This window comes from Schistocerca americana, chromosome 10 (genome assembly GCF_021461395.2).
Source record: "Schistocerca americana isolate TAMUIC-IGC-003095 chromosome 10, iqSchAmer2.1, whole genome shotgun sequence".
In the NCBI taxonomy this organism is placed as follows: domain Eukaryota; kingdom Metazoa; phylum Arthropoda; class Insecta; order Orthoptera; family Acrididae; genus Schistocerca; species Schistocerca americana.
Window position 1 is genome coordinate 75138791 of NC_060128.1, and position 72089 is coordinate 75210879.

Consider the following 72089-nt stretch of genomic DNA (forward strand, 5'->3'; position numbering starts at 1 on the left):
ACACCACCAGCAGCATGTTGTCCACGAGAGGGCTGGGTGGGATGGGGGGGGCGAGCGGAAGAGGACAAGTTGTTGTTCTTTTGGTAAGTACTCAGGCTTTATAGTGTTTTAAAGAATGTTCGTTTAAGTTCATATAAGAATGTAGCATTTTATTTCCAAAGTGTAGTAAGTCTTTGTTTTATCACAGCAGGGTGATCGCACTACAAGGCTGCAATTTTTATTTGCCCATCAAGAGGGCTTCAGGTGGAAATGACACACTACCAGCATCATGTTGTCGACGAGGGGTGGGGAGGGGGGGGGGTGGGGCAAGCGGAACATTACAAGTTGTTCTTCTATTGGTATTTACTAAGGCTTTATAGTGTTTTAAAGAATGTTCATTCAAGTTCATATCAGAACGACGCATTTTATTTCCAAAGTGTAGTAAATTTTTGTTTTCTCACAGCAGGGTGATCGCACTACAAGGCTGCAATTTTTATTTGCCCATCATGTGGGCTTTTGGTGGAAATGAGACACCACCAGCAGCATGTTGTCCACGAGAGGGGGGGTGGGACGGGGGACGAGCGGTAGAGGACAAGTTGTTCTTCTATTGGTATGTACTCAGGCTTTATAGTGTTTTAAGGAATGTTCGTTGAAATTCATATAAGAATGTAGCATTTTATATCCAAAGTGTAGTAAATCTTTGTTTTCTCACAGCAGGGTGATCGCACTACAAGGCTGCAATTTCTATTTGCCCATCAAGTGGGATATTGGTGGAAATGACACACCACCAGCAGCATGTTGTCCACGAGAGGGGGGGGTGGGATGGGAGGGCGAGCTGAAGAGGACAATTTGTTCTTCTATTGGTATGTACTCAGGCTTTATAGTGTTTTAAAGAATGTTTGTTCTAGTTCATATAACAATGTAGCATTTTATTTCCAAAGTGTAGTAAGTCTTTGTTTTCTCACAGCAGGGTGATCACACTACAAGGCTCTAATTTTTTTTGCCCATCAAGTGGGCTTTTGGTGGAAATGAATCACCACCAGCAGCATGTTGGCCACGAGAAAGAGGGTGGGGGGAAGCGGGGGGGAGGGCGGAAGTGGACAAGTTGTTGTTCTAATGGTATGTACTTAGGCTTTATGGTGTTTTAAAGAATGTTCGTTCAAATTCATATAATAAAGTAGCATTTTATTTCCTAAGTGCAGTAAATCTTTGTTTTCTCACAGCAGGGTGATCGCACTACAATGCCGCAATATTTATTTGCCCATCAAGTGAACTTTTGGTGGAAATGACACACCACCAGCAGCATGTTGTCCACGAGAGGGGAGAAGGGGTGGGGGGGCAAGCGGAAGAGGACAAGTTGTTCTTCTATTGGTATGTACTCAGGCTTTATAGTGCTTTAAAGAATGTTTGTTCAAGATCATATAAGAATGTAGCATTTTATTTCCAAAGTGTAATAAATCTTGGTTTTCTCACAGCAGGGTGATCGCACTACAAGGCTGCAATACTTATTTGCCCATCAAATGGGCGTTTGCTGGAAATGAGTCACCACCAGCAGCATGTTGTCCACGAGATGGGTGTGGGATGGGTGGGTGAGCAGGAGAGGACAAGTTGTTCTTCTATTGGTATTTACTCAGGCTTTTTAGTGTTTTAAAGAATGTTCGTTCAAGTTCATATAAGAATGTAGCATTTTATTTCCAAAGTGTAGTAAGTCTTTGTTTTCTCACAGCAGGGTGATCGCACTAGGAGGCTGCAATTTTTATTTGCCCATCAAGAGGGCATTTGGCGGAAATGACACACCACCAGCAGCAGGTTGTCCACGAGAGGGGTGGTGAGGGGGGGGGGGGTGCGGATCGAGCAGAAGAGGACAAGTTGTTCTTTTATTGGTATGTACTCAGGCTTTATAGTGCTTTAAAGAATGTTCGTTCAAGTTCATATATGAATGTTGCATTTTATTTCCAAAGTGTAATAAATCTTTGTTTCCTCACAGCAGGGTGATCGCACTACAAGGCTGCAATTTTTATTTGCCCATCAAGTGGGCTTTTGGTGGAAATGACAATCCACCAGCAGCATGTTGTCCACGAGAGGGGGGGTTGGATGAAGGGCGAGCAGAGGAGGACAAGTTGTTGATCTATTGGTATCTACTCAAACTTTATAGTGTTTTAAAGAATCTTCGTTCAGGTTCATATAAGAATATAGCATTTTCTTTGCAAAGTGTAATAAATCTTTGTTTTCTCACAGCAGGGTGATCGCACTACAAGGCTGCAATTTTTATTTGCCCATCAAGTGGGCTTTTGGTGGAAATGACACACCACCAGCAGCATGTTGTCCACGAGAGGATGGGTGCGACGGGGGTGCGAGCGGAAGAGGACATGTTGTTCTTCTATTTGTCTGTACTCTGGCTTTATAGTGTTTTAAAGAATGTTCATTCAAGTTCATATAAGAATGTAGCATTTTATTTCCAAAGTGTAGTAAGTCTTTGTTTTCTCACAGCAGGGTGATCGCACTACAAGGCTTCTATTTTTATTTGTCCATCAATTGGGCTTTTTGTGGAAATGACACACCACCAGCAGCATGTTGTCCACGAGAGGGGGGGTGGGTTGGGGGGGCGAGCGGAAGAGGACAAGTTGTTCCTCTATAGATATGTACTCTGGCTTTATAGTGTTTGAAAGAATGTTCATTCATGTTCATATAAGAACGACGCATTTTATTTCTAAAGTGTAGTAAATCTTTGTTTTCTCACAGCAGGGTGATCGCACTACAAGGCTGCAATTTTTATTTGCCCATCAAGTGGGCTTTTGGTGGAAACGAGACACCACCAGCAGCGTGTTGTCCACGAGAGGGGGGGTGGCATGGGGAGGCGAGCGGAAGAGGACAAGTTGTTCTTCTATTGGTATGTACTCAGGCTTTATAGTTTTTTAAGGAATGTCCCTTCAAGTTCATATAAGAATGTAGCATTTTATTTCCAAAGTGTAGTAAATCTTTGTTTTCTCACAGCAGGGTGATCGCACTACAAGGCTGCAATTTTTATTTGCCCACCAAGTGGGCTTCTGGTGGAAATGACACACCACCAGCAGCATGTTGTCCATGAGAGGGGGGTGGGATGGGGGGGCGAGCAGGATAGGACAAGTTGTTCTTCTATTGGTATGTACTCAGGCTTTATAGTATTTGAAAGAATGTTCTTTCAAGTTCATATAAGAATGTAGCATTTTATTTCCAAAGTGTAGTAAATCTTTGTCTTCTCACAGCAGGGTGATCGCACTACCCGGCTGCAATTTTTAATTGTGCATCAAGTGGGCTTTTGGTGGAAATGACACACCACCAGCAGCATGTTGTCCACGAGAGGGGGGGGGGGGGGGGAGGTAAGAGCGAAAGAGGACAAGTTGTTCTCCTATTGATATGTACTCAGGCTTTATAGTGTTTGAAAGAATGTTCTTTCAAGTTCATATAAGAATGTAGCATTTTATTTCCAAAGTGTAGTAAATCTTTGTTTTCTCACAGCAGGGTGATCGCACTACAAGGCTGCAATTTTTAATTGTCCATCAAGTGGGCTTTTGGTGGAAATGACACACCACCAGCAGCATGTTGTCCACGAGAGGGTTGTGGGATGGGGGGGGCGAGCAGGATAGGACAAGTTGTTCTTCTATTGGTATGTACTCAGGCTTAATAGTGTTTGAAAGAATGTTCTTTCAAGTTCATATAAGAATGTAGCATTTTATATCCAGACTGTAGTAAATCTTTGTTTTCTCACAGCAGGGTGATCGCACTACAAGGCTGCAATTTTTATTTGCCCATCAAGTGGGCTTTTGGTGGAAATGACACACCACCACCAGCATGTTGTCCACGAGAGGGGGAGTGGGATGGAGGGGCGAGCAGGAGAGGACAAGTTGTTCTTCTATTGGTATGTACTCAGGCTTAATAGTGTTTGAAAGAATGTTCTTTCAAGTTCATATAAGAATGCAGCTTTTTATTTCCAAAGTGTAGTAAATCTTTCTTTTCTCACAGCAGGGTGATCACACTACAAGGCTGCAATTTTTATTTGCCCATCAAGTGGGCTTTAGGTGGAAATGACACACCACCACCAGCATGTTGTCCACGAGAGGGGGGTGGGATGGGGGGGCGAGCAGGAGAGGACAACTTCTTCTTCTATTGGTATGTACTGAGGCTTTATAGTGTTTGAAAGAATGTTCTTTCAAGTTCAAATAAGAATGTAGCATTTTATTTCCATAGTGTAGTAAATCTTTGTTTTCTCACAGCAGGGTGGTCGCTCTACAAGGCTGCAATTTTTATTTGCCCATCAAGTGGACTTTTGGTGGAAATGACACACCACCAGCATCATGTTGTCCACGAGATGGGTGTGGGATGGGTGGGTGAGCAGGAGAGGACAAGTTGTTCTTCTGATGGTATGTATTCAGGCTTCATAGTGTTTGAAAGAATGTTCTTTCAAGTTCATATAAGAATGTAACATTTTATTTCCAAAATGTAGTAAATCTTTGTTTTCTCACAGCAGGGTGATCGCACTACAAGGCTGCAATTTTTATTTGCCCAGCAAGTGGGCATTTGGTGGAAATGACACACCACCAGCAGCATGTTGTCCACGAGAGGGAAGCTTGGGGGGGGGGTTGGGGGGGGGAAGTGAGAGCGGAAGAGGACAAGTTGTTCTTCTATTGGTATGTACTCAGGCTTTATAGTGTTTTAAAGAATGTTCAATCAAATTCATATAAGAACGTGGCATTGTATTTATAAAGTGCAGTAAATCTTTGTTTTCTCACAGCAGGATGATCGCACTACAAGGCTGCAATTTTTATTTGCCCATCATGTGGGCTTTTGGCGAAAATGACACACCACCAGCAGCATGTTGTCCACGAGAGAGGGGTGGGATGGGGGGGGCGAGCAGGATAGGACAAGTTGTTCTTCTATTGGTATGTACTCAGGCTTTATAGTGTTTGAAAGAATGTTCTTTCAAGTTCATATAAGAATGTAGCATTTTATTTCCAAAGTGTAGTAAATCTTTGTTTTCTCACAGCAGGATGATCGCACTACAAGGCTGCAATTTTTATTTGCCCATCAAGTGGGCTTTAGGTGGAAATGACACACCACCACCAGCATGTTGTCCACGAGAGGGGGGTGGGATGGGGGGGCGAGCAGGAGAGGACAAGTTCTTCTTCTATTGGTATTTACTGAGGCTTTATAGTGTTTGAAAGAATGTTCTTTCAAGTTCAAATAAGAATGTAGCATTTTATTTCCATAGTGTAGTAAATCTTTGTTTTCTCACAGCAGGGTGGTCGCTCTACAAGGCTGCAATTTTTATTTGCCCATCAAGTGGACTTTTGGTGGAAATGACACACCACCAGCATCATGTTGTCCACGAGATGGGTGTGGGAGCAGGAGAGGACAAGTTGTTCTTCTATTGGTATGTATTCAGGCTTCATAGTGTTTGAAAGAATGTTCTTTCAAGTTCATATAAGAATGTAACATTTTATTTCCAAAATGTAGTAAATCTTTGTTTTCTCACAGCAGGGTGATCGCACTACAAGGCTGCAATTTTTATTTGCCCATCAAGTGGGCTTGTGGTGGAAATGACAAACCACCAGCAGCATGTTGTCCACGAGAGGGGGGTGGGATGGGGGGGCGAGCAGGAGAGGACAAGTTATTCTTCTATTGGTATGTACTCCGGCTTTATAGTGTTTGAAAGAATGTTCTTTCAAGTTCATATAAGAATGTAGCATTTTATTTCCAAAGTGTAGTAAATCTTTGTTTTCTCACAGCAGGGTGATCGCACTACAAGGCTGCAATTTTTATTTGCCCAGCAAGTGGGCATTTGGTGGAAATGACACACCACCAGCAGCATGTTGTCCACGAGAGGGGGGGTGGGATGGGGGGGTGAGCAGGAGAGGACAAGTTGTTCTTCTATTGGTATGTACTCAGGCTTTATAGTGTTTGAAAGAAAGTTATTTCAAGTTCATATAAGAATGTAGCATTTTATTTCCAAAGTGTAGTAAATCTTTGTTTTCTCACAGCAGGGTGATCGCACTACAAGGCTGCAATTTTTATTTGCCCATCAAGTGGGCTTCTGGTGGAAATGACACACCACCAGCAGCATATTGTACACGAGAGGGGTGGTGGTGAGGGGGGGGGGGGGGGGGAGGGGCGAGCAGAAGAGGATAAGTTGTTCTTTTATTGGTATGTACTCAGGCTTTATAGTGTTTTAAAGAATGTTCAATCAAATTCATATAAGAACGTGGCATTGTATTTATAAAGTGCAGTAAATCTTTGTTTTCTCACAGCAGGATGATCGCACTACAAGGCTGCAATTTTTATTTGCCCATCATGTGGGCTTTTGGCGAAAATGACACACCACCAGCAGCATGTTGTCCACGAGAGAGGGTTGGGATGGGGGGGGCGAGCAGGATAGGACAAGTTGTTCTTCTATTGGTATGTACTCAGGCTTTATAGTGTTTGAAAGAATGTTCTTTCAAGTTCATATAAGAATGTAGCATTTTATTTCCAAAGTGTAGTAAATCTTTGTTTTCTCACAGCAGGATGATCGCACTACAAGGCTGCAATTTTTAATTGTCCATCAAGTGGGCTTTTGGTGGAAATAACACACCACCAGCAGCATGTTGTCCACGAGAGGGGGGGGGGGGGAGGTGAGAGCGGGAGAGGACAAGTTGTTCTCCTATTGATATGTACTCAGGCTTTATAGTGTTTGAAAGAATGTTCTTTCAAGTTCATATAAGAATGTAGCATTTTATTTCGAAAGTGTAGTAAATCTTTGTTTTCTCACAGCAGGGTGATCGCACTACAAGGCTGCAATTTTTAATTGTGCATCAAGTGGGCTTTTGGTGGAAATGACACACCACCAGCAGCATGTTGTCCACGAGAGGGGTGTGGGGTGGGGGGGCGAGCAGGATAGGACAAGTTGTTCTTCTATTGGTATGTACTCAGGCTTTATAGTGATTGAAAGATTGTTCTTTCAAGTTCATATCAGATTGTAGCATTTTATTTCCAAAGTGTAGTAAATCTTTGTTTTCTCACAGCAGGGTGATCGCACTACAAGGCTGCAATTTTTATTTGCCCATCAAGTGGGCTTTTGGTGGAAATGACACACTTCCACCAGAATGTTGTCCACGAGAGGGGGGTGGGATGGGGGGGCGAGCAGGAGAGGACAAGTTGTTCTTCTATTGGTATGTACTCAGGCTTAATAGTGTTTGAAAGAATGTTCTTTCAAGTTCATATAAGAATGTAGCATTTTATTTCCAAAGTGTAGTAAATCTTTGTTTTCTCACAGCAGCGTGATCGCACTACAAGGCTGCAATTTTTATTTGTCCATCAAGTGGGCTTTTGGTGGAAATGACACACCACCAGCAGCATGTTGTACACGAGAGGGGGGTGGGATGTGGGGGCGAGCAGGAGAGGACAAGTTGTTCTTCTATTGGTATGTACTCAGGCTTTATAGTGTTTGAAAGAATGTTCTTTCAAGTTCATATACGAATGTAGCATTTTATTTCCAAAGTGTAGTAAATCTTTGTTTTCTCACAGCAGGTTGATCGCACTACAAGGCAGCAATTTTTATTTGCCCATCAAGTGGGCATTTGGTGGAAATGACACACCACCAGCAGCATGTTGTCCACGAGAGGGGGGTGGCATGGGGGGCCGAGCAGAAGAGGACAAGTTGTTCTTCTATTGGTATGTACTCAAGCTTTATAGTGTTTGAAAGAATGTTCTTTCAAGTTCATATAAGAATGTAGCATTTTATTTCCAAAGTGTAGTAAATATTTGTTTCTCACAGCAGGGTGATCGCACTACAAGGCTGCAATTTTTATTTGCCCTTCAAGTGGGCTTTTGGTGGAATTGACACACCACCAGCAGCAGGTTGTCCACGAGAGGGGGGGGGGGGGGGGTGAGAGCGGAAGAGGACGAGTTGTTCTTCTATTGATATGTACTCAGGCTTTATAGTGTTTGAAAGAATGTTCTTTCAAGTTCATATAGGAATGTAGCATTTTATTTCCAAAATGTAGTAAAACTTTGTTTTCTCACAGCAGGGTGATCGCACTACAAGGCTGCAATTTTTATTTGTCCATCAAGTGGGCATTTGGTGGAAATGACACACCACCAGCAGCATGTTGTCCACGAGAGGAGTGTGGGTTGGGGGGGCGAGCAGGATAGGACAAGTTGTTCTTCTATTGGTATGTACTAAGGCTTTATAGTGTTTGAAAGAATGTTCTTTCAAGTTCATATCAGAATGTAGCATTTTATATCCAAACTGTTGAAAATCTTTCTTTTCTCACAGCAGGGTGATCACACTACAAGGCTGCAATTTTCATTTGCCCATCAAGTGGGCTTTTGGTGGAAATGACACACCACCACCAGCATGTTGTCCACCAGAGGGGGGTGGGATGGGGGAGCGAGCAGGAGAGGACAAGTTGTTCTTCTATTGGTATGTACTCGGGCTTTATAGTGTTTGAAAGAATGTTCTTTCAAGTTCATATAAGAATGTAGCATTTTATTTACAAAGTGTAGTAAATCTTTGTTTTCTCACAGCAGGGTGATCGCACTACAAGGCTGCTATTTTTATTTGCCCATCAAGTGGGCTTTTGGTGGAAATGACACACCACCATCAGCATGTTGTCCACGAGAGGGGGGTGGGATGGGGGGGCGAGCAGGAGAGGACAAGTTGTACTTCTACTGGTAAGTATTCAGGCTTTATAGTGTTTGAAAGAATGTTCTTTCAAGTTCATATAAGAATGCAGCATTTTATTTCCAAAGTGTAGTAAATGTTTCTTTTCTCACAGCAGGGTGATCACACTACAAGGCTGCAATTTTTATTTGCCCATCAAGTGGGCTTTTGGTGGAAATGACACACCACCACCAGCATGTTGTCCACGAGAGGGGGGTGGGATGGGGGGGCGAGCAGGACAGGACAAGTTGTTCTTCTATTGGTATGTACACAGGCTTTATAGTGTTTGAAAGAATGTTCTTTCAAGTTCATATAAGAATGTAGCATTTTATTTCCAAAGTGCAGTAAATCTTTGTTTTCTCCCAGCAGCATGATCGCACTACAAGGCTGCAATTTTTATTTGCCCATCATGTGGGCTTTTGGTGGAAATGACACACCACCAGCAGCATGTTGTCCACGAGAGGGGGGTGGGATGGGGGGGCGAGCAGGATAGGACAAGTTGTTCTTCTATTGGTATGTACTCAGGCTTTATAGTGTTTGAAAGAGTGTTCTTTCAAGTTCATATAAGAATGTAGCATTTTACTTCCAAAGTGTAGTAAATCTTTGTTTCTCACAGCAGGGTGATCGCACTACAAGGCTGCTATTTTTAATTGTCCATCAAGTGGGCTTTTGGTGGAAATGACACACCACCAGCAGCATATTGTCCACGAGAGGGGGGGGGGGGGGGAGGTGAGAGCGGAAGAGGACAAGTTGTTCTTCTATTGATATGTACTCAGGCTGCATAGTGTTTGAAAGAATGTTCTTTCAAGTTCATATAAGAATGTAGCATTTTATTTCCAAAGTGTAGTAAATCTTTGTTTTCTCACAGCAGGGTGATCGCACTACAAGGCTGCAATTTTTATTTGTCCATCAAGTGGGCTTTTGGTGGAAATGACACACCACCAGCAGCATGTTGTCCACGAGAGGGGGGTGGGATGGAGGGGCGAGCAGGATAGGACAAGTTGTTCTTCTATTGGTATGTACTCAGGCTTTATAGTGTTTGAAAGAATGTTCTTTCAAGTTCATATAAGAATGTAGCATTTTATTTCCAAAGTGGAGTAAACCTTTGTTTTCTCACAGCAGGGTGATCGCACTACAAGGCTGCAATTTTTATTTGCCCATCAAGTGGGCTTTTGGTGGAAATGACACACCACCACCAGCATGTGGTCCACGAGAGGGGGGTGGGATGGGGGGGTGAGCAGGAGAGGACAAGTTGTTCTTCTATTGGTATGTACTCAGGCTTTATAGTGTTTGAAAGAATGTTCTTTCAAGTTCATATACGAATGTAGCATTTTATTTCCAAAGTGTAGTAAATCTTTGTTTTGTCACAGCAGGGTGATCGCACTACAAGGCTGCAATTTTTATTTGCCCATCAAGTGGGCATTTTGTGGAAATGACACACCACCAGCAGCATGTTGTCCACGAGAGGGGGGTGGGAAGGGAGGCGAGCAGGAGTGGACAAGTTGTTCTTCTATTGGTATGTACTCAGGCTTTATAGTGTTTGAAAGAATGTTCTTTCAGGTTCATATAAGAATGTAGCATTTTATTTCCAAAGTGTAGTAAATCTTTGTTTTCTCACAGCAGGGTGATCGCACTGCAAGGCTGCAATTTTTATTTGCCCATCAAGTGGGCTTTTGGTGGAAATGACACGCCATTAGCAGCATGTTGTCCACGAGAGGGGGGTGGGATGGGGGGGCGAGCAGGAGAGGACAAGTTGTTCTTCTATTGGTATGTACTCAGGCTTTATTGTGTTTGAAAGAACATTCTTTCAAGTTCATATAAGAATGTAGCATTTTATTTCCAAAGTGTAGTAAATCTTTGTTTTCTCACAGCTGTGTGAACGCACTACAAGGCTGCAATTCTTATTTGCCCATCAAGTGGGCTTTTGGTGGAAATGACACACCAAAAGCAGCGTGTTGTCCACGAGGGGGGGGGGGGGGGTGGGAGGTGAGAGCGGAAGACGACAAGTTGTTCTTCTATTGATATGTACTCAGGCTTTATAGTGTTTGAAAGAATGTTCTTTCCAGTTCATATAAGAATGTAGCATTTTATTTCCAAAGTGTAGTAAATCTTTGTTTTCTCACAGCAGGGTGATCGCACTACAAGGCTGCTTTTTTTATTTGTCCATCAAGTGGGCTTTTGGTGGAAATGACTCACCACCAGCAGCATGTTGTCCACGAGAGGGGTGTGGGATGGGGGGGCGAGCGGGATGGGACAAGTTGTTCTTCTATTGGTATGTACTCAGGCTTAATAGTGTTTGAACGAATGTTCTTTCAAGTTCATATAAGAATGTACCATTTTATTTCCAAAGTGTAGTAAATCTTTGTTTTCTGACAGCAGGGTGATCGCACTACAAGGCTGCAATTTTTATTTGCCCATCAAGTGGGCTTTTGGTGGAAATGACACACCACCACCAGCATGTTGTCCACGAGAGGGGGGTGGGATGGGGGGGCGAGCAGGAGAGAACAAGTTGTTCTTCTATTGGTATGTACTCAGGCTTAATAGTTGTTGAAAGAATGTTCTTTCAAGTTCATATAAGAATGTAGCATTTTATTTCCAAAGTGTAATAAATCTTTGTTTTCTCACTACAGGGTGATTGCACTACAAGGCTCCAATTTTTATTTGCCCATCAAGTGGCCTTTTGGTGGAAATAACACACCACCTGCAGCATGTTGTCCACGAGAGGGGGGTGGGATGGGGGGGCGAGCAGGAGAGGACATTTTATTCTTCTATTGGTATGTACTCAGGCTTTATAGTGTTTGAAAGAATGTTCTTTCAAGTTCATATAAGAATGTAATATTTTAATTCCAAAGTGTAGTAAATCTTTGTTTTCTCACAGCAGGGTGATCGCACTACAAGGCTGCAAATTTTATTTGCCCATTAAGTGTGCTTTTGGTGGAAATGACACAACACCAGCAGCATGTTGTCCACGAGAGGGGGGTGGGATGGGGGGGCGAGCAGGAGAGAACAAGTTGTTCTTCTATTGGTATGTACTCGGGCTTTATAGTGTTTGAAAGAATGTTCTTTCAAGTTCATATAAGAATGTAGCATTTTATTTCCAAAGTGTAGTAAATCTTTGTTTTCTCACAGCAGGGTGATCACACTACAAGGCTGCAATTTTTATTTGCCCATCAAGTGGGCTTTTGGTGGAAATGACACACCACCAGCAGCATGTTGTCCACGAGAGGGGGGTGGGATGGGGGGGGCGAGCGTAAGAGGACAAGTTGTTCTTCTATTGGTAAGTAGTCAGGATTTATAGTGTTTGAAAGAAAGTTCTTTCAAGTTCAAATAAGAATGTAGCATTTTATTTCCAAAGTGTAGTAAATCTTTGTTTTCTCACAGCAGGGTGATCGCAATACAAGGCTGCAATTTTTATTCGCCCATCAAGTAGGCTTTTGGTGGAAATGACACACCACTAGCAGCATGTTGTCCACGAGAGGGGGGTGGGATGGGGGGGCGAGCAGTAGAGGACAAGTTGTTCTTCTATTGGTATGTACACAGGCTTTATAGTGTTTGAAAGAATGTTTTTTCAAGTTCATATAAGAATGTAGAATTTTATTTCCAAAGTGTAGTAAATCTTTGTTTTCTCACAGCAGGGTGATCGCACTACAAGGCTGCAATTTTTATTTGCCCATCAAGTGGGCTTTTGGTGGAAATGACACACCACCATCAGCATGTTGTCCACGAGAGGGGGGTGGGATGGGGGGGCGAGCAGGAGAGGACAAGTTGTACTTCTACTGGTAAGTATTCAGGCTTTATAGTGTTTGAAAGAATGTTCTTTCAAGTTCATATAAGAATGCAGCATTTTATTTCCAAAGTGTAGTAAATGTTTCTTTTCTCACAGCAGGGTGATCACACTACAAGGCTGCAATTTTTATTTGCCCATCAAGTGGGCTTTTGGTGGAAATGACACACCACCACCAGCATGTTGTCCACGAGAGGGGGGTGGGATGGGGGGGCGAGCAGGACAGGACAAGTTGTTCTTCTATTGGTATGTACACAGGCTTTATAGTGTTTGAAAGAATGTTCTTTCAAGTTCATATAAGAATGTAGCATTTTATTTCCAAAGTGCAGTAAATCTTTGTTTTCTCCCAGCAGCATGATCGCACTACAAGGCTGCAATTTTTATTTGCCCATCATGTGGGCTTTTGGTGGAAATGACACACCACCAGCAGCATGTTGTCCACGAGAGGGGGGTGGGATGGGGGGGCGAGCAGGATAGGACAAGTTGTTCTTCTATTGGTATGTACTCAGGCTTTATAGTGTTTGAAAGAGTGTTCTTTCAAGTTCATATAAGAATGTAGCATTTTACTTCCAAAGTGTAGTAAATCTTTGTTTCTCACAGCAGGGTGATCGCACTACAAGGCTGCTATTTTTAATTGTCCATCAAGTGGGCTTTTGGTGGAAATGACACACCACCAGCAGCATATTGTCCACGAGAGGGGGGGGGGGGGGGAGGTGAGAGCGGAAGAGGACAAGTTGTTCTTCTATTGATATGTACTCAGGCTGCATAGTGTTTGAAAGAATGTTCTTTCAAGTTCATATAAGAATGTAGCATTTTATTTCCAAAGTGTAGTAAATCTTTGTTTTCTCACAGCAGGGTGATCGCACTACAAGGCTGCAATTTTTATTTGTCCATCAAGTGGGCTTTTGGTGGAAATGACACACCACCAGCAGCATGTTGTCCACGAGAGGGGGGTGGGATGGAGGGGCGAGCAGGATAGGACAAGTTGTTCTTCTATTGGTATGTACTCAGGCTTTATAGTGTTTGAAAGAATGTTCTTTCAAGTTCATATAAGAATGTAGCATTTTATTTCCAAAGTGGAGTAAACCTTTGTTTTCTCACAGCAGGGTGATCGCACTACAAGGCTGCAATTTTTATTTGCCCATCAAGTGGGCTTTTGGTGGAAATGACACACCACCACCAGCATGTGGTCCACGAGAGGGGGGTGGGATGGGGGGGGTGAGCAGGAGAGGACAAGTTGTTCTTCTATTGGTATGTACTCAGGCTTTATAGTGTTTGAAAGAATGTTCTTTCAAGTTCATATACGAATGTAGCATTTTATTTCCAAAGTGTAGTAAATCTTTGTTTTGTCACAGCAGGGTGATCGCACTACAAGGCTGCAATTTTTATTTGCCCATCAAGTGGGCATTTTGTGGAAATGACACACCACCAGCAGCATGTTGTCCACGAGAGGGGGGTGGGAAGGGAGGCGAGCAGGAGTGGACAAGTTGTTCTTCTATTGGTATGTACTCAGGCTTTATAGTGTTTGAAAGAATGTTCTTTCAGGTTCATATAAGAATGTAGCATTTTATTTCCAAAGTGTAGTAAATCTTTGTTTTCTCACAGCAGGGTGATCGCACTGCAAGGCTGCAATTTTTATTTGCCCATCAAGTGGGCTTTTGGTGGAAATGACACGCCATTAGCAGCATGTTGTCCACGAGAGGGGGGTGGGATGGGGGGGCGAGCAGGAGAGGACAAGTTGTTCTTCTATTGGTATGTACTCAGGCTTTATTGTGTTTGAAAGAACATTCTTTCAAGTTCATATAAGAATGTAGCATTTTATTTCCAAAGTGTAGTAAATCTTTGTTTTCTCACAGCTGTGTGAACGCACTACAAGGCTGCAATTCTTATTTGCCCATCAAGTGGGCTTTTGGTGGAAATGACACACCAAAAGCAGCGTGTTGTCCACGAGGGGGGGGGGGGGGGGTGGGAGGTGAGAGCGGAAGACGACAAGTTGTTCTTCTATTGATATGTACTCAGGCTTTATAGTGTTTGAAAGAATGTTCTTTCCAGTTCATATAAGAATGTAGCATTTTATTTCCAAAGTGTAGTAAATCTTTGTTTTCTCACAGCAGGGTGATCGCACTACAAGGCTGCTTTTTTTATTTGTCCATCAAGTGGGCTTTTGGTGGAAATGACTCACCACCAGCAGCATGTTGTCCACGAGAGGGGTGTGGGATGGGGGGGCGAGCGGGATGGGACAAGTTGTTCTTCTATTGGTATGTACTCAGGCTTAATAGTGTTTGAACGAATGTTCTTTCAAGTTCATATAAGAATGTACCATTTTATTTCCAAAGTGTAGTAAATCTTTGTTTTCTGACAGCAGGGTGATCGCACTACAAGGCTGCAATTTTTATTTGCCCATCAAGTGGGCTTTTGGTGGAAATGACACACCACCACCAGCATGTTGTCCACGAGAGGGGGGTGGGATGGGGGGGCGAGCAGGAGAGAACAAGTTGTTCTTCTATTGGTATGTACTCAGGCTTAATAGTTGTTGAAAGAATGTTCTTTCAAGTTCATATAAGAATGTAGCATTTTATTTCCAAAGTGTAATAAATCTTTGTTTTCTCACTACAGGGTGATTGCACTACAAGGCTCCAATTTTTATTTGCCCATCAAGTGGCCTTTTGGTGGAAATAACACACCACCTGCAGCATGTTGTCCACGAGAGGGGGGTGGGATGGGGGGGCGAGCAGGAGAGGACATTTTATTCTTCTATTGGTATGTACTCAGGCTTTATAGTGTTTGAAAGAATGTTCTTTCAAGTTCATATAAGAATGTAATATTTTAATTCCAAAGTGTAGTAAATCTTTGTTTTCTCACAGCAGGGTGATCGCACTACAAGGCTGCAAATTTTATTTGCCCATTAAGTGTGCTTTTGGTGGAAATGACACAACACCAGCAGCATGTTGTCCACGAGAGGGGGGTGGGATGGGGGGGCGAGCAGGAGAGAACAAGTTGTTCTTCTATTGGTATGTACTCGGGCTTTATAGTGTTTGAAAGAATGTTCTTTCAAGTTCATATAAGAATGTAGCATTTTATTTCCAAAGTGTAGTAAATCTTTGTTTTCTCACAGCAGGGTGATCACACTACAAGGCTGCAATTTTTATTTGCCCATCAAGTGGGCTTTTGGTGGAAATGACACACCACCAGCAGCATGTTGTCCACGAGAGGGGGGTGGGATGGGGGGGCGAGCGTAAGAGGACAAGTTGTTCTTCTATTGGTAAGTAGTCAGGATTTATAGTGTTTGAAAGAAAGTTCTTTCAAGTTCAAATAAGAATGTAGCATTTTATTTCCAAAGTGTAGTAAATCTTTGTTTTCTCACAGCAGGGTGATCGCAATACAAGGCTGCAATTTTTATTCGCCCATCAAGTAGGCTTTTGGTGGAAATGACACACCACTAGCAGCATGTTGTCCACGAGAGGGGGGTGGGATGGGGGGGCGAGCAGTAGAGGACAAGTTGTTCTTCTATTGGTATGTACACAGGCTTTATAGTGTTTGAAAGAATGTTTTTTCAAGTTCATATAAGAATGTAGAATTTTATTTCCAAAGTGTAGTAAATCTTTGTTTTCTCACAGCAGGGTGATCGCACTACAAGGCTGCAATTTTTATTTGCCCATCAAGTGGGCTTTTGGTGGAAATGACACACCACCAGTAGCATGTTGTCCATGAGAGGGGGGTGGGATGGGCGGGTGAGCAGGAGAGGACAAGTTGTTCCTCTATTGGTATGTACTCAGGCTTTATAGTGTTTGAAAGAATATTCTTTCAAGTTCATATAAGAATGTAGCATTTTTTTTCCAAAGTGTAGTAAATCTTTGTTTTCTCACAGCAGGGTGATCGCACTACAAGGCTGCAATTTTTATTCGCCCATCAAGTGGGCTTTTGGTGGATATGACACACCACCAGCACCATGTTGTCCACGAGAGGGGGGTGGCATGGGGGGCGAGCAGGTGAGGACAAGTTGTTCTTCTATTGGTATGTACTCAGGCTTTATAGTGTTTGAAAGAATGTTCTTTCAAGTTCATATAAGAATGTAGCATTTTATTTCTAAATTGTAGTAAATCTTTGTTTTCTCACAGCAGGGTGATCGCACTACAAGGCTGCAATTTTTATTTGCCCATCAAGTGGGCTTTTGGTGGAAATGACTCATCACCAGCAGCATGTTGTCCACGAGAGGGGGGTGGGATGAGGGGGCGAGCAGGAGAGGACAAGTTGTTCTTCTATTGGTATGTACTCGGGTTTCAGAGTGTTTGAAAGAATGTTCTTTCAAGTTCATATAATAATGTAGCATTTTATTTCCAAAGTGTAGTAAATCTTTGTTTTCTCACAGCAGGGTGATCACACTACAAGGCTGCAATTTTTATTTGCCCATCAAGTGGGCTTTTGGTGGAAATGACACACCACCAGCAGCATGTTGTCCACGAGAGGGGGGTGGGATGGGGGGGTGAGCAGGTGAGGACAAGTTGTTCTTCTATTGGTATGTACTCAGGCTTTATAGTGTTTGAAAGAATGTTCTTTCAAGTTCATATAAGAATGTAGGATTTTATTTCTGAATTGTAGTATTTCTTTGTTTTCTCACAGCAGGGTGATCGCACTACAAGGCTGCAATTTTTAATTTGCCCATCAAGTGGGCTTTTGGTGGAAATGACACACCACCAGCAGCATGTTGTCCACGAGAGGGGGGTGTTATCGGGGGGCGAGCAGGAGAGGACAAGTTGTTGTTCTATTGGTATGTACTCAGGCTTTATAGTGTTTGAAAGAATGTTCTTTCAAGTTCATATAAGAATGTAGCATTTTATTTCCAAAGTGTAGTAAATCTTTGTTTTCTCACAGCAGGGTGATCGCAATACAAGGCTGCAATTTTTATTCGCCCATCAAGTGGGCTTTTGGTGGAAATGACACACCACCAGCAGCGTGTTGTCCACGAGAAAGGGGTGGGATGGGGGGGCGAGCAGAAGAGGACAAGTTGTTCTTCTATTGGTATGTACTCAGGCTTTGTAGTGTTTGAAAGAATGTTCTTCCAAGTTCATATAAGAATGTAGCAATTTATTTCCAAAGTGTAGTAAATATTTGTTTTCTCACAGCAGGGTGATCGCACTACAAGGCTGCAATTTTTATTTGCCCATCAAGTGGGCTTTTGTTGGAAATGACACACCACCAGCAGCATGTTGTCCACGAGAGGGTGGTGTGGAAGGGGGGGGGGGGGCGAGCGTAAGAGGACAAGTTGTTCTTCTATTGGTATGTACTAAGGCTTTATAGTGTTTTAAAGAATGTTCTTTCAACTTCATATAAGAATGTAGCATTTCATTTCAAAAGTGTAGTAAATCTTTGTTTTCTCACAGCAGGGTGATCGCACTACAAGGCTGCAATTTTTATTTGCCCATCAAGTGGGCTTTTGGTGGAGATGACACACCACCAGTAGCATGTTGTCCACGAGAGGGGGGTGGGATGGGGGGGCGAGCACGAGAGGACAAGTTGTTCTTCTATTGGTATGTACTCAGGCTTTATAGCGTTTGAAAGAATGTTCTTTCAAGTTCATATAAGAATGTAGCATTTCATTTCGAAAGGATGGTAAATCTTTGTTTTCTCACAGCAGGGTGATCGCACTACAAGGCTGCAATTTTTATTCGCCCATCAAGTGGGCTTTTGGTGGAAATGACACACCACCAGCAGCAAGTTGTCCACGAGAGGGGGGTGGGATGGGGGGGCGAGCAGGTGAGGACAAGTTGTTCTTCTATTGGTATGTACTCAGGCTTTATGGTGTTTGAAAGAATGTTCTTTCAAGTTCACATAAGAATGTAGAATTTTATTTCTAAATTGTAGTAAATCTTTGTTTTCTCACAGCAGGGAGATCGCACTACAAGGCTGCAATTTTTATTTGCCCATCAAGTGGGCTTTTGGTGGAAATGACACATCACCAGCAGCATGTTGTCCACGAGAGGGGGCCGGGATGGGGGGGCGAGCAGGAGAGGACAAGTTGTTCTTCTATTGGTATGTACTCAGGCTTTATAGTGTTTGAAAGAATGTTCTTTCAAGTTCATATAAGATTGTATCATTTCATTTCCAAAGGGTAGTAAATCTTTGTTTTCTCACAGCAGGGTGATCGCACTACAAGGCTGCAATTTTTATTCGCCCATCAAGTGTGCTTTTGGTGGAAATGACACACCACCAGCAGCAAGTTGTCCACGAGAGGGGGGTGGGATGGGGGGACGATCAGTAGAGGACAAGTTGTTCGCCTATTGGTATGTACTCAGGCTTTATAGTGTTTGAAAGAATGTTCTTTCAAGTTCATATAAGAATGTAGCATTTTATTTCTAAATTGTAGTAAATCTTTATTTTCTCACAGCAGGGTGATCGCACTACAAGGCTGCAATTTTTATTTGCCCATCAAGTGGGCTTTTGGTGGAAATGACACACCACCAGCAGCATGTTGTCCACGAGAGGGGGGTGGGATGGGGGGACGAGCAGGAGAGGACAAGTTGTTCGCCTATTGGTATGTACCCAGGTTTTATAGTGTTTGAAAGAATGTTCTTTCAAGTTCATATAAGAATGTAGCATTTTATTTCCAAAGTGTGGTAAATCTTTGTTTTCTCACAGCAGGGTGATCGCAATACAAGGCTACAATTTTTATTCGCCCATCAAGTGGGCTTTTGGTGCAAATGACACACCACCAGCAGCATGTTGTCCACGAGAGGGGGGTGGGATGGGGGGGCGAGCAGAAGAGGACAAGTTGTTTTTCTATTGGTATGTACTCAGGCTTTATAGTGTTTGAAAGAATGTTCCTTCAAGTTCATATAAGAATGTAGCATTTTATTTCCAAAGTGTAGTAAATCTTTGTTTTCTCACAGCAGGGTGATTGGACTACAAGGCTGCAATTTTTATTTGCCCATCAAGTGGGCATTTGGTGGAAATGACACACCACCAGCAGCATGTTGTCCACGAGAGGGTGGTGTGGAAGGGGGGGGGGGGGGGGCGAGCGTAAGGGGACAAGTTGTTCTTCTATTGGTATGTACTAAGGCTTTATAGTGTTTTAAAGAATGTTCTTTCAACTTCATATAAGAATGTAGCATTTTATTTCCAAAGTGTAGTAAATCTTTATTTTCTCACAGCAGGGTGATCGCGCTACAAAGCTGCAATTTTTATTTGCCCATCAAGTGGGCTTTTGGTGGAAATGACACACCACCAGCAGCATGTTGTCCACGAGAGGGGGGTGGGATGGGGGGGCGAGCAGGCTAGGACAAGTTGTTCTTCTATTGGTATGTACTCAAACTTTATAGTGTTTGAAAGCATGTTCTTTCAAGTTCATATAAGAATGTAGCATTTTATTTCTAAATTGTAGTAAATCTTTGTTTTCTCACAGCAGGGTGATCGCACTACAAGGCTGCAATTTTTATTTGCCCATCACGTGGGTTTTTGGTGGAAATGACACACCACCAGCAGCATGTTGTCCACGAGAGGGGGGTGGGATGGGGGGACGAGCAGGAGAGGACAAGTTGTTGGCCTATTGGTATGTACTCAGGCTTTATAGTGTTTGAAAGAATGTTCTTTCAAATTCATATGAGAATGTAGCATTTTATTTCCAAAGTGTAGTAAATCTTTGTTTTCTCACAGCAGGTTGATCGCAATACAAGGCTGCAATTTTTATTCGCCCATCAAGTGGACTTTTAGTGCAAATGACACACCACCAGCAGCATGTTGTCCACGAGAGGGGGGTGGGATGAAGGGGCGAGCAGAAGAGGACAAGTTGTTCTTCTATTGGTATGTACTCAGGCTTTATAGTGTTTGAAAGAATGTTCTTTCAAGTTCATATAAGAATGTAGCATTTTATTTCTAAATTGTAGTAAATCTTTGTTTTCTCACAGCAGGGTGATCGCACTACAAGGCTGCAATTTTTATTCCCCCATCAAGTGGGCTTTTGGTGGAAATGACACACCACCAGCAGCATGTTGACCACGAGAGGGGGGTGGGATGGGGGGGCGAGCAGGTGAGGACAAGTTGTTCTTCTATTGGTATGTACTCAGGCTTTATAGTGTTTGAAAGAATGTTCCTTCAAGTTCATATAAGAATGTAGCATTTTATTTCTAAATTGTAGTAAATCTTTGATTTCTCACAGCAGGGTGATCACACTACAAGGCTGCAATTTTTATTTGCCCATCAAGTGGGCTTTTGGAGGAAATGACACATCACCAGCAGCATGTTGTCCACGAGAGGGGGGTGGAATGGGGGGGCGAGCAGGAGAGGACAAGTTGTTCTTCTATTGGTATGCACTCAGGTTTCAGAGTGTTTGAAAGAATGTTCTTTCAAGTTCATATAATAATGTAGCATTTTATTTCCAAAGTGTAGTAAATCTTTGTTTTCTCACAGCAGGGTGATCCCACCACAAAGCTGCAATTTTTATTTGCCCATCAAGTGGGCTTTTGGTGGAAATGACACACCACCAGCAGCATGTTGTCCACGAGAGGGGGGTGCGATGGGGGGGCGAGCAGGCGAGGACAAGTTGTTCTTCTATTGGTATGTACTCAGGCTTTGTAGTGTTTGAAAGAATGTTCTTTCAAGTTCATATAAGAATGTAGCATTTTGTTTCTAAATTGTAGTAAATCTTTGTTTTCTCACAGCAGGGTGATCGCACTACAAGGCTGCAATTTTTGTTTGCCCATCACGCGGGTTTTTGGTGGATATGACACACCACCAGCAGCATGTTGTCCACGAGAAGGGGGTGGGATGGGGGGACGATCAGGAGAGGACAAATTGTTCGCCTATTGGTATGTACTCAGACTTTATAGTGTTTGAAAGAATGTTCTTTCAAATGCATATAAGAATGTAGCATTTTATTTCCAAAGTGTAGTATATCTTTGTTTTCTCACAGCAGGGTGATCGCACTACAAGGCTGCAATTTTTATTTGCCCATCAAGTGGGCTTTTGGTGGAAATGACACACCACCAGCAGCATGTTGTCCACGAGTGGGTGGTGTGGAGGGGGGGGGGGGGGGGGGCGAGCGTAAGAGGACAATTTGTTCTTCTATTGGTATGTACTAAGGCTTTATAGTGTTTTAAAGAATGTTCTTTCAAGTTCATGTAGGAATGTAGCATTTTATTTCCAAAGTGTAGTAAATCTTTGTTTTCTCACAGCAGGGTGATCGCACTACAAGGCTGCAATTTTTATTTGCCCATCAAGTGGGCTTTTGGTGGAAATCACACACCACCAGCAGCATGTTGTCCACGAGAGGGTGGTGTGGAAGGGGGGGGGGGGGGGGGGGAATCGTGCGTAAGAGGACAAGTCGTTCTTCTATTGGTATGCACTAATGTTTTATAGAGTTTGAAAGAATGTTCTTTCAAGTTCATGTAAGAATGTAGCATATTATTTCCAAAGTGTTGTAAATCTTTGTTTTCTCACAGCAGGGTGATCGCACTACAAGGCTGCAATTTTTATTTGCCCATGAAGTGGGCTTTTGGTGGAAATGACACACCACCAGCAGCATGTTGTCCACGTGAGGGGGGTGGGATGGGGCGGCGAGCAGGAGAGGACAAGTTGTTCTTCTATTGGTATGTACTCAGGCTTTATAGTGTTTGAAAGAATGTTCTTTCAAGTTCATATAATAATGTAGCATTTTATTTCCAAAGTGTAGTAAATCTTCTTTTTCTCACAGCAGGGTGATCGCGCTACAAAGCTGCAATTTTTATTTGCCCATCACGTGGGCTTTTGGTGGAAATGACACACCACCAGCAGCATGTTGTCCACGAGAGGGGGGTGGGATGGGGGGGCGAGCAGGCGAGGACAAGTTGTTCTTCTATTGGTATGTACTCAAGCTTTATAGTGTTTGAAAGCATGTTCTTTCAAGTTCATATAAGAATGTAGCATTTTATTTCTAAATTGTAGTAAATCTTTGTTTTCTCACAGCAGGGTGATCGCACTACAAGGCTGCAATTTTTATTTGCCCATCACGTGGGTTTTTGGTGGAAATGACACACCACCAGCAGCATGTTGTCCACGAGAGGGGGGTGGGATGGGGGGACGAGCAGGACAGGACAAGTTGTTGGCCTATTGGTATGTACTCAGGCTTTATAGTGTTTGAAAGAATGTTCTTTCAAATTCAAATGAGAATGTAGCATTTTATTTCCAAAGTGTAGTAAATCTTTGTTTTCTCACAGCAGGGTGATCGCAATACAAGGCTGCAATTTTTATTCGCCCATCAAGTGGACTTTTAGTGCAAATGACACACCACCAGCAGCATGTTGTCCACGAGAGGGGGGTGGGATGAAGGGGCGAGCAGAAGAGGACAAGTTGTTCTTCTATTGGTATGTACTCAGGCTTTATAGTGTTTGAAAGAATGTTCTTTCAAGTTCATATAAGAATGTAGCATTTTATTTCTAAATTGTAGTAAATCTATGTTTTCTCACAGCAGGGTGATCGCACTACAAGGCTGCAATTTTTATTCCCCCATCAAGTGGGCTTTTGGTGGAAATGACACACCACCAGCAGCATGTTGACCACGAGAGGGGGGTGGGATGGGGGGGTGAGCAGGTGAGGACAAGTTGTTCTTCTATTGGTATGTACTCAGGCTTTATAGTGTTTGAAAGAATGTTCCTTCAAGTTCATATAAGAATGTAGCATTTTATTTCCAAAGTGTAGTAAATCTTTGTTTTCTCACAGCAGGGTGATCCCACAATAAAGCTGCAATTTATATTTGCCCATCAAGTGGGCTTTTGGTGGAAATGACACACCACCAGCAGCATGTTGTCCACGAGAGGGGGGTGCGATGGGGGGGCGAGCAGGCGAGGACAAGTTGTTCTTCTATTGGTATGTACTCAGGCTTTGTAGTGTTTGAAAGAATGTTCTTTCAAGTTCATATAAGAATGTAGCATTTTATTTCTAAATTGTAGTAAATCTTTGTTTTCTCACAGCAGGGTGATCGCACTACAAGGCTGCAATTTTTATTTGCCCATCACGTGGGTTTTTGGTGGATATGACACACCACCAGCAGCATGTTGTCCACGAGAAGGGGGTGGGATGGGGGGACGATCAGGAGAGGACAAATTGTTCGCCTATTGGTATGTACTCAGACTTTATAGTGTTTGAAAGAATGTTCTTTCAAATGCATATAAGAATGTAGCATTTTATTTCCAAAGTGTAGTAAATCTTTGTTTTCTCACAACAGGGTGATCGCAATACAAGGCTGCAATTTTTATTCGCCCATCAAGTGGGCTTTTGGTGCAAATGGCACACCACCAGCAGCATGTTGTCCACGAGAGGGGGGTGGGATGGGGGGGCGAGCAGAAGAGGACAAGTTGTTCTTCTATTGGTATGTACTCAGGCTTTATAGTAATTGAAAGAATGTTCTTTCAAGTTCATATAAGAATGTAGCATTTTATTTCCAAAGTGTAGTATATCTTTGTTTTCTCACAGCAGGGTGATCGCACTACAAGGCTGCAATTTTTATTTGCCCATCAAGTGGGCTTTTGGTGGAAATGACACACCACCAGCAGCATGTTGTCCACGAGAGGGTGGTGTGGAAGGGGGGGGGGGGGGGCGTGCGTAAGAGGACAAGTTGTTCTTCTATTGGTATGCACTAATGCTTTATAGTGTTTGAAAGAATGTTCTTTCAAGTTCATATAAGAATGTAGCATTTTATTTCTAAATTGTAGTAAATCTTTGTTTTCTCACAGCAGGGTGATCGCACTACAAGGCTGCAATTTTTATTTGCCCATCACGTGGGTTTTTGGTGGAAATGACACACCACCAGCAGCATGTTGTCCACGAGAGGGGGGTGGGATGGGGGGACGAGCAGGAGAGGACAAGTTGTTGGCCTATTGGTATGTACTCAGGCTTTATAGTGTTTGAAAGAATGTTCTTTCAAATTCATATAAGAACGTAGCATTTTATTTCCAAAGTGTAGTTAATCTTTGTTTTCTCACAGCAGGGTGATCGCAATACAAGGCTGCAATTTTTATTCGCCCATCAAGTGGGCTTTTGGTGCAAATGACACACCACCAGCAGCATGTTGTCCACGAGAGGGGGGTGGGATGGGGGGGCGAGCAGAAGAGGACAAGTTGTTCTTCTATTGGTATGTACTCAGGCTTTATAGTGTTTGAAAGAATGTTCTTCCAAGTTCATATAAGAATGTAGCATTTTATTTCTAAATTGTAGTAAATCTTTGTTTTCTCACAGCAGGGTGATCGCACTACAAGGCTGCAATTTTTATTTGCCCATCAAGTGGGCTTTTGGTGGAAATGACACAACACCAGCAGCATGTTGTCCACGAGTGTGTGGTGTGGAGGGGGGGGGGGGGGGGTGAGCGTAATAGGACAATTTGTTCTTCTATTGGTATGTACTAGGGCTTTACAGTGTTTTAAAGAATGTTCTTTCAAGTTCATGTAGGAATGTGCCATTTTATTTCCAAAGTGTAGTAAATCTTTGTTTTCTCACAGCAGGGTGATCGCACTACAAGGCTGCAATTTTTATTTGCCCATCAAGGGGGCTTTTGGAGGAAATCACACACCACCAGCAGCATGTTGTCCACGTGAGGGTGGTGTGGGAGGGGGGGGGGGGGCGAGCGTAAGAGGACAAGTTGTTCTTCTATTGGTATGCACTAATGTTATATAGTGTTTTAAAGAATGTTCTTTCAAGTTCATATAATAATGTAGCATTTTATTTCCAAAGTGTAGTAAATCTTCTTTTTCTCACAGCAGGGTGATCGCGCTACAAAGCTGCAATTTTTATTTGCCCATCAAGTGGGCTTTTGGTGGAAATGACACACCACGAGAGGGGGGTGGGATGGGGGGGCGAGCAGGAGAGAACAAATTGTTCTTCTATTGGTATGTACTCAGGCTTTATAGTGTTTGAAAGAATGTTCTTTCAAGTTCATATAAGAATGTAGCATTTTATTTCCAGAGGGTAGTAAATCTTTGTTTTCTCACAGCAGGGTGATCGCACTACAAGGCTGCAATTTTTATTCGCCCATCAAGTGGGCTTTTGGTGGAAATGACACACCACCAGCAGCATGTTGTCCACGAGAGGGGGGTGGGATGCGGGGGCGAGCTGGTGAGGACAAGTTGTTCTTCTATTGGTATGTACTTAGGCTTTATAGTGTTTGAAAGAATGTCCTTTCAATTTCATATAAGAATGTAGCATTTTATTTCTAAATTGTAGTACATCTTTGTTTTCTCACAGCAGGGTGATCGCACTACAAGGCTGCAATTTATATTTGCCCATCAAGTGGGCTTTTGGTGGAAATGACACATCACCAGCAGCATGTTGTCCACGAGAGGGGGGTGGGATGGGGGGGCGAGCAGGAGAGGACAAGTTGTTGTTCTATTGGCATGTACTCAGGTTTCATTGTGTTTGAAAGAATGTTCTTTCAAGTTCATATAAGAATGTAGCACTTTATTTCCAAAGTGTAGTAAATCTTTGTTTTCTCTCAGCAGGGTGATCGCACTACAAGGCTGCAATTTTTATTTGCCCATGAAGTGCGCTTTTGGTGGAAATGACACACCACCAGCAGCATGTTGTCCTCGAGAGGGGGGTGGGATGGGGGGGTGAGCAAGAGAGGACAAGTTGTTCTTCCATTGGTATGTACTCAGGCTTTATAGTGTTTGAAAGAATGATCTTTCAAGTTCATATAAGAATGTAGCATTTTATTTCCAAAGTGTAGTAATTCTTTGTTTTCTCACAGCAGGGTGATCGCACTACAAGGCTGCAATTTTTATTTGCCCATCAAGTGGGCTTTTGGTGGAAATGACACACCACCAGCAGCATGTTGTCCACGTGAGGGGGGTGGGATGGGGGGGCGAGCAGGAGAGGACAAGTTGTTCTTCTATTGTTATGTACTCAGGCTTTATTGTGTTTGAAAGAATGTTCTTTCAAGTTCATATAAGAATGTAGCATTTTATTTCCAAAGTGTAGTAAATCTTTGTTTTCTGACAGCAGGATGATCGCACTACAAGGTTGCAATTTTTATTTGCCCATCAGGTGGGCTATTGTTGGAAATGACACACCACCAGCAGCATGTTGTCCACGAGAGGGTGGTATGGAGGGGGGGGGGGCGAGAGTAAGAGGACAAGTTGTTCTTCTATTGGTATGTACTCAGGCTTTATAGTGTTTGAAAGAATGATCTTTCAAGTTCATATAAGAATGTAGCATTTTATTTCCAAAGTGTAGAAATTCTTTGTTTTCTCACAGCAGGGTGATCACACTACAAGGCTGCAATTTTTATTTGCCCATCAAGTGGGCTTTTGGTGGAAATGACACACCACCAGCAGCATGTTGTCCACGTGAGGGGGGTGGGATGGGGCGGCGAGCAGGAGAGGACAAGTTGTTCTTCTATTGCTATGTACTCAGGCTTTATAGTGTTTGAAAGAATGTTCTTTCAAGTTCATATAAGAATGTAGCATTTTATTTCCAAAGTGTAGTAAATCTTTGTTTTCTCACAGCGGGGTGATCGACTACAAGGCTGCAATTTTTATGTGCCCATCAAGTGGGCTTTTGGTGGAAATGACAAACCGCCAGCAGCATAATGTCCACGAGAGGAGGGTGGGATGGGGCGGCGAGCAGGAGAGGACAAGTTGTTCTTCTATTGGTATGTACTCAGGCTTTATAGTGTTTCAAAGAATGTTCTTTCAAGTTCATATAAGAATGTAGCATTTTATTTCCAAAGTGTAGTAAATCTTTGTTTTCTCACAGCAGGGTGATCGCACTACAAGGCTGCAATTTTTATTTCCCCATCAAGTGGGCTTTTGGTAAGAATTACACACCACCAGCAGCATGTTGTCCACGAGAGGGTGTTGTGGAAGGGGGGTGAGGGGGGGGGGGGGGGCGAGCGTAAGAGGACAAGTTGTTCTTCTATTGGTATGTACTAAGGCTTTATAGTGTTTTAAAGAATGTTCGTTCAAGCTCATATAAGAATGTAGCATTTTATTTCCAAAGTGTAGTAAATCTTTGTTTTCACACAGCAGGGTGATCGCACTACTAGGCTGCAATTTTTATTTGCCCATCAAGTGGGCTTTTTGTGGAAATGACACGCCACCAGCAGCATGTTGTCCACGAGAGGGTGGTGTGGAAGGGGGGGGGGGGGGGGGGCGAGCGTAAGAGGACAAGTTGTTCTTCTATTGGTATGTACTAAGGCTTTATAGTGTTTTAAAGAATGTTCTCTCAACTTCATATAACAATGTAGCATTTTATTTCCAAAGTGTAGTAAATCTTTGTTTTCTCACAGCAGGGTGATCGCACTACAAGGCTGCAATTTTTATTTGCCCATCAAGTGGGCTTTTCGTGGGAATGACACACCACCAGTAGCATGTTGTCCACGAGAGGGGGGTGGGATGGGGGGGCGAGCAGGAGAGGACAAGTTGTTCTTCTATTCGTATGTACTCAGGCTTTATAGTGTTTGAAAGAATGTTCTTTCAAGTTCATATAAGAATGTAGCGTTTTATTTCCAAAGGGTAGTAAATCTTTGTTTTCTCACAGCAGGGTGATCGCACTACAAGGCTGCAATTTTTATTCGCCCATCAAGTGGGCTTTTGGTGGAAATGACACACCACCAGCAGCATGTTGACCATGAGGGGGGGGTGGGATGGGGGGGCGAGCAGGTGAGGACAAGTTGTTCTTCTATTTGTATGTACTCAAGCTTTATAATGTTTGAAAGAATGTTCTTTCAAGTTCATATAAGAATGTAGCATTTTATTTCTAAATTGTAGTAAATCTTTGTTTTCTCACAGCAGGGTGATCGCACTACAAGGCTGCAATTTTTATTTGCCCATCAAGTGGGCTTATGGAGGAAATGACACATCACCAGCAGCATGTTGTCCACGAGAGGGGGTGGAATGGGGGGGGCGAGCAGGAGAGGACAAGTTGTTCTTCTGTTGGTATGTACTCAGGCTTTATAGTGTTTGAAAGAATGTTCTTTCAAGTTCATATAAGAATGTAGCATTTTATTTCCAAAGGGTAGTAAATCTTTGTTTTCTCACAGCAGGGTGATCGCACTACAAGGCTGCAATTTTTATTCGCCCATCAAGTGGGCTTTTGGTGCAAATGACACACCACCAGCAGCATGTTGTCCACGAGAGGGGGGTGGGATGGGGGGGCGAGCAGGGGAGGACAAGTTGTTCTTCTATTGGTATGTACTCAGGCTTTATAGTGTTTGAAAGAATGTTCTTTCAAGTTCATGTAGGAATCTAGCATTTTATTTCCAAAGTGTAGTAAATCTTTGTTTTCTCACAGCAGGGTGATCGCACTACAAGGCTGCAATTTTTATTTGCCCATCAAGTGGGCTTTTGGTGGAAATCACACACCACCAGCAGCATGTTGTCCACGAGAGTGTGGTGTGGAAGAGGGGGGGGGGGGGGGGGGGCGAGCGTAAGAGGACAAGTTGTTCTTCTATTGGTATGCACTAATGTTTTATAGTGTTTTAAAGAATGTTCTTTCAAGTTCATATAAGAATGTAGCATTTTATTTCCAAAGTGTAGTAAATCTTTGTTTTCTCACAGCAGGGTAATCGCACTACAAGGCAGTAATTTTTATTTGCCCATCAAGTGGGCTTTTGGAGGAAATGACACACCACCAGTAGCATGTTGTCCACGAGAGGGGGGTGGGATGGGGGGGTGAGCAGGAGAGGACAAGTTGTTCTTCTATTGGTATGTACTCAGGCTTTATAGTGTTTGAAAGAATGTTCTTTCAAGTTCATATAAGAATGTAGCATTTTATTTCCAGGGGGTAGTACATCTTTGTTTTCTCACAGCAGGGTGATCGCACTACAAGGCTGCAATTTTTATTCGCCCATCAAGTGGGCTTTTGGTGGAAATGACACACCACCAGGAGCATGTTGTCCACGAGAGAGGGGTGGGATGCGGGGGCGAGCAGGTGAGGACAAGTTGTTCTTCTATTGGTATGTACTCAGGCTTTATAGTGTTTGAAAGAATGTTCTTTCAAGTTCATATAAGAATGTAGCATTTTATTTCTGAATTGTAGTAAATCTTTGTTTTCTCACAGCAGGGTGATCGCACTACAAGGCTGCAATTTTTATTTGCCCATCAAGTGGGCTTTTGGTGGAAATGAATCATCACCAGCAGCATGTTGTCCACGAGAGGGGGGTGGGATGGGGGGGCGAGCAGGAGAGGACAAGTTGTTCTTCTATTGGTATGTACTCAGGTTTCATTGTGTCTGAAAGAATGTTCTTTCAAGTTCATATAAGAATGTAGCATTTTATTTCCAAAGTGTAGTAAATATTTGTTTTCTCACAGCAGGGTGATCGCACTACAAGGCTGCAATTTTTATTTGCCCATGAAGTGGGCTTTTGGTGGAAATGACACACCACCAGCAGCATGTTGTCCTCGAGAGGGGGGTGGGATGGGGGGGTGAGCAAGAGAGGACAAGTTGTTCTTCTATTGGTATGTACTCAGGCTTTATAGTGTTTGAAAGAATGATCTTTCAAGTTCATATAAGAATGTAGCATTTTATTTCCAAAGTGTAGTAAATCTTTGTTTTCTAACAGCAGGGTGATCGCACTACAAGGCTGCAGTTTTTATTTGCCCATCAAGTGGGCTTTTGGTGGAAATGACACACCACCAGCAGCATGTTGTCCACGTGAGGGGGGTGGGAAGGGGGGGCGAGCAGGAGAGGACAAGTTGTTCTTCTATTGTTATGTACTCAGGCTTTATTGTGTTTGAAAGAATGTTCTTTCAAGTTCATATAAGAATGTAGCATTTTATTTCCAAAGTGTAGTAAATCTTTGTTTTCTGACAGCAGGGTGATCGCACTACAAGGCTGCAATTTTTATTTGCCCATCAAGTGGCCTTTTGGTGGAAATGACACACCACCAGCACCATGTTGTCCACGAGAGGGTGGTGAAGAGGGGGGGGGGGGGCGAGCGTAAGAGGACAAGTTGTTCTTCTATTGGTATGTACTAATGCCTTATAGTGTTTGAAAGAATGCTCGTTCAAGTTCATATAAGAATGTAGCATTTTATTTCCAAAGTGTAGTAAATCTTTGTTTTCTCACAGCAGGGTGATCGCACTACAAGGCTGCAATTTTTATTTGCCCATCAAGTGAGATTTTGATGGAAATGACACACCACCAGCAGCATGTTGTCAGCGAGAGGGGGGTGGGATGGGGGGGCGGGCAGGAAAGGACAAATTGTTCTTCTATTGGTATGTACTCAGGATTTATAGTGTTTGAAAGAATGTTCTTTCAAGGTCATATAAGAATGTGGCATTTTATTTCCAAAGTGTAGTAAATCTTTGTTTTCTCACAGCAGGGTGATCGCACTACAAGGCTTCAATTTTTATTTGCCCATCAAGTGGGCTTTTGGTGGAAATGACACACCACCAGCAGCATGTTGTCCTCGAGAGGGGGGTGGGACGGCGGGGCGAGCAGGAGAGGACAAGTTGTTCTTCTATTGGTATGTACTCTGGCTTTATAGTGTTTGAAAGAATGTTCTTTCAAGTTCATATACGAATGTAGCATTTTATTTCCAAAGTGTAGTAAATCTTTGCTTTCTCACAAAAGGGTGATCGAACTACTAGGCTGCAATTTTTATTTGCGCATCAAGTGGGCTTTTGATGGAAATGACACACCACCAGCAGCATGTTGACAGCGAGAGGGGGGTGGGATGTGGGGGCGAGCAGGAGAGGACAAGTTGTTCTTCTATTGGTATGTACTCAGGCTTTATAGTGTTTGAAAGAATGTTCTTTCAAGTTCATATAAGAATGTAGCATTTTATTTCCAAAGTGTAGTAAATCTTTGTTTTCTCACAGCAGGGTGATCGCACTACAAGGCTGCAATTTTTATTTGCCCATCAAGTGGGCTTTTGGTGGAAATGACACACCACCAGCAGCATGTTGTCCACGAGAGGGGGGTGGGATGGGGGGGCGAGCAGGAGAGGACAAGTTGTTCATCTATTGGTATGTACTCAGGCTTTATAGTGTTTGAAAGAATGTTCTTTCAAGTTCATATAAGAATGTAGCATTTTATTTCGAAAGTGTAGTAAATCTGTGCATTCTCACAGAAGGGTGATCGAACTACAAGGCTGCAATTTTTATTTGCCCATCAAGTGGGCTTTTCGTGGAAATGACACACCACCAGCAGCATGTTGTCCACGAGAGAGGGGTGGGATGGGGGGGCGAGCAGGAGCGGACAAGTTGTTCTTCTATTTGTATGTACTCAGGCTTTATAATGTTTTAAAGAATGTTCTTTCAAGTACATATAAGAATGTAGCATTTTATTTCCAAATTGTAGTAAACCTTTGTTTTCTCACAGCAGGGTGATCGCACTACAAGGCTGCAATATTTATTTGCCCATCAAGTGGGCTTTTGGTGGAAATGACACACCACCAGCAGCATGTTGCCCTCGAGAGGGGGGTGGGATGGGGGGGGGCGAACAGGAGAGGACAAGTTGTTTTTCTATTGGTATGTACTCAGGCTTTATAGTGTTTGAAAGAGTGTTCTTTCAAGTTCATATAAGAATGTAGCATTTTATTTCCAAAGTGTAGTAAATCTTTGTTTTCCCACAGCAGGGTGATCGCACTACGAGGCTGCAATTTTTATTTGCCCATCAAGTGGGCTTTTGGTGGAAATGACACACCACCAGCAGCATGTTGTCCACGAGAGGGGGTTGGGACGGTGGGGTGAGCAGGAGAGGACAAGTTGTTCTTCTATTGGTATGTACTCAGGCTTTATAGTGTTTGAAAGAATGTTCTTTCAAGTTCATATAAGAATGTAGCATTTTATTTCCAAAGTGTAGTAAATCTTTGTTTTCTCACAGCAGGGTGATCACACTACAAGGCTGCAATTTTTATTTGCCCATCCAGTGGACTTTTGGTGGAAACGACACACCACCAGCAGCATGTTGTCAACGAGAGGGGGGTGGGATGGGGTGGCGAGCAGGAGAGGATAAGTTGTTCTTCTATTGGTATGTACTCACGCTTTATAGTTTTTGAAAGAATGTTCTTTCAAGTTCATATAAGAATGTAGCATTTTATTTCCAAAGTGTAGTAAATCTTTGTTTTCTCACAGCAGGGTGATCGCACTACAAGGCTGCAATTTTTATTTCCCCATCAAGTGGGGTTTTGGTGGAAATGACACACCACCAGCAGCATGTTGTCCACGAGAGGGTGGTGTGGTAGGGGGGGGGGGGGGGGCGAGCGTAAGAGGACAAGTTGTTCTTCTATTGGTATGTACTAAGGCTTTATAGTGTTTTAAAGAATGTTCGTTCAAGTTCATATAAGAATGTAGCATTTTATTTCCAAAGTGTTGTCAATCTTTGTTTTCACACAGCAGGGTGATCGCACTACTATGCTGCAATTTTTATTTGCCCATCAAGTGGGCTTTTGATGGAAATGACACACCAACAGCAGCATATTGTCAGCGAGAGGGAGTGGGATGGGGGGGCGAGCAGAGAGGACAAGTTGTTTTTCTTTTGGTATGTACTCAAGCTTTATAGTGTTTGAAAGAATGTTCTTTCAAGTTCATTAAGGAATGTAGCATTTTATTTCCAAAGTGTAGTAAATCTTTGTTTTCTCACAGCAGGGTGATCGCACTACAAGGCTGCAGTTTTTATTTGCCCATCAAGTGGCCTTTTGGTGGAAATGACACACCACCAGCAGCATGTTGTCCACGAGAGGGGGGTGGGATGGGGGGGCGAGCAGGATAGGACAAGTTGTTCTTCTATTGGTATGTACTCAGGCTTTATAGTGTTTGAAAGAATGTTCTTTCAAGTTCATATAAGAATGTAGCATTTTATTTCCAAAGTGTAGTAAACCTTTGTTTTCTCACAGCAGGGTGATCGCACTACAGGGCTGCAATTTTTATTTGCCCATAAAGTGGGCTTTTGGTGGAAATGACACACCACCAGCAGCATGTTGTCCACGAGAGGGCGGTTTGGGGGGGGGGGGCGCGAGCATAAGAGGACAAGTTGTTCTTCTATTGGTATGTACTAAGGCTTTATAGTGTTTTAAAGAATGTTCTTTCAAGTTCATATAAGAATGTAGCATTTTATTTCCAAAGTGTAGTAAATCTTTGTTTTCTCACAGCAGGGTGATCGCACTACAAGGCTGCAATTATTATTTGCCCATCAAGTGGGCTTTTGGTGGAAATGACAAACCACCAGTACCATGTTGTCAGTGAGAGGAGGGTGGGATGGGGGGGGCGAGCAGGAGAGGACAAGTTGTTCGCCTATTGGTATGTACTCAGGCTTTATAGTGTTTGAAAGAATGTTCTTTCAAGTTCATATAAGAATGTAGCATTTTATTTCCAAAGTGTAGTAAATCTTTGTTTTCTCACAGCAGGGTGATCGCACTACAAGGCTGCAATTTTTATTTGCCTATCAAGTGGGCTTTTGGTGGAAATGACACACCACCAGCAGCACGTTGTCCATGAGAGGGGGGTGGGACGGGGGGGCGAGCAGGAGAGGACAAGTTGTTCTTCTATTGGTATGTACTCAGGCTTTATAGTGTTTGAAAGAATGTTCCTTCAAGTTCACATAAGAATGTAGCATTTTATTTCCAAAGTGTAGTAAATCTTTGTTTTCTCACAGCACGGTGATCACACTACAAGGCTGCAATTTTTATTTGCCCATCCAGTGGGCTATTGGTGGAAATGACACACCACCAGCAGCATGTTGTCCACGAGAGAGGGGTGGGTTGGGGGGGCGAGGAGGAGAGGACAAGTTGTTCTTCTATTGGTATGTACTCAGGCTTTATAATGTTTGAAAGAATGTTCTTTCAAGTTCATATAAGAATGTAGCATTTTATTTCCAAAGTGTAGTAAACCTTTGTTTTCTCACAGCAGGGTGATCGCACTACAAGGCTGCAATTTTTATTTGCCGATCAAGTGGGCTTTTGGTGGAAGTGACACACCACCAGCAGCATGTTGTCCACGAGAGGGCGGTGTGGGGGGGGGAAAGGGGGGGCGAGCGTAAGAGGACAAGTTGTTCTTCTATTGGTATGTACTAAGGCTTTATAGTGTTTTAAAGAATGTTCTTTCAAGCTCATATAAGAATGTAGCATTTTATTTCCAAAGTGTGGTAAATCTTTGTTTTCTCACAGCAGGGTGATCGCACTACAAGGCTGCAATTTTTATTTGCCCATCAAGTGGGCTTTTGGTGGAAATGACAAACCACCAGTACCATGTTGTCAATGAGAGGTGGGTGGGATGGGAGGCGAGCAGGAGAGGACAAGTTTTTCTTCTATTGGTATGTACTCAGGCTTTATAGTGTTTGAAAGAATGTTCTTTCAAGTTCATATAAGAATGTAGCATTTTATTTCCAAAGTGTAGTAAATCCTTGTTTTCTCACAGCAGGGTGATCGCACTACAAGGCCGCAATTTTTATTTGCCTATCAAGTGGGCTTTTGGTGGAAATGACACACCACCAGCAGCACGTTGTCCATGAGAAAGGGGTGGGATGGGGGGGCCAGCAGGAGAGGACAAGTTGTTCTTCTATTGGTATGTACTCAGGCTTTATAGTGTTTGAAAGAATGTTCTTTCAAGTTCACATAAGAATGTAGCATTTTATTTCCAAAGTGTAGTAAATCTTTGTTTTCTCACAGCACGGTGATCACACTACAAGGCTGCAATTTTTATTTTCCCATCCAGTGGGCTTTTGGTGGAAATGACACACCACCAGCAGCATGTTGTCCACGAGAGAGGGGTGGAATGGGGGGGCGAGCAGGAGAGGACAAGTTGTTCTTCTATTGGTATGTACTCAGGCTTTTTAATGTTTGAAAGAATGTTCTTTCAAGTTCATATAAGAATGTAGCATTTTATTTCCAAAGTGTAGTAAACCTTTGTTTTTTCACAGCAGGGTGATCGCACTACAAGGCTGCAATTTTTATTTGCCCATCAAGTGGGCTTTTGGTGGAAATGACACAACACCAGCAGCATGTTGTCCACGAGAGGGTGGTGTGGGGGGGGGAAAGGGGGGGCGAGCGTAAGAGGACAAGTTGTTCTTCTATTGGTATGTACTAAGGCTTTATAGTGTTTTAAAGAATGTTCTTTCAAGCTCATATAAGAATGTAGCATTATATTTCCAAAGTGTGGTAAATCTTTGTTTTCTCACAGCAGGGTGATCGCACTACAAGGCTGCAATTTTTATTTGCCCATCAAGTGGGCTTTTGGTGGAAATGACAAACCACCAGTACCATGTTGTCAATGAGAGGTGGGTGTGATGGGGGGGCGAGCAGGAGAGGACAAGTTGTTCTTCTATTGGTATGTACTCAGGCTTTATAGTGTTTGAAAGAATGTTCTTTCAAGTTCATGTAATAATGTAGCAATTTTTTTCCAAAGTGTAGTAAATCTTTGTTTTCTCACAGCGGGGTGATCGCACTACAAGGCTGCAATTTTTATTTGCCCATCAAGTGGGCTTTTGGTGGAAATGACACACCACAAGCAGCATGTTGTCCACGAGAGGGAGGTGGGATGGGGGGGGCGAGCAGGATAGGACAAGTTGTTCTTCTATTGGTATGTACTCAGGCTTTATAGTGTTTGATAGAATGTTCTTTCAAGTTCATTTAAGAATGTAGCATTTTATTTCCAAAGTGTAGTAAATCTTTGTTTTCTCACAGCAGGGTGATCGCACTACAAGGCTGCAGTTTTTATTTGCCCATCAAGTGGGCTTTTGGTGGAAATGACACACCACCAGCAGCATGTTGTCCACGAGAGGGGGGTGGGATGGGGGGGCGAGCAGGAGAGGACAAGTTGTTCTTCTATTGGTATGTACTCAGGCTTTATAATGTTTGAAAGAATGTTCTTTCAAGTTCATATAAGAATGTAGCATTTTATTTCCAAAGTGTAGTAAACCTTTGTTTTCTCACAGCAGGGTGATCGCACTACAAGGCTGCAATTCTTATTTGCCCATAAAGTGGGCTTTTGGTGGAAATGACACACCACCAGCAGCATGTTGTCCACGAGAGGGTGGTGGGGGGGGGGGGGGGGGGGGGGCGAGCGTAAGAGGACAAGTTGTTCTTCTATTGGTATGTACTAAGGCTTTATAGTGTTTTAAAGAATGTTCGTTCAAGTTCATATAAGAATGTAGCATTTTATTTCCAAAGTGTAGTAAATCTTTGTTTTTACACAGCAGGGTGATCGCACTACTAGGCTGCAATTTTTATTTGCCCATCAAGTGGGCTTTTGATGGAAATGACACACCAACAGCAGCATGTTGTCAGCGAGAGGGGGGTGGGATGGGGGGGCGAGCAGAGAGGACAAGTTGTTTTTCTTTTGGTATGTACTCAGGCTTTATAGTGTTTGAAAGAATGTTCTTTCAAGTTCATTTAAGAATGTAGCATATTATTTCCAAAGTGTAGTAAATCTTTGTTTTCTCACAGCAGGGTGATCGCACTACAAGGCTGCAGTTTTTATTTGCCCATCAAGTGGGCTTTTGGTGGAAATGACACACCACCAGCAGCATGTTGTCCACGAGAGGGGGGTGGGATGGGGGGGGCCAGCAGCATAGGACAAGTTGTTCTTCTATTGGTATGTACTCAGGCTTTATAGTGTTTGAAAGAATGTTCTTTCAAGTTCATATAAGAATGTAGCATTTTATTTCCAAAGTGTAGTAAACCTTTGTTTTCTCACAGCAGGGTGATCGCACTACAAGGCTGCAATTTTTTTTGCCCATCAAGTGGGCTTTTGGTGGAAATGACACACCACCACCAGCATGTTGTCCACGAGAGGGTGGTGTGGGGGGGGGGGGGGGGGCGCGAGCGTAGGAGGGCAAGTTGTTCTTCTATTGGTATGTACTAAGGCTTTATAGTGTTTTAAAGAATGTTCTTTCAAGTTCATATAAGAATGTAGCATTTTATTTCCAAAGTGTAGTAAATCTTTGTTTTCTCACAGCAGGGTGATCGCACTACAAGGCTGCAATTATTATTTGCCCATCAAGTGGGCTCTTGGTGGAAATGACAAACCACCAGTACCATGTTGTCAATGAGAGGGGGGTGGGATGAGGGGGCGAGCTGGAGAGGACAAGTTGTTCGCCTATTGATATGTACTCAGGCTTTATAGTGTTTGAAAGAATGTTCTTTCAAGTTCATATAAGAATGTAGCATTTTATTTCCAAAGTGTAGTAAATCCTTGTTTTCTCACAGCAGGGTGATCGCACTACAAGGCTGCAATTTTTATTTGCCTGTCAAGTGGGCTTTTGGTGGAAATGACACACCACCAGCAGCACGTTGTCCATGAGAGGGGGGTGGGATGGGGGGAGAGGACAAGTTGTTCTTCTATTGGTATGTACTCTGGCTTTATAGTGTTTGAAAGAATGTTCTTTCAAGTTCACATAAGAATGTAGCATTTTATTTCCAAAGTGTAGTAAATCTTTTTTTCCTCACAGCAGGGTGATCACACTACAAGGCTGCAATTTTTATTTGCCCATCCAGTGGGCTTTTGGTGGAAATGACACGCCACCAGCAGCATGTTGTCCACGAGATTGGGGTGGGATGGGGGGGCGAGCAGGAGAGGACAAGTTGTTCTTCTATTGGTATGTACTCAGGCTTTATAGTGTTTCAAAGAATGTTCTTTCAAGTTCATATAAGAATGTAGCATTTTATTTCCAAAGTGTAGTAAATCTTTGTTTTCTCACAGCAGAGTGATCGCACTACAAGGCTGCAATTTTTATTTGCCCATCAAGTGGGCTTTTGGTGGAAATGACACACCACCAGCAGCATGTTGTCCATGAGAGGGGGGTGGGATGGGGGGGCGAGCAGGAGAGGACAAGTTGTTCTTCTATTGGTATGTACTCAGGCTTTATAGTGTTTGAAAGAATGTTCTTTCAAGTTCATATAAGAATGTAGCATTTCATTTCCAAAGTGTAGTAAACCTTTGTTTTCTCACAGCAGGGTGATCACACTACAAGGCTGCAATTTTTATTTGCCCATCCAGTGGACTTTTGGTGGAAATGACACACCACCAGCAGCAAGTTGTCAACGAGAGGGGAGTGGGATGGGGGGGCGAGCAGGAGAGGAAAGGTTGTTCCTCTATTGGTATGTACTCAGGCTTTATAGTGTTTGAAAGAATGTCCCTTTAAGTTCATATAAGAATGTAGCATTTTATTTCCAAAGTGTAGTAAATCTTTGTTTTCTCACAGCAGGGTGATCGCACTACAAGGCTGCAATTTTTATTTCCCCATCAAGTGGGCGTTTGGTGGAAATGACACACCACCAGCAGCATGTTGTCCACGAGAGGGGGGTGGGATGGGGGGGCGAGCAGGAGATGACAAGTTGTTCCTCTATTGGTATGTACTCAGGCTTTATAGTGTTTGAAAGAATGTTCTTTCAAGTTCATATAAGAATGTAGCATTTTATTTCCAAAGTGTAGTACATCTTTGTTTTCTCACAGCAGGGTGACCGCACTACAAGGCTGCAATTTTTATTTGCCCATCAAGTGGGCTTTTGGTGGAAATGACACACCACCAACAGCATATTGTCCACGAGAGGGTGGTGTGGAAGGGGGGGGGGGGGGGCGAGCGTAAGAGGACAAGTTGTTCTTCTATTGGTATGTACTAAGGCTTTATTGTGTTTTAAAGAATGTTCGTTCAAGTTCATATAAGAATGTAGCATTTTATTTCCAAAGTGTAGTAAATCTTTGTTTTCACACAGCAGGGTGATCGCACTACTAGGCTGCAATTTTTATTTGCCCATCAAGTGGGCTTTTCATGGAAATGACACACCAACAGCAGCATGTTGTCAGCGAGAGGGGGGTGGGATGGGGGGGCGAGCAGGAGAGGACAAGTTGTTCTTCTATTGGTATGTACTAAGGCTTTATAGTGTTTTAAAGAATGTTCTTTCGAGCTCATATAAGAATGTAGCAATTTATTTCCAAAGTGTGGTAAATCTTGGTTATCTCACAGCAGGGTGATCGCACTACAAGGCTGCAATTTTTATTTGCCCATCAAGTGGGCTTTTGGTGGAAATGACAAACCACCAGTACCATGTTGTCAATGAGAGGTGGGTGGGATGGGGGGGCGAGCAGGAGAGGACAAGTTGTTCTTCTATTGGTATGTACTCAGGCTTTATAGTGTTTGAAAGAATGTTCTTTCAAGTTCATATAATAATGTAGCATTTTATTTCCAAAGTGTAGTAAATCTTTGTTTTCTCACAGCAGGGTGATCGCACTACAAGGCTGCAATTTTTATTTGCCCATCAAGTGGGCTTTTGGTGGAAATGACACACCACCAGCAGCATGTTGCCCACGAGAGGAGGTGGGATGGGGGGGCGAGCAGGAGAGGACACGTTGTTCTTCTATTGGTATGTACTCAGGCTTTATAGTGTGTGAAAGAGTGTTCTTTGAAGTTCATATAAGAATGTAGCATTTTATTTCCAAAGTGTAATAAATCTTTGTTTTCCCACAGCAGGGTGATCGCACTACAGGGCTACAATTTTTATTTGCCCATCAAGTGGGCTTTTGGTGGAAATGACACACCACCAGCAGCATGTTGTCCACGAGAGGGGGGTGGGATGGGGGGGCGAGCAGGAGAGGACAAGTTGTTCTTCTATTGGTATGTACTCAGGCTTTATAGTGTTTGAAAGAATGTTCTTTCAAGTTCATATAAGAATGTAGCATTTTATTTCCAAAGTGTAGTAAATCTTGGTTTTCTCACAGCAGGGTGATCACACTACAAGGCTGCAATTTTTATTTGCCCATCAAGTGGGCTTTTGGTGGAAATGACACACCAACAGCAGCATGTTGTCCACGAGTGGGGGGTGGGATGGGGGGGCGAGCAGAGAGGACAAGTTGTTCTTCTATTGGTATGTACTCAGGATTTATAGTGTTTGAAAGAATGTTCCTTCAAGTTCATATAAGAATGTAGCATTTTATCTCCAAAGTGTAGTAAATCTTTGTTTTGTCACAGCAGGGTGATCGCACTACAAGGCTGCAATTTTTATTTGCCCATCAAGTGGGCTTTTGGTGGAAATGACACACCACCAGCAGCATGTTGTCCTCATGAGGGGGGTGGGATGGGGGGGCGAGCAGGAGAGGACAAGTTGTTCTTCTATTGGTATGTACTCAGGCTTTATAGTGTTTGATAGAATGTTCTTTCAAGTTCATATAAGAATGTAGCATTTTTTTCCCAAAGTGTAGTAAATCTTTGTTTTCTCACAGCAGGGTGATCACACTACAAGGCTGCAATTTTTATTTGCCCATCAAGTGGCCTTTTGGTGGAAATGACACACCACCAGCAGCATGTTGTCCACGAGAGGGGTGTGGGATGGGGGGCGAGCAGGAGGGGACAAGTTGTTCTTCTATTGGTATGTACTCAGGATATATAGTGTTAGAAAGAATGTTCTTTCAAGTTCATATAAGAATGTAGCATTTATTTCCAAAGTGTAGTAAATCTTTGTTTTCTCACAGCAGGGCGATAACATTACAAGGCTGCAATATTTATTTGCCCATCAAGTGGGCTTTTGGTGGAAATGACACACCGCCAGCAGCGTGTTGTCCACGAGAGGGGGGTGGGATGGGGGGGGGGCGAGCAGGAGAGGACAAGTTGTTCATCTATTGGTATGTACTCAATATTTATCGTGTTTGAAAGAATGTTCTTTCAAGTTCATATAAGAATGTAGCATTTTATTTCCAAAGTGTAGTAAATCTATGTTTTCTCACAGCAGGGTGATCGCACTACAAGGCTGCTATATTTATTTGCCCATCAAGTGGGCCTTTGGTGGAAGTGACACACCACCAGCAGCATGTTGTCCACGAGAGGGTGGTGTGGAGGGGGGAGGGGGGGTGAGCGTAAGAGGACAAGTTGTTCTTCTATTGGTATGCACTCAGGCTTTATAGGGTTTGAAAAAATGTTCTTTCAAGTTCATATAAGAATGTAGCATTTTATTTCCAACGTGTAGTAAATCTTTGTTTTCTCACAGCAGGGTGATCGCACTACAAGGCTGCAATTTTTATTTGCCCATCAAGTGGGCTGTTCGTGGACATGACACACCACCAGCAGCATGTTGTCCACGAGAGGGGGTCGGGATGGGGGGGCGAGCAGGAGAGGACAAGTTGTTCTTCTATTGGTATGTACTCAGGATTTATAGTGCTTGAAAGAATGTTGTTTCAAGTTCATATAAGAATATCTCATTTTATTTCCAAAGTGTACTAAATCTTTGTTTTCTCACAGCAGGGTGATCGCACTTCAAGGCTGCAATTTTTATTTGCCCATCAAGTGGGCTTTTGGTGGAAATGACACACCACCAGCAGCATGTTGTCCACGAGAGGGGGGTGGGATGAGGGGGGCGAGCAGGAGAGGTCAAGCTGTTCTTCTATTGGTATGTACTCAGGCTATATAGTGTTTGAAAGAATGTTCTTTCAAGTTCATATAAGAATGTAGCATCTTATTTCCAAAGTGTTGTAAATCTTTGTTTTCTCACAGCAGTGTGATCCCACTACATGGCTGCAATTTTTATTTGCCCATCAAGTGGGCTTTTGGTGGAAATGACACACCACCAGCAGCATGTTGTACACGAGAGGGGGGTGGGATGGGGGGGCGAGCAGGAGAGGACAAGTTGTTCTTCTATTGGTATGTACTCAGGATTTATAGTGTTTGAAAGAATGTTCTTTCAAGGTCATATGAGAATGTAGCATTTTATTTCCAAAGTGTAGTAAATCTTTGTTTTCTCACAGCAGGGTCATCGCACTACAAGGCTGCAATTTTTATTTGCCCTTCAAGTGGGCTTTTGGTGGAAATGACACACCACCAGCAGCATGTTTTCCACGAGAGGGGGGGTGGGTTGGGGGGGCGAGCAGGAGAGGACAAGTTGTTCTTCTATTGGTATGTACTCAGGTTTTATAGAGTTTGAAAGAATGTTCTTTCAAGTTCATATAAGAATGTAGCATTTTATTTCCAAAGTGTAGTAAATCTTTGTTTTCTCACAGCAGGGTGATCGCACTACAAGGCTGCAATTTTTATTTGCCCATCAAGTGGGCTTTTGGTGGAAATGACACACCACCAGCAGCACGTTGTCCACGAGAGGGGGGTGGGATGGGGGGGGGCGAGCAGGAGAGGACAAGTTGTTCTTCTATTGGTATGTACTCAGGATTTATAGTGTTTGAAAGAATGTTCTTTCAACTTCATATAAGAATGTAGCATTTTATTTCCAAAGTGTAGTAAATCTTTGTTTTCTCACAGCAGGATGATCGCACTACAAGGCTGCAATTTTTATTTGCCCATCAAGTGGGCTTTTGGTGGAAATGACACACCACCAGCAGCATGTTGTCCACGAGAGGGGGGTGGGATGGGGGGGCGAGCAGGAGAGGACAGGTTGTTCTTCTATTGGTATGTACTCAGGCTTTATAGTGTTTGAAAGAATGTTCTTTCAAGTTCATATAAGAATGTAGCATTTTATTTCCAAAGTGTAGTAAATCTTTGTTTTCTCACAGCAGGGTGATCACACTACAAGGCTGCAATTTTTATTTGCCCTTCAAGTGGGCTTTTGGTGGAAATGGCACACCACCAGCAGCATGTTGTCCACGAGAGGGGGGTGGGATGGGGGGGCGAGCAGGAGAGGACAAGTTGTTCTTCTATTGGTATGTACTCAGGCTTTATAGTGTTTGAAAGAATGTTCTTTCAAGTTCATATAAGAATGTAGCATTTTATTTCCAAAGTGTAGTAAATCTTTGTTTTCCCTCAGCAGGGTGATCTCGCTACATCGCTGCAATTTTCATTTGCCCATCAAGTGGGCTTTTGGTGGAAATGACACACCACCAGCAGCATGTTGTCCACGAGAGAGGGTGGGAGGGGGGGGCGAGCAAGAGAGGACAAGTTGTTCTCCTATTGGTATGTACTCAGGCTTTATAGTGTTTGAAAGAATGTTCTTTCAAGTTCAAATAAGAATGTAGCATTTTATTTCCAAAGTGTAGTAAATCTTTGTTTTCTCACAGCAGGGTGATCGCACTACAAGGCTGCAATTTTTATTTGCCCATCAAGTGGGGTTTTGGTGGAAATGACACACCACCAGCAGCATCTTGTCCACGAGAGGGGGGTAGGTTGGGGGGGCGAGCAGGAGAGGACAAGTTGTTCTTCTATTGGTGTTTACTCAGGCTTTATAGTGTTTGAAAGAATGTTCTCTCAAGTTCATATAAGAATGTAGCATTTTATTTCCAAAGTGTAGTAAATCTTTGTTTTCTCACAGCAGGGTGATCGCACTACAAGGCTGCAATTTTTATTTGCCCATCAAGTGGGCTTTTGGTGGAAATGACACACCACCAGCAGCATGTTGTCCACGAGAAGGGCGTGGGATAGAGGGGCGAGCAGGAGAGGACAAGTTGTTCTTCTATTGTTTTGTACTCAGGCTTTATAGTGTTTGAAAGAATGTTCTTTCAAGTTCATATAAGAATGTAGCATTTTATTTCCAAAGTGTAGTAAATCTTTGTTTTCTCACAGCAGGGTGATCACACTACAAGGCTGCAATTTTTATTTGCCCTTCAAGTGGGCTTTTGGTGGAAATGACACACCACCAGCAGCATGTTGTCCACGAGAGGGGGGTGGGATGGGGGGGCGAGCAGGAGAGGACAAGTTGTTCTTCTATTGGTATGTACTCAGGCTTTATAGTGTTTGAAAGAATGTTCTTTCAAGTTCATATAAGAATGTAGCATTTTATTTCCAAAGTGTAGTAAATCTTTGTTTTCCCTCAGCAGGGTGATCTCGCTACATCGCTGCAATTTTCATTTGCACATCAAGTGGGCTTTTGGTGGAAATGACACACCACCAGCAGCATGTTGTCCACGAGAGAGGGTGGGATGGGGGGGCGAGCAGGAGAGGACAAGTTGTTCTCCTATTGGTATGTACTCAGGCTTTATAGTGTTTGAAAGAATGTTCTTTCAAGTTCAAATAAGAATGTAGCATTTTATTTCCAAAGTGTAGTAAATCTTTGTTTTCTCACAGCAGGGTGATCGCACTACAAGGCTGCAATTTTTATTTGCCCATCAAGTGGGGTTTTGGTGGAAATGAAACACCACCAGCAGCATCTTGTCCACGAGAGGGGGGTAGGTTGGGGGGGCGAGCAGGAGAGGACAAGTTGTTCCTCTATTGGTGTTTACTCAGGCTTTATAGAGTTTGAAAGAATGTTCTCTCAAGTTCATATAAGAATGTAGCATTTTATTTCCAAAGTGTAGTAAATCTTTGTTTTCTCACAGCAGGGTGATCGCACTACAAGGCTGCAATTTTTATTTGCCCATCAAGTGAGCTTTTGGTGGAAATGACACACCACCAGCAGCATGTTGTCCACGAGAAGGGCGTGGGATAGAGGGGCGAGCAGGAGAGGACAAGTTGTTCTTCTATTGTTTTGTACTCAGGCTTTATAGTGTTTGAAAGAATGTTCTTTCAAGTTCATATAAGAATGTAGCATTTTATTTCCAAAGTGTAGTAAATCTCTGTTTTCCCACAGCAGGGTGATCACACTACAAGGCTGCAATTTTTATTTGCCCATCAAGTGGGCCTTTGGTGGAAGTGACACACCACCAGCAGCATGTTGTCCTCATGAGGGGGGTCGGATGGGGGGGCGAGCAGGAGAGGACAAGTTGTTCTTCTATTGGTATGTACTCAGGATTTATAGTGTTTGATAGAATGTTCTTTCAAGTTCATATAAGAATGTAGCATTTTTTTCCCAAAGTGTAGTAAATCTTTGTTTTCTCACAGCAGGGTGATCACACTACAAGGCTGCAATTTTTATTTGCCCATCAAGTGGCCTTTTGGTGGAAATGACACACCACCAGCAGCATGTTGTCCACGAGAGGGGTGTGGGATGGGGGGCGAGCAGGAGGGGACAAGTTGTTCTTCTATTGGTATGTACTCAGGATATATAGTGTTAGAAAGAATGTTCTTTCAAGTTCATATAAGAATGTAGCATTTATTTCCAAAGTGTAGTAAATCTTTGTTTTCTCACAGCAGGGCGATAACATTACAAGGCTGCAATATTTATCTGCCCATCAAGTGGGCTTTTGGTGGAAATGACACACCGCCAGCAGCATGTTGTCAACGAGAGGGGGGTGGGATGGGGGGGGGGGGCGAGCAGGAGAGGACAAGTTGTTCATCTATTGGTATGTACTCAATATTTATCGTGTTTGAAAGAATGTTCTTTCAAGTTCATATAAGAATGTAGCATTTTATTTCCAAAGTGTAGTAAATCTATGTTTTCTCACAGCAGGGTGATCGCACTACAAGGCTGCTATATTTATTTGCCCATCAAGTGGGCCTTTGGTGGAAGTGACACACCACCAGCAGCATGTTGTCCACGAGAGGGTGGTGTGGAGGGGGGAGGGGGGGTGAGCGTAAGAGGACAAGTTGTTCTTCTATTGGTATGCACTCAGGCTTTATAGGGTTTGAAAAAATGTTCTTTCAAGTTCATATAAGAATGTAGCATTTTATTTCCAACGTGTAGTAACTCTTTGTTTTCTCACAGCAGGGTGATCGCACTACAAGGCTGCAATTTTTATTTGCCCATCAAGTGGGCTGTTGGTGGACATGACACACCACCAGCAGCATGTTGTCCACGAGAGGGGGTCGGGATGGGGGGGCGAGCAGGAGAGGACAAGTTGTTCTTCTATTGGTATGTACTCAGGATTTATAGTGCTTGAAAGAATGTTGTTTCAAGTTCATATAAGAATATGGCATTTTATTTCCAAAGTGTACTAAATCTTTGTTTTCTCACAGCAGGGTGATCGCACTTCAAGGCTGCAATTTTTATTTGTCCATCAAGTGGGCTTTTGGTGGAAATGACACACCACCAGCAGCATGTTGTCCACGAGAGGGGGGTGGGATGAGGGGGGCGAGCAGGAGAGGTCAAGCTGTTCTTCTATTGGTATGTACTCAGGCTATATAGTGTTTGAAAGAATGTTCTTTCAAGTTCATATAAGAATGTAGCATCTTATTTCCAAAGTGTTGTAAATCTTTGTTTTCTCACAGCAGTGTGATCCCACTACATGGCTGCAATTTTTATTTGCCCATCAAGTGGGCTTTTGGTGGAAATGACACACCACCAGCAGCATGTTGTACACGAGAGGGGTGTGGGATGGGGGGGCGAGCAGGAGAGGACAAGTTGTTCTTCTATTGGTATGTACTCAGGATTTATAGTGTTTGAAAGAATGTTCTTTCAAGGTCATATGAGAATGTAGCATTTTATTTCCAAAGTGTAGTAAATCTTTGTTTTCTCACAGCAGGGTGATCGCACTACAAGGCTGCAATTTTTATTTGCCCTTCAAGTGGGCTTTTGGTGGAAATGACACACCACCAGCTGCATGTTTTCCACGAGAGGGGGGTGGGTTGGGGGGGCGAGCAGGAGAGGACAAGTTGTTCTTCTATTGGTATGTACTCAGGTTTTATAGTGTTTGAAAGAATGTTCTTTCAAGTTCATATAAGAATGTAGCATTTTATTTCCAAAGTGTAGTAAATCTTTGTTTTCTCACAGCAGGGTGATCACACTACAAGGCTGCAATGTTTATTTGCCCATCAAGTGGGCTTTTGGTGGAAATGACACACCACCAGCAGCACGTTGTCCACGAGAGGGGGGTGGGATGGGGGGGGGGCGAGCAGGAGAGGACAAGTTGTTCTTCTATTGGTATGTACTCAGGATTTATAGTGTTTGAAAGAATGTTCTTTCAAGTTCATATAAGAATGTAGCATTTTATTTCCAATGTGTAGTAAATCTTTGTTTTCTCACAGCAGGGTGATCGCACTACAAGGCTGCAATTTTTATTTGCCCATCAAGTGGGCTTTTGGTGGAAATGACACACCACCAGCAGCATGTTGTCCACCAGAGGGGGATGGGATGGGGGGGCGAGCAGGAGAGGACAAGTTGTTCTTCTATTGGTATGTACTCAGGCTTTATAGTGTTTGAAAGAATGTTCTTTCAAGTTCATATAAGAATGTAGCATTTTATTTCCAAAGTGTAGTAAATCTTTGTTTTCTCACAGCAGGGTGATCACACTACAAGGCTGCAATTTTTATTTGCCCTTCAAGTGGGCTTTTGGTGGAAATGACACACCACCAGCAGCATGTTGTCCACGAGAGGGGGGTGGGATGGGGGGGCGAGCAGGAGAGGACAAGTTGTTCTTCTATTGGTATGTACTCAGGCTTTATAGTGTTTGAAAGAATGTTCTTTCAAGTTCATATAAGAATGTAGCATTTTATTTCCAAAGTGTAGTAAATCTTTGTTTTCCCTCAGCAGGGTGATCTCGCTACACCGCTGCAATTTTCATTTGCCCATCAAGTGGGCTTTTGGTGGAAATGACACACCACCAGCAGCATGTTGTCCACGAGAGAGGGTGGGATGGGGGGGCGAGCAGGAGAGGACAAGTTGTTCTCCTATTGGTATGTACTCAGGCTTTATAGTGTTTGAAAGAATGTTCTTTCAAGTTCAAATAAGAATGTAGCATTTTATTTCCAAAGTGTAGTAAATCTTTGTTTTCTCACAGCAGGGTGATCGCACTACAAGGCTGCAATTTTTATTTGCCCATCAAGTGGGGTTTTGGTGGAAATGACACACCACCAGCAGCATCTTGTCCACGAGAGGGGGGTAGGTTGGGGGGGCGAGCAGGAGAGGACAAGTTGTTCTTCTATTGGTGTTTACTCAGGCTTTATAGTGTTTGAAAGAATGTTCTCTCAAGTTCATATAAGAATGTAGCATTTTATTTCCAAAGTGTAGTAAATCTTTGTTTTCTCACAGCAGGGTGATCGCACTACAAGGCTGCAATTTTTATTTGCCCATCAAGTGGGCTTTTGGTGGAAATGACACACCACCAGCAGCATGTTGTCCACGAGAAGGGCGTGGGATAGAGGGGCGAGCAGGAGAGGACAAGTTGTTCTTCAATTGTTTTGTACTCAGGCTTTATAGTGTTTGAAAGAATGTTCTTTCAAGTTCATATAAGAATGTAGCATTTTATTTCCAAAGTGTAGTAAATCTCTGTTTTCCCACAGCAGGGTGATCACACTACAAGGCTGCAATTTTTATTTGCCCATCAAGTGGGCTTTTGGTGGAAATGACACACCACCAGCAGCATGTTGTCCACGAGAGGGGGGTGGGATGGAGTAGCGCGCAGGAGAGGACAAGTTGTTCTTCTATTGGTATGTACTCAGGATTTATAGTGTTTGAAAGAAAGTTCTTTCAAGTTCATATAAGAATGTAGCATTTTATTTCCAAAGTGTAGTAAATCTTTGTTTTCTCACAGCAGGATGATCGCACTACAAGGCTGCAATTTTTATTTGCCCATCAAGTGGGCTTTTGGTGGAAATGACACACCACCAGCAGCATGTTGTCCACGAGAGGGGGGTGGGATTGGGTAGGCGAGCAGGAGAGGACAAGTTGTCTTCTATTGGTATGTACTCAGGATTTATAGTGTTTGAGAGAATGTTCTTTCAAGTTCATATAGGAATGTAGCATTTTATTTCCAAAGTGTAGTAAATCTTTGTTTTCTCACAGCAGGGTGATCGCACTACAAGGCTGCAATTTTTATTTGCCCATCAAGTGGGATTTTAGTGGAAATGACACACCACCAGCAGCATGTTGTCCACGAGAGGGGGGTGGGATGGGGGGGGGGCGAGCGTAAGAGGACAAGTTGTTATTCTATTAGTATGTACTCAGGCTTTATAGTGTTTGAAAGAAAGTTCTTTCAAGTTCATATAAGAATGTAGCATTTTATTTCCAAAGTGTAGTAAATCTTTGTTTTCTCACAGCAGGGTGATCGCACTACAAGGCTGCAATTTTTATATGCCCATCAAGGGGGCTTTTGGTGGAAATGACACACCACCAGCAGCATGTTGTCCACGAGAGGGGGGTGGGATGGGGGGGCAAGCAGGAGAGGACAAGTTGTTCTTCTATTGGTATGTACTCAGGCTTTATAGTGTTTGAAAGAATGTTCTTTCAAGTTCATATAAGAATGTAGCATTTTATTTCCAAAGTGAAGAAAATCTTTGTTTTCTCACAGCAGGGTGATCGCACTACAAGGCTGCAATTTTTATTTGCCCATCAAGTGGGCTTTTGGTGGAAATGACACACCACCAGCAGCATGTTGTCCACGAGAGGGGGGTGGGATGAGGGGGGCGAGCAGGAGAGGTCAAGCTGTTCTTCTATTGGTATGTACTCAGGCTATATAGTGTTTGAAAGAATGTTCTTTCAAGTTCATATAAGAATGTAGCATCTTATTTCCAAAGTGTTGTAAATTTTTTTTTCTCACAGCAGTGTGATCCCACTACATGGCTGCAAGTTTTATTCGCCCATCAAGTGGGCTTTTGGTGGAAATGACACACCACCAGCAGCATGTTGTACACGAGAGGGGGGGTGGGATGGGGGGGCGAGCAGGAGAGGACAAGTTGTTCTTCTATTGGTATGTACTCAGGATTTATAGTGTTTGAAAGAATGTTCTTTCAAGGTCATATGAGAATGTAGCATTTTATTTCCAAAGTGTAGTAAATCTTTGTTTTCTCACAGCAGGGTGATCGCACTACAAGGCCCCCCGCCGCTCGTGGTCTCGCGGTAGCGTTCTCGCTTCCCGAGCACGGGGTCCCGGGTTCGATTCCCGGCGGGGTCAGGGATTTTCACCTGCCTCGAGATGACTGGGTGTTTGTGTTGTCCTCATCATTTCATCATCATCCAGGAAAGTGGCGAAATTGGACTGAGCAAAGATTGGATAATTGTACGGGCGCTGATAACCACGCCGTTGAGCGCCCCACAACCACAACCACAACATCACAGCACTACAAGGCTGCAATTTTTATTTGCCCATCAAGTGGGCTTTTGGTAAAAATGACACACCACCAGCAGCATGTTGTGCACGAGAGGGGGTTGGGTTGGGGGGGCGAGCAGGAGAGGACAAGTTGTTCTTCTATTGGTATGTACTCAGGCTTTATAGTGTTTGAAAGAATGTTCTTTCAAGTTCATATAAGAATGTAGCATTTTATTTCCAAAGTGTAGTAAATCTTTGTTTTCTCACAGCAGGGTGATCGCACTACAAGGCTGCAATTTTTATTTGCCCATCAAGTGGGCTTTTGGTGGAAATGACACACCACCAGCAGCATGTTGTCCACGAGAGGGGGGTGGGATGGGGGGGCGAGCAGGAGAGGACAAGTTGTTCTTCTATCGGTATGTACTCAGGATTTATAGTGTTTGAAAGAATGTTCTTTCAAGTTCATATAAGAATGTAGCATTTTATTTCCAAAGTGTAGTAAATCTTTGTTTTCTCACAGCAGGGTGATCGCACTACAAGGCTGCAATTTTTATTTGCCCATCAAGTGGGCTTTTGGTGGAAATGACACACCACCAGCAGCATGTTGTCCACGAGAGGGGGGTGGGATGGGGGGGCGAGCAGGAGAGGACAATTTGTTCTTCTATTGGTATGTACTCAGGCTTTATAGTGTTTGAAAGAATGTTCTTTCAAGTTCATATAAGAATGTAGCATTTTATTTCCAAAGTGTAGTAAATCTTTGTTTTCCCTCAGCAGGGTGATCTCGCTACATCGCTGCAATTTTCATTTGCCCATCAAGTGGGCTTTTGGTGGAAATGACACACCACCAGCAGCATGTTGTCCACGAGAGAGGGTGGGATGGGGGGGCGAGCAGGAGAGGACAAGTTGTTCTTCTATTGGTATGTACTCAGGCTTTATAGTGTTTGAAAGAATGTTCTTTCAAGTTCATATAAGAATGTAGCATTTTATTTCCAAAGTGTAGTAAATCTCTGTTTTCTCACAGCAGGGTGATCACACTACAAGGCTGCAATTTTTATTTGCCCATCAAGTGGGCTTTTGGTGGAAATGACACACCACCAGCAGCATGTTGTCCACGAGAGGAGGGTGGGATGTGAGGGAGAGGAGGAGAGGACAAGTTGTTCTTCTATTGGTATGTACTCAGGCTTTATAGTGTTTGAAAGAAAGTTCGTTGAAGTTCATATAAGAATGTAGCATTTTATTTCCAAAGTGTAGTAAATCTTTGTTTTCTCACAGCAGGGTGATCGCACTACAAGGCTGCAATTTTTATATGCCCATCAAGTGGGCTTTTGGTGGAAATGACACACCACCAGCAGCATGTTGTCCACGAGAGGGGGGTGGGATGGGGGGGCGAGCAGGAGAGGACAAGTTGTTCTTCTATTGGTATGTACTCAGGCTTTATAGTGTTTGAAACGGTGTTCCTTCAAGTTCATATAAGAATGTAGCATTTTATTTCTAAAGTGTAGTAAATCTTTGTTTTCTCACAGCAGGGTGATCGCACTACAAGGCTGCAATTTTTATATGCCCATCAAGTGGGCTTTTGGTGGAAATGACACACCACCAGCAGCATGTTGTCCACAAGAGGGGGTCAGGATGGGGGGGCGAGCAGGACAGGACAAGTTGTTCTTCTATTGGTATGTACTCAGGCTTTATAGTGTTTGAAAGAATGTTCTTTCAAGTTCATATAAGAATGTAGCATTTTATTTCCAAAGTGTAATAAATCTTTGTTTTCTCACAGCAGGGTGATCGCACTACAAGGCTGCAATTATTATTTGCCCATCAAGTGGGCTTTTGGTGGAAATGACACACCACCAGCAGCATGTTGTCCACGAGAGGGGGGTAGGATGGGGGGGCGAGCAGGAGAGGACAAGTTGTTCTTCTATTGGTATGTACTCAGGATTTATAGTGTTCGAAAGAACGTACATTCAAGTTCATACAAGAATGTAGCATTTTATTTCCAAAGTGTAGTAAATCTTTGTTTTCTCACAGCAGGGTGATCGCACTACAAGGCTGCAATTTTTATTTGCCCATCAAGTGCTCTTTTGGTGGAAATGACACACCACCAGCAGCATGTTTTCCACGAGAGGGTGCTGTGGGGGGTGGGGGGGGGGGGGGGGGGGGACAATTTGTTATTCTATTGGTATGTACTAGGGCATTATAGTGTTTTAAAGAATGTTCTTTCAAGTTTATATAGGAATGTAGCATTTTATTTCCAAAGTGTAGTAAATCTTTGTTTTCTCACAGCAGGGTGATCGCACTACAAGGATGCAATTTTTATTTGCCCAACAAGTGGCCTTTTGGTGGCAATGACACACCACCAGCAGCATGTTGTCCACAAGAGGGGGGTGGGATGGGGGGACGAGCGTAAGAGGACAAGTTGTTCTTCTATTTGTATGTACTCAGGCTTTATAGTGTTTGAAAGAATGTTCTTTCAAGTTCATATAAGAATGTAGCATTTTATTTCCAAAGTGTAGTAAATCTTTGTTTTCTCACAGCAGGGTGATCGCACTACAAGGCTGCAATTTTTATTTGCCCATCAAGTGGGCTTTTGGTGGAAATGACACACCACCAGCAGCATGTTGTCCACGAGAGGGGGGTGGGATGGGGGGGCGAGCAGGAGAGGACAAGTTGTTCTTCTATCGGTATGTACTCAGGATTTATAGTGTTTGAAAGAATGTTCTTTCAAGTTCATATAAGAATGTAGCATTTTATTTCCAAAGTGTAGTAAATCTTTGTTTTCTCACAGCAGGGTGATCGCACTACAAGGCTGCAATTTTTATTTGCCCATCAAGTGGGCTTTTGGTGGAAATGACACACCACCAGCAGCATGTTGTCCACGAGAGGGGGGTGGGATGGGGGGGCGAGCAGGAGAGGACAATTTGTTCTTCTATTGGTATGTACTCAGGCTTTATAGTGTTTGAAAGAATGTTCTTTCAAGTTCATATAAGAATGTAGCATTTTATTTCCAAAGTGTAGTAAATCTTTGTTTTCCCTCAGCAGGGTGATCTCGCTACATCGCTGCAATTTTCATTTGCCCATCAAGTGGGCTTTTGGTGGAAATGACACACCACCAGCAGCATGTTGTCCACGAGAGAGGGTGGGATGGGGGGGCGAGCAGGAGAGGACAAGTTGTTCTTCTATTGGTATGTACTCAGGCTTTATAGTGTTTGAAAGAATGTTCTTTCAAGTTCATATAAGAATGTAGCATTTTATTTCCAAAGTGTAGTAAATCTTTGTTTTCTCACAGCAGGGTGATCGCACTACCAGGCTGCAATTTTTATTGCCCATCAAGTGGGGTTTTGGTGGAAATGACACACCACCAGCAGCATCTTGTCCACGAGAGGGGGGCAGAATGGGGGGGCGAGCAGGAGAGGACAAGTTGTGCTTCTATTGGTATTTACTCAGGCTTTATAGTGTTTGAAAGAATGTTCTCTCAAGTTCATATAAGAATGTAGCATTTTATTTCCAAAGTGTAGTAAATCTTTGTTTTCACACAGCAGGGTGATCGCGCTACAAGGCTGCAATTTTTATTTGCCCATCAAGTGGGCTTTTGGTGGAAATGACACACCACCAGCAGCATGTTGTCCACGAGAAGGGCGTGGGATAGAGGGGCGAGCAGGAGAGGACAAGTTGTTCTTCTATTGTTTTGTACTCAGGCTTTATAGTGTTTGAAAGAATGTTCTTTCAAGTTCATATAAGAATGTAGCATTTTATTTCCAAAGTGTAGTAAATCTCTGTTTTCTCACAGCAGGGTGATCACACTACAAGGCTGCAATTTTTATTTGCCCATCAAGTGGGCTTTTGGTGGAAATGACACACCACCAGCAGCATGTTGTCCACGAGAGGGGGGTGGGATGGGGTGGCGCGCAGGAGAGGACAAGTTGTTCTTCTATTGGTATGTACTCAGGATTTATAGTGTTTGAAAGAAAGTTCTTTCAAGTTCATATAAGAATGTAGCATTTTATTTCCAAAGTGTAGTAAATCTTTGTTTTCTCACAGCAGGGTGATCGCACTACAAGGCTGCAATTTTTATTTGCCCATCAAGTGGGTTTTTGGTGGAAATGACACACCACCAGCAGCATGTTGTCCACGAGAGGGGGGTGGGATGGGGGGGGAGCAGGAGAGGACAAGTTGTTCTTCTATTAGTATGTACTCAGGCTTTATAGTGTTTGAAAGAATGTTCTTTCAAGTTCATATAAGAATGTAGCATTTTATTTCCAAAGTGTAGTAAATCTTTGTTTTCTCACAGCAGGGTGATCGCACTACAAGGCGGCAATTTTTATTTGCCCATCAAGTGGGCTTTTGGTGGAAATGACACACCACCAGCAGCATGTTGTCCACGAGAATGGGGTGGGATGGGGGGGGCGAGCGTAAGAGGACAAGTTGTTATTCTATTAGTATGTACTCAGGCTTTATAGTGTTTGAAAGAAAGTTCTTTCAAGTTCATATAAGAATGTAGCATTTTATTTCCAAAGTGTAGTAAATCTTTGTTTTCTCACAGCAGGGTGATCGCACTACAAGGCTGCAATTTTTATATGCCCATCAAGTGGGCTTTTGGTGGAAATGACACACCACCAGCAGCATGTTGTCCACGAGAGGGGGGTGGGATGGGGGGGCGAACGTAAGAGGACAAGTTGTTCTTCTATTGGTATGTACTCAGGCTTTATAGTGTTTGAAAGAATGTTCTTTCAAGTTCATATAAGAATGTAGCATTTTATTTCCAAAGTGTAGTAAATCTTTGTTTTCTCACAGCAGGGTGTTCGCACTACAAGGCTGCAAATTTTATTTGCCCATCAAGTGGGCTTGTGGTGGAAATGACACACCACCAGCAGCATGTTGTCCATGAGAAGGGGTCGGGATGGGGGCGCGAGCAGGAGAGGACAAGTTGTTCTTCTATTGGTATGTACTCAGGATTTATAGTGTTTGAAAGAATGTTCTTTCAAGTTCATATAAGAATGTGGAATTTTATTTCCAAAGTGTAGTAAGTCTTCGTTATCTCACAGCAGGGTGATCGCACCACAGGGCTGCAATTTTTATTTGCCCATCAAGTGGGCTTTTGGTGGAAATGACACACCACCAGCAGCATGTTGTCCACGAGAGGAGGGTGGGATGTGAGGGAGAGGAGGAGAGGACAAGTTGTTCTTCTATTGGTATGTACTCAGGCTTTATAGTGTTTGAAAGAAAGTTCGTTCAAGTTCATATAAGAATGTAGCATTTTATTTCCAAAGTGTAGTAAATCTTTGTTTTCTCACAGCAGGGTGATCGCACTACAAGGCTGCAATTTTTATATGCCCATCAAGTGGGCTTTTGGTGGAAATGACACACCACCAGCAGCATGTTGTCCACGAGAGGGGGGTGGGATGGGGGGGCGAGCAGGAGAGGACAAGTTGTTCTTCTATTGGTATGTACTCAGGCTTTATAGTGTTTGAAACGGTGTTCCTTCAAGTTCATATAAGAATGTAGCATTTTATTTCTAAAGTGTAGTAAATCTTTGTTTTCTCACAGCAGGGTGATCGCACTACAAGGCTGCAATTTTTATATGCCCATCAAGTGGGCTTTTGGTGGAAATGACACACCACCAGCAGCATGTTGTCCACAAGAGGGGGTCGGGATGGGGGGGCGAGCAGGACAGGACAAGTTGTTCTTCTATTGGTATGTACTCAGGCTTTATAGTGTTTGAAAGAATGTTCTTTCAAGTTCATATAAGAATGTAGCATTTTATTTCAAAAGTGTAATAAATCTTTGTTTTCTCACAGCAGGGTGATCGCACTACAAGGCTGCAATTATTATTTGCCCATCAAGTGGGCTTTTGGTGGAAATGACACACCACCAGCAGCATGTTGTCCACGAGAGGGGGGTAGGATGGGGGGGCGAGCAGGAGAGGACAAGTTGTTCTTCTATTGGTATGTACTCAGGATTTATAGTGTTCGAAAGAACGTACATTCAAGTTCATACAAGAATGTAGCATTTTATTTCCAAAGTGTAGTAAATCTTTGTTTTCTCACAGCAGGGTGATCGCACTACAAGGCTGCAATTTTTATTTGCCCATCAAGTGGGCTTTTGGTGGAAATGACACACCACCAGCAGCATGTTTTCCACAAGAGGGTGCTGTGGGGGGTGGGGGGGGGGGGGACAATTTGTTATTCTATTGGTATGTACTAGGGCATTATAGTGTTTTAAAGAATGTTCTTTCAAGTTTATATAGGAATGTAGCATTTTATTTCCAAAGTGTAGTAAATCTTTGTTTTCTCACAGCAGGGTGATCGCACTACAAGGATGCAATTTTTATTTGCCCAACAAGTGGCCTTTTGGTGGCAATGACACACCACCAGCAGGATGTTGTCCACAAGAGGGGGGTGGGATGGGGGGACGAGCGTAAGAGGACAAGTTGTTCTTCTATTAGTATGTACTCAGGCTTTATAGTGTTTGAAAGAATGTTCTTTCAAGTTTTTATAAGAATGTAGCATTTTATTTCCAAAGTGTAGTAAATCTTTGTTTTCTCACAGCAGGGTGATCGCACTACAAGGCTGCAATTTTTATTTGCCCGTCAAGTGGGCTTTTGGTGGAAATGACACACCACCAGCAGCATGTTGCCCACGAGAGGGGGGTGGGATGGGGAGGCGAGCAGGAGGGGTCAAGTTGTTCTTCAATTGGTATGTACTCAGGCTTTATAGTGTTTGAAAGAATGTTCTTTCAAGTTCATATAAGAATGCAGCATTTTATTTCCAAAGTGTAGTAAATCTTTGTTTTCTCACAGCAGGGTAATCGCACTACAAGGCAGCAATTTTTATTTGCCCATCAAGTGGTCTTTTGGTGGAAATGACACACCACCAGCAGAATGTTGTCCACGAGAGGGGGGTGGAATGGGGGGGGGGCAGCTTAGGAGGACAAGTTGTTCTTCTATTGGTATGTACTCAGGCTTTATAGTGTTTGAAAGAATGTTCTTTCAAGTTCATATAAAAATGTAGCTTTTTATTTCCAAAGTGTAGTAAATCTTTGTTTTCTCACAGCAGGGTGATCGGACTACAAGGCTGCAATTTTTATTTGCCCATCAAGTGGGCTTTTGGTGGAAATGACACACCACCAGCAGCATGTTGCCCACGAGAGGGGGGTAGGATGGGGGGGGCGAGCAGGAGAGGGAAGTTGTTCTTCTATTGGTATGTACTCAGGATTTATAGTGTTCGAAAGAATGTTCTTTCAAGTTCATATAAGAATGTAGCATTTTATTTCCAAAGTGTAGTAAATCTTTGTTTTCTCACAGCAGGGTGATCGCACTACAAGGCTGCAATTTTTATTTGCCCATCAAGTGGGCTTTTGGTGGAAATGACACACCACCAGCAGCATGTTGTCCACGAGAGGGTGCTGTGGGGGGTCTATTGGTATGTACTAGGGCTTTATAGTGTTTTTAAGAATGTTCTTTCAAGTTTATATAGGAATGTAGCATTTTATTTCCAAAGTGTAGTAAATCTTTGTTTACTCACAGCAGGGTGATCGCACTACAAGGCTGCAATTTTTATTTGCCCATCAAGTGGCCTTTTGGTGGCAATGACACACCACCAGCAGCATGTTGTCCACGAGAGGGGTGTGGAATGGGGGGGGGGGGGGGGGGTAGCGTAAGAGGACAAGTTGTTCTTCTATTGGTATGTACACAGGCTTTATAGTGTTTGAAAGAATGTTCTTTCAAGTTCATATAAGAATGTAGCATTTTATTTCCAAAGTGTAGTAAATCTTTGTTTTCTCACAGCAGGGTGATTGCACTACAAGGCTGGAATTTTTATTTGCCCATCAAGTGGGCTTTTGGTGGAAATGACACACCACCAGCAGCATGTTGTCCACGAGAGTGGGGTAGGATGGGGGGGCGAGCAGGAGAGGACAAGTTGTTCTTCTATTGGTATGTACTCAGGATTTATAGTGTTCGAAAGAACGTACTTTCAAGTTCATACAAGAATGTAGCATTTTATTTCCAAAGTGTAGTAAATCTTTGTTTTCTCACAGCCGGGTGATCACACTACAAGGCTGCAATTTTTATTTGCCCATCAAGTGGTCTTTTGGTGGAAATGACACACCACCAGCAGAATGTTGTCCACGAGAGGGGGGTGGAATGGGGGGGGGAGCAGCTTAGGTGTACAAGTTGTTCTTCTATTGGTATGTACTCAGGCTTTATAGTGTTTGAAAGAATGTTCTTTCAAGTTCATATAAAAATGTAGCTTTTTATTTCCAAAGTGTAGTAAATCTTTGTTTTCTCACAGCAGGGTGATCGCACTACAAGGCTGCAATTTTTATTTGACCATCAAGTGTCCTTTTGGTGGAAATGACACACCACCAGCAGCATGTTGTCCACGAGAGGGTGCTGTGGAGGTGGGGGGGGGGGGGGGGGGACAATTTGTTATTCTATTGGTATGTACTAAGGCTTTATAGTGTTTTAAAGAATGTTCTTTCAAGTTTATATAAGAATGTAGCATTTTATTTCCAAAGTGTAGTAAATCTTTGTTTTCTCACAGAAGGGTGATCGCACTACAAGGCTGCAATTTTTATTTGCCCATCAAGTGGGCTTTTGGTGGAAATGACACACCACCAGCAGCATGTTGTCCACGAGAGGGGGGTAGGATGGGGGGGCGAGCAGGAGAGGGCAAGTTGTTCTTCTATTGGTATGTACTCAGGATTTATAGTGTTCGAAAGAAAGTTCTTTCAAGTTCATATAAGAATGTAGCATTTTATTTCCAAAGTGTAGTAAATCTTTGTTTTCTCACAGCAGGGTGATCGCACTACAAGGCTGCAATTTTTATTTGCCCATCAAGTGGGCTTTTGGTGGAAATGACACACCACCAGCAGCATGTGGTCCACGAGAGGGTGCTGTGGAGGGGGGGGGGGACAATTTGTTATTCTATTGGTATGTACAAAGGCTTTATAGTGTTTTAAAAAATGTTCTTTCAAGTTTATATAAGAATGTAGCATTTTATTTCCAAAGTGTAGTAAATCTTTGTTTTCTCACAGCAGGGTGATCGCACTACAAGGCTGCAATTTTTATTTGCCCATCAAGTGGCCTTTTGGTGGCAATGACACACCACCAGCAGCATGTTGTCCACGAGAGGAGGGTGGGATGGGGTGGCGAGCGTAAGAGGACAAGATGTTCTTCTATTGGTATGTACTCTGGATTCATTGTGTTTGAAAGAATGTTCTTTCAAGTTCATATAAGAATGTAGCATTTTATTTCCAAAGGGTAGTAAATCTTTGTTTTCTCACAGCAGGGTGATTGCACTACAAGGCTGCAATTTTTATTTGCCCATCAAGTGGGCTTTTGGTGGAAATGACACACCACCAGCAGCATGTTGTCCACGAGAGGGTGCTGTGGGGGGGGCGGGGGGGGGGGACAATTGGTTATTCTATTGGTATGTACTAAGGCTTTATAGTGTTTTAAAGAATGATCTTTCAAGTTTATATAGGAATGTAGCATTTTATTTCCAAAGTGTAGTAAATCTTTGTTTTCTCACAGCAGGGTGATCGCACTACAAGGCTGCAATTTTTATTTGCCCATCAAGTGGCCTTTTGGTGGCAATGACACACCACCAGCACCATGTTGTCCACGAGAGGGGGGTGGGATGGGGGGGCGAGCGTAAGAGGACAAGTTGTTCTTCTATTGGTATGTACTCAGGCTTTATAGTGTTTGAAAGAATGTTCTTTCAAGTTCATATAAGAATGTAGCATTTTATTTCCAAAGTGTAGTAAATCTTTGTTTTCTCACAGCAGGGTGATCGCACTACAAGGCTGCAATTTTTATTTGCCCATCAAGTGGTCTTTTGGTGGAAATGACACACCACCAGCAGAATGTTGTCCACGAGAGGGGGACGGAATGGGGGGGGGGGCAGCTTAGGAGGACAAGTTGTTCTTCTATTGGTATGTACTCAGGCTTTATAGTGTTTGAAAGATTGTTCTTTCAAGTTCATATAAGAATGTAGCTTTTTAATTCCAAAGTGTAGTAAATCTTTGTTTTCTCACAGCAGGGTGATCGCACTACAAGGCTGCAATGTTTATTTGCCCATCAAGTGGGCTTTTGGTGGAAATGACACACCACCAGCAGCATGTTGTCCACGAGAGTGGGGTAGGATGGGGGGGCGAGCAGGAGAGGACAAGTTGTTCTTCTATTGGTATGTACTCAGGATTTATAGTGTTCGAAAGAACTATCTTTCAAGTTCATATAAAAATGTAGCATTTTATTTCCAAAGTGTAGTAAATCTTTGTTGTCTCACAGCAGGGTGATCGCACTACAAGGCTGCAATTTTTATTTGACCATCAAGTGGGCTTTTGGTGGAAATGACACACCACCAGCAGCATGTTGTCCACGAGAGGGTGCTGTGGAGGTGGGGGGGGGGGGGGGGGGACAATTTGTTATTCTATTGGTATGTACTAAGGCTTTATAGTGTTTCAAAGAATGTTCTTTCAAGTTTATATAAGAATGTAGCATTTTATTTCCAAAGTGTATTAAATCTTTGTTTTCTCACAGCAGGGTGATCGCACCACAAGGCTGCAATTTTTATTTGCCCATCAAGTGGGCTTTTGGTGGCAATGACACACCACCAGCAGCATGTTGTCCACGAGAGGGGGGTGGGATGGGGGGGCGAGCATAAGAGGACAAGTTGTTCTTCTATTGGTATGTACTCTGGCTTTATTGTGTTTGAAAGAATGTTCTTTCAAGTTCATATAAGAATGTAGCATTTTATTTCCAAAGTGTAGTAAATCTTTGTTTCTCACAGCAGGGTGATCGCACTACAAGGCTGCAATTTTTATTTGCCCATCAAGTGGGCTTGTGGTGGAAATGACACACCACCAGCAGCATGTTGTCCACGAGAGGGGGGTGGGATGGGGGGGCGAGCGTAAGAGGACATGTTGTTCTTCTATTGGCATGTACTCAGGCTTTATAGTGTTTGAAAGATCGTTCTTTTCAAGTTCATATAAGAATGTAGCATTTTATTTCCAAAGTGTAGTAAATCTTTGTTTTCTCACAGCAGGGTGATCGCACTACAAGGCTGCAATTTTTATTTGCCCATCAATTGGGCTTTTGGTGGAAATGACACACCACCAGCAGCATTTTGCCCACGAGAGGGGGGTTGGGATGGGGGGGAGCGAGCAGGAGAGGACAAGTTGTTCTTCTATTGGTATGTACTCAGGCTTTATAGTGTTTGAAAGAGTGTTCTTTCAAGATCATATAAGAATGTAGCATTTTATTTCCAAAGTGTAGTAAACCTTTGTTTTCTCACAGCAGGGTGATCGCACTACAAGGCTGCAATTTTTATTTGCTCATCAAGTGGGCTTTTGGTGGAAATGACACACCACCAGCAGCATGTTGTCCACGAGAGGGGGGTGGGATAGGGGGGCGAGCAGGAGAGGACAAGTTGTTCTTCTATTGGTATGCACTCATGCTTTATAGTGTTTGAAAGAATGTTCTTTCAAGTTCATATCAGAATGCAGCATTTTATTTCCAAAGTGTAGTAAATCTTTGTTTTCTCACAGCAGGGTGATCACACTACAAGGCTGCAATTTTTATTTGCCCATCAAGTGGGCTTTTGGTGGAAATGACACACCACCAGCAGCATGTTGTCCACGAGAGTGGGGTGGGATGGGGGGGTGAGCAGGAGAGGACAAGTTGTTCTTCTATTGGTATGTACTCAGGCTTTATAGTGTTTGAAAGAATGTTCTTTCAAGTTCATATAAGAATGTAGCATTTTATTTCCAAAGTGTAGTAAATCTTTGTTTTCTCACAGCTGGGTGATCGCACTACAAGGCTGCAATTTTTATTTGCCCATCAAGTGGGCTTTTGGCCGAAATTACACACCATCAGCAGCATGTTGTCCACGAGAGGGGGGTGGGATGGGGGGGAGAGCAGGAGAGGACATGTGGTTCTTCTATTGGTATGTACTCAGGCTTTATAGTGTTTGAAAGAATGTTCTTTCAAGTTCATATAAGAATGTAGCATTTTATTTCCAAAGTGTAGTAAATCTTTGTTATCTCACAGCAGGGTGATCGCACTACAAGGCTGCAATTTTTATTTGCCAATCAAGTGGGCTTTTGGTGGAAATGACACACCACCAGCAGCATGTTGTCCACGAGAGGAGGGGTGGGATGGGGGGGGGGGCGAGCAGGAGAGGACAAGGTGTTCTTCTATTGGTATGTACTCAGGCTTTATAGTGTTTGAAAGAATGTTCTTTCAAGTTCATATAAGAATGTAGCATTTTATTTCCAAAGTGTAGTAAATCTTTGTTTTCTCACAGCAGGGTGATCACACTACAAGGCTGCAATGTTTATTTGCCCATCAAGTGGGCTTTTGGTGGAAATGACACCCCACCAGCAGCATGTAGTCCACGAGAGGGGGGTGGGATGGGGGGGCGAGCAGGAGAGGACACGTTGTTCTTCTATTGGTATGCACTCATGCTTTATAGTGTTTGATAGAATGTTATTTCAAGTTCATATAGGAATGTAGCATTTTATTTCCAAAGTGTAGTAAATCTTTGTTTTCTCACAGCAGGGTGATCACACTACAAGGCTGCAATTTTTATTTGCCCATCAAGTGGGCTTTTGGTGGAAATGACACACCACCAGCAGCATGTTGTCCACGAGAGTGGGGTGGGATGGGGGGGCGAGCAGGAGAGGACAAGTTGTTCTTCTATTGGTATGTACTCAGGCTTTATAGTGTTTGAAAGAATGTTCTTTCAAGTTCATATAAGAATGTAGCATTTTATTTCCAAAGTGTAATAAATCTTTGGTTTCTCAGAGCAGGGTGATCGCACTACAAGGCTGCAATTTTTATTTGCCCATCAAGTGGGCTTTTGGTGGAAATGACACACCACCAGCAGCATGTTGTCCACGAGAGGGGGGTGGGATAGGGGGGCGAGCAGGAGAGGACAAATTGTTCTTCTATTGGTATGTACTCAGGCTTTGTAGTGTTTGAAAGAATGTTCTCTCAAGTTCAATATAAGAATATAGCATTTTATTTCCAAAGTGTAGTAAATCTTTGTTTTCTCACAGCAGGGTGATCACACTACAAGGCTGCAATGTTTATTTGCCCATCAAGTGGGCTTTTGGTGGAAATGACACACCACCAGCAGCATGTTGTCCACGAGGGTGGGGTGGGTTGGGGGGGTGAGCAGGAGAGGACACGTTGTTCTTCTATTGGTATGCACTCATGCTTTATAGTGTTTGATAGAATGTTATTTCAAGTTCATATAAGAATGTAGCATTTTATTTCCAAAGTGTAGTAAATCTTTGTTTTCTCACAGCAGGGTGATCACACTACAAGGCTGCAATTTTTATTTGCCCATCAAGTGGGCTTTTGGTGGAAATGACACACCACCAGCAGCATGTTGTCCACGAGAGTGGGGTGGGATGGGGGGGCGAGCAGGAGAGGACAAGTTGTTCTTCTATTGGTATGTACTCAGGCTTTATAGTGTTTGAAAGAATGTTCTTTCAAGTTCATATAAGAATGTAGCATTTTATTTCAAAAGTGTAGTAAATCTTTGTTTTCTCACAACAGGGTGATCGCACTACAAGGCTGCAATTTTTATTTGCCCATCAAGTGGGTTTTGGTGGAAATGACACACCACCAGCAGCATGTTGTCCACAAAAGGGGGGTGGGATGGGGGGGCGAGCAGGAGAGGACAAGTTGTTCTTCTATTGGTATGTACTCAGGATTTATAGTGTTTGAAAGAATGTTCTTTCAAGTTCATATAAGAATGTAGCATTCTATTTCCAAAGTGTAATAAATCTTTGGTTTCTCAGAGCAGGGTGATCGCACTACAAGGCTGCAATTTTTATTTGCCCATCAAGTGGGCTTTTGGTGGAAATGACACACCACCAGCAGCATGTTGTCCACGAGAGGGGGGTGGGATAGGGGGGCGAGCAGGAGAGGACAAATTGTTCTTCTATTGGTATGTACTCAGGCTTTTTAGTGTTTGAAAGAATGTTCTTTCAAGTTCAATATAAGAATATAGCATTTTATTTCCAAAGTGTAGTAAATCTTTGTTTTCTCACAGCAGGGTGATCACACTACAAGGCTGCAATGTTTATTTGCCCATCAAGTGGGCTTTTGGTGGAAATGACACCCCACCAGCAGCATGTGTTCCACGAGAGGGGGGTGGGATGGGGGGGCGAGCAGGAGAGGACAAGTTGTTCTTCTATTGGTATGCACTCATGCTTTATAGTGTTTGATAGAATGTTATTTCAAGTTCATATAAGAATGTAGCATTTTATTTCCAAAGTGTAGTAAATCTTTGTTTTCTCACAGCAGGGTGATCACACTACAAGGCTGCAATTTTTATCTGCCCATCAAGTGGGCTTTTGGTGGAAATGACAAACCACCAGCAGCATGTTGTCCACGAGAGTGGGGTGGGATGGGGGGGCGAGCAGGAGAGGACAAGTTGTTCTTCTATTGGTATGTACTCAGGCTTTATAGTGTTTGAAAGAATGTTCTTTCAAGTTCATATAAGAATGTAGCATTTTATTTCCAAAGTGTAGTAAATCTTTGTTTTCTCACAGCAGGGTGATCGCACTACAAGGCTGCAATTTTTATTTGCCCATCAAGTGGGCTTTTGGCCGAAATGACACACCGCCAGCTGCATGTTGTCCACGAGAGGGGGGTGGGATGGGGGGGCGAGCAGGAGAGGACAAGTTGTTCTTCTATTGGTATGTACTAAGGCTTTATAGTGTTTGAAAGAATGTTCTTTCAAGTTCATATAAGAATGTAGCATTTTATTTCCAAAGTGTAGTAAATCTTTGTTTTCTCACAGCAGGGTGATCGCACTACAAGGCTGCAATTTTTATTTGCGCATCAAGTGGGTTTTGGTGGAAATGACACACCACCAGCAGCATGTTGTCCACGAAAGGGGGGTGGGACGGGGGGGCGAGCAGGAGAGGACAAGTTGTTCTTCTATTGGTATGTACTCAGGATTTATAGTGTTTGAAAGAATGTTCTTTCAAGTTCATATAAGAGTGTAGCATTTTATTTCCAAATTGTAGTAAATCTTTGTTTCCTCACAGCAGGCTGATCGCAGTACAAGGCTGCAATTTTTATTTGCCCATCAAGTGGGCTTTTGGTGGAAATGACACACCACCAGCAGCATGTTGTCCACGAGAGGGGGGTGGGATGTGGGGGCGAGCAGATGAGGACAAGTTGTTCTTCTATTGGTATGTACTCAGGCTTTATAGTGTTTGAAAGAATGTTCTTTCAAGTTCATATAAGAATGTAGCATTTTATTTCCAAAGTGTAGTAAATCTTTGTTTTCTCACAGCAGTGTGATCACACTACAAGGCTGCAATTTTTATTTGCTCATCAAGTGGGCTTTCGGTGGAAATGACACACCACCAGCAGCATGTTGTCCACGAGAGGGGGGTGGGATGGGGGGTCGAGCAGGAGAGGACAAGTTGTTCTTCTATTGGTATGTACTCAGGATTTATAGTGTTTGAAAGAATGTTCTTTCAAGTTCATATAAGAATGTAGCATTTTATTTCCAAAGTGTAGAAAATTTTTGTTTTCTCACAGCAAGGTGATCGCACTACAAGGCTGCAATTTTTATTTGCCCATCAAGTGGGCTTTTAGTGGAAATGACACACCACCAGCAGCATGTTGCCCACGAGAGGGGGGTGGGATGGGGAGCGAGCAGGGAGAGGACAAGTTGTTCTTCTATTGGTATGTACTCAGGCTTTATAGTGTTTGAAAGAATGTTCTTTCAAGTTCATATAAGAATGTAGCATTTTATTTCCAAAGTGTAGTAAATCTTTGTTTTCTCACAGCAGGGTGATCGGACTACAAGGGTGCAATTTTTATTTGCCCATCAAGTGGGCTTTTGGTCGAAATGACACACCACCAGCAGCATGTTGTCCACGAGAGGGGGGTGGGACGGGGGGGGCGAGCGTAAGAGGACAAGTTGTTCTTCTATTGGTATGTACTCAGGCTTTATAGTGTTTGAAAGAATGTTCTTTCAAGTTCATATAAGAATGTAGCATTTTATTTCCAAAGTGTAGTAAATCTTTGTTTTCTCACAGCAGGGTGATCGCACTACAAGGCCGCAATTTTTATTTGCCCATCAAGTGGGCTTTTGGTGGAAATGACACACCACCAGCTGCATCTTTTCCACGAGAGGGTAGTGGGATGTGGCGGCGAGCAGGAGAGGACAAGTTGTTCTTCTATTGGTATGTACTCAGGCTTTATAGTGTTTGAAAAAATGTTCTTTCAAGTTCATACCAAGAATGTAGCATTTTATTTCCAAAGTGTAGTAAATCTTTGTTTTCTCACAGCAGGGTGATCACACTACAAGGCTGCAATTTTTATTTGCCCATCAAGTGGGCTTTTGGTGGAAATGACACACCACCAGCAGCATGTTGTCCACGAGAGGGGGGTGGGATGGGGGGGCGAGCAGGAGAGGACAAGTTGTTCTCCTATTGTTATGTACTCAGGATTTATAGTGTTTAAAAAAAATGTTCTTTCAAGTTCATTATAAGAATGTAGCATTTTATTTCCAAAGTGTAGTAAATCTTTGTTTTCTCACAGCAGGGTGATCACACTACAAGGCTGCAATTTTTATTTGCCCATCAAGTGGGCTTTTGGTGGAAATGACACACCACCACCAGCATGTTGTCCACGAGAGGGGGGTGGGATGGGGGGGCGAGCAGGAGAGGACAAGTTGTTCTCCTATTGTTATGTACTCAGGATTTATAGTGTTTAAAAGAATGTTCTTTCAAGTTCATATAAGAATGTAGCATTTTATTTCCAAAGTGTAGTAAATCTTTGTTTTCTCACAGCAGGGTGATCGCACTACCAGGCTGCAATTTTTATTTGCCCATCAAGTGGGCTTTTGGTGGAAATGAAACACCACCAGCAGCATGTTGCCCATGAAAGGGGTGTGGGATGGGGGGCGAGCAGGAGAGGACAAGTTGTTCCTCTATTGGTATGTACTCAGGCTATATAGTGTTTGAAAGAATGTTCTTTCAAGTTCATATAAGAACGTAGCATTTTATTTCCAAAGTGTAGTAAATCTTTGTTTTCTCACAGCAGGGTGATCACACTACAAGGCTGCAATTTTCATTTGCCCATCGAGTAGGCTTTTGTTGGAAATGACACACCACCAGCAGCATGTTGTCCATGAGAGGGGGGTGGATGGGGGGGCGAGCAGGAGAAGACAAGTTGTTCTTCTATTGGTATGTACTCAGGCTATATAGTGTTTGAAAGAATGATCTTTCAAGTTCATATAAGAATGTAGCATTTTATTTCCAAAGTGTAGTAAATCTTTGTTTTCTCACAGCAGGGTGATCACACTACAAGGCTGCAATTTTCATTTGCCCATCAAGTGGGCTTTTGGTGGAAATGACACACCACCAGCAGCATGTTGTCCATGAGAGGGGGGTGGGATGGGGGGGCGAGCAGGAGAGGACATGTTGTTCTTCTATTGGTATGTACTCAGGATTTATAGTGTTTGAAAGATTGTTCTTTCAAGTTCATATAAGAATGTAGCACTTTTTTTCCAAAGTGTAGTAAATCTTTGTTTTCTCACAGCAGGGTGATCACACTACAAGGCTGCAATTTTTATTTGCTCATCAAGTGGGCTTTCGGTGGAAATGACACACCACCAGCAGCATGTTGTCCACAAGAGGAGGGTGGGATGGGGGGGCGAGCAGGATAGGACAAGTTCTTCTTCTATTGGTATGTACTCAGGATTTATAGTGTTTGAAAGAATGTTCTTTCAAGTTCATATAAGAATGTAGCATTTTATTTCCAAAGTGTAGAAAATTTTTGTTTTCTCACGGCAGGGTGATCGCACTACAAGGCTGCAATTTTTATTTGCCCATCAAGTGGGCTTTTGGTGGAAATGACACACCACCAGCAGCATGTTGCCCACGAGAGGGGGTCGGGATGGGGGGGCGAGCAGGAGAGGACAAGTTGTTCTTCTATTGGTATGTACTCAGGCTTTATAGTGTTTGAAAGAATGTTCTTTCAAGTTCATATAAGAATGTAGCATTTTATTTCCAAAGTGTAGTAAATCTTTGTTTTCTCACAGCAGGGTGATCGCACTACAAGGGTGCAATTTTTATTTGCCCATCAAGTGAGCTTTTGGTCGAAATGACACACCACCCCAGCATGTTGTCCACGAGAGGGGGGTGGGATGGGGGGGCGAGCAGGAGAGGACAAGTTGTTCTTCTATTGGTATGTACTCAGGTCTTATAGTGTTTGAAAGAATGTTCTTTCAAGTTCATATAAGAATGTAGCATTTTATTTCCAAAGTGTAGTAAATCTTTGTTTTCTCACAGCAGGGTGATCGCACTACAAGGCTGCAATTTTTATTTGCCGATCAAGTGGGCTTTTGGTGTAAATGACACACCACCAGCAGCATGTTGTCCACGAGAGGGGGGTGGGATGGGGGGGCGAGCATAAGAGGACAAGTTGCTCTTCTATTAGTATGTACTCAGGATTTATGGTGTTAGAAAGAAAGTTCGTTCAAGTTCATAAAAGAATGTAGCATTTTATTTCCAAAGTGTAGTAAATCTTTGTTTTCTCACAGCAGGGTGATCGCACTACAAGGCTGCAATTTTTATTTGCCCATCAAGTGGGCTTTTGGTGGAAATGACACACCACCAGCAGCATGTTGTCCGCGAGAGGGGGGTGGGACGGGGGGGCGAGCGTAAGAGGACAAGTTGTTCTTCTATTGGTATGTACTCAGGCTTTATAGCGTTTGAAAGAATGTTCTTTCAAGTTCATATGAGAATGTTGCATTTTATTCCCAAAGTGTAGTAAATCTTTGTTTTCTCACAGCAGGGTGATCGCACTACAAGGCTGCAATTTTTATTTGCCCATCAAGTGGTCTTTTGGTGGAAATGACACACCACCAGCAGCATGTTGTCCACGAGAGGGGGGTGGGATGGGGGGGCGAGCAGGAGAGGACAAGTTGTTCTTCTATTGGTAAGTACTCAGGCTTTATAGTGTTTGAAAGAATGTTCTTTCAAGTTCATATAAGAATGTAGCATTTTATTTCCAAAGTGTAGTAAATCTTTTTTTTTTTTAAAGCAGGGTGATCACACTACAAGGCTGCAATTTTTATTTGCCCATCAAGTGGGCTTTTGGTGGAAATGACACACCACCAGCAGCATGTTGTCAACGAGAGGGGGGTGGGATGGGGGGGCAAGCAGGAGAGGACAAGTTGTTCTCCTATTGTTATGTACTCAGGATTTATAGTGTTTAAAAGAATGTTCCTTCAAGTTCATATAAGAATGTAGCATTTTATTTCCAAAGTGTAGTAAATCTTTGTTTTCCCACAGCAGGGTGATCGCACTACCATTCTGCAATTTTTATTTGCCCATCAAATGGGCTTTTGGTGGAAATGACACACCACCAGCAGCATGTTGCCCACGAGAGGGGGGTGGGATGGGGGGGCGAGCAGGAGAGGACTAGTTGTTCTTCTATTGGTATGTACTCAGGCTTTATAGTGTTTGAAAGGATGTTCTTTCAAGTTCATATAAGAATGTAGCATTTTATTTCAAAGTGTAGTAAATCTTTGTTTTCTCACAGCAGGGTGATCACACTACAAGGCTCCAATTTTTATTTGCCCATCAAGTGGGCTTTTGGTGGAAATGACACACCACCAGCAGCATGATGTCCACGAGAAGGGGGTGGGGGCGGGGGGGCGATCGTAAGAGGACAATTTGTTCTTCTATTGGTATGTACTCAGGATTTATAGTGTTTGAAAGAATGTTCTTTCAAGTTCATATAAGAATGTAGCATTTTATTTCCAAAGTGTAGTAAATCTTTGTTTTCTCACAGCAGGGTGATCGCACTACAAGGCTGCAATTTTTTTTTGCCCATCAAGTGGTCTTTTGGTGGAAATGACACACACCAGCAGCATGTTGTCCACGAGAGGGGGGTGGGATGGGGGGGCGAGCAGGAGAGGACAAGTTGTTCTTCTATTGGTATGTACTCAGGCTTTATAGTGTTTGAAAGAATGTTCTTTCAAGTTCATATAAGAATGTAGCATTTTATTTCCAAAGTGTAGTAAATCTTTGTTTTCTCACAGCAGGGTGATCGCACTACAAGGCCGCAATTTTTATTTGCCCATCAAGTGGGCTTTTGGTGGAAATGACACACCACCAGCAGCATGTTGTCCACGAGAGGGGGGTGGGATGGTGGGGCGAGCAGGAGAGGACAAGTTGTTCTTCTATTGGTATGTACTCAGGCTTTATAGTGTTTGAAAGAATGTTCTTTCAAGTTCATATAAGAATGTAGCATTTTATTTCCAAAGTGTAGTAAATCTTTGTTTTCTCACAGCAGGGTGATCACACTACATGGCTGCAATTTTTATTTGCCCATCAAGTGGGCTATTGGTGGAAATGACACACCACCAGCAGCATGTTGTCAACGAGAGGGGGGTGGGATGGGGGGGGCAAGCAGGAGAGGACAAGTTGTTCTCCTATTGTTATGTACTCAGGATTTATAGTGTTTAAAAGAATGTTCTTTCAAGTTCATATAAGAATGTAGCATTTTATTTCCAAAGTGTAGTAAATCTTTGTTTTCTCACAGCAGGGTGATCGCACTACCATTCTGCAATTTTTATTTGCCCATCAAGTGGGCTTTTGGTGGAAATGACACACCACCAGCAGCATGTTGTCCACGAGCGGGGGGTGGGATGGGGGGGCGAGCAGGAGAGGACAAGTTGTTTTTCTATTGGTATGTACTCAGGCTTTATAGTGTTTGAAAGAATGTTCTTTCAAGTTCATATAAGAATGTAGCATTTTATTTCCAAAGTGTAGTAAATATTTGTTTTCTCACAGCAGGGTGATCGCACTACAAAGCTGCAATTTTTTTTTGCCCATCAAGTGGTTTTTTTTGGTGGAAATGACACACCACCAGCAGCATGTTGTCCACGAGAGGGAGTGGGATGGGGGGGCGAGCAGGAGAGGACAAGTTGTTCTTCTATTGGTATGTACTCAGGCTTTATAGTGTTTGAAAGAATGTTCTTTCAAGTTCATATAAGAATGTAGCATTTTATTTCCAAAGTGTAGTAAATCTTTGTTTTCTCACAGCAGGGTGATCGCACTACAAGGCTGCAATTTTTATTTGCCGATCAAGTGGGCTTTTGGTCTAAATGACACACCACCAGCAGCATGTTGTCCACGAGAGGGGGGTGGGATGGGGGGGCGAGCATAAGAGGACAAGTTGCTCTTCTATTAGTATGTACTCAGGATTTATGGTGTTAGAAAGAAAGTTCGTTCAAGTTCATAAAAGAATGTAGCATTTTATTTCCAAAGTGTAGTAAATCTTTGTTTTCTCACAGCAGGGTGATCGCACTACAAGGCTGCAATTTTTATTTGCCCATCAAGTGGGCTTTTGGTGGAAATGACACACCACCAGCAGCATGTTGTCCGCGAGAGGGGGGTGGGACGGGGGGGCGAGCGTAAGAGGACAAGTTGTTCTTCTATTGGTATGTACTCAGGTCTTATAGTGTTTGAAAGAATGTTCTTTCAAGTTCATATAAGAATGTAGCATTTTATTTCCAAAGTGTAGTAAATCTTTGTTTTCTCACAGCAGGGTGATCGCACTACAAGGCTGCAATTTTTATTTGCCGATCAAGTGGGCTTTTGGTGTAAATGACACACCACCAGCAGCATGTTGTCCACGAGAGGGGGGTGGGATGGGGGGGCGAGCATAAGAGGACAAGTTGCTCTTCTATTAGTATGTACTCAGGATTTATGGTGTTAGAAAGAAAGTTCGTTCAAGTTCATAAAAGAATGTAGCATTTTATTTCCAAAGTGTAGTAAATCTTTGTTTTCTCACAGCAGGGTGATCGCACTACAAGGCTGCAATTTTTATTTGCCCATCAAGTGGGCTTTTGGTGGAAATGACACACCACCAGCAGCATGTTGTCCGCGAGAGGGGGGTGGGACGCGGGGGCGAGCGTAAGAGGACAAGTTGTTC